Here is a 72,089-nt window from a genome sequence, read left to right on the forward strand (position 1 = left end):
GGTCATGCCCCCTTCAAAGGCTATAGGAGACAACCCTTTCTTGCCTATTTCAGCTTATGCTGGTTTCTGGTGCTCTTTGGCTTGTAACAGCAGAATTCTAATCTCTGCCTCTGTTTTTACATTGTCTTTTTCTCTGTGTATGTTTCTCTGTCCCTATAGGAACACTTATTTGATTTATAGCCCACCCTAATCCAGTAGGCTCTCATTTTGATCCTTACCTGAACTATATCAGTAAAGAACTGATTTCCAAATAAGATCACATTCTAAAATTATGGATGGACATACATTTTTGAGGGGCACTACTTAACCTATTACAGCAGGTTAGAAAAGAGTTTACTTACAGTCACACAGCTATATGGGATAAAAATCTAATTAACAAACTATATTTATTTGATACTACATCTTGTTTATAAGAACTTCAGAGACAATTCTTGGAGGTTTCAGAGTTAAGTGGTAGGCTTTGCATGGGGCCAAAGGGTTCATAATAGTAGGTAGAAAGTGAAGTTAGAGAATCAATTTATTACAATTAATGTGGCTTCTTTTGAGGTCCCCCACTTAATAGTTCTAGTAATATACAAATTATATATAAAAGCCACAGGGACATTTTTTCTGGAACAATTAGAGCAGAAGAACCTTGTCTTAAGAGGTTCTTTCAGGAAAGGGGTTAATGTATTGAGAGTATGTCATATGGGACAACATTAACGACCTGAACAATGAGAAGATGCAAGACAAAGATGACAGTGACAAGATACTGTGATGACAGAGAGCTTAAATGTTGAAACAATGGAGACAGAGGCTCCAGGAGTTTACATGTTCAGAACATAAATAAATATAAGAGCACGGTATTTTAAATGAATTAATAAAAACTACATTTTTGGGCCCTGGCCAATTTGCTTAGTGGTAGAGCATTGACCCAATGTGTGGAAGTCCTATAGATTCCCAGTCAGGGCACACAGGGAGGGAACCACTCCATTCTCTGCCCCTCCCCTCCTTCCTTCCTCTCCTGCAGCCATGGCTCAATTGGTTTGAGCAAGTTAGCTCCAGGTGCTGAGGATGGCTCCCTGGAGCCTCCACATCAGGTGCTAAAAATAGCCAGGTTGTGAGCATGACCCCAGATAGGCAGAGCATTGGCCCCAGATGGGGGTTGCTGGGTGGATCTCAGTCAGGGCGCATGTGGAAGTCTATCTGTGTATTTCCCCTACTTTCACTAATCCTCCCCAAACCCTAAAAACAAACAAAAAAACCTCACAAAAACAAAAAAAAACTTACATTTTTGAATATTCTTTTTCTTTTCTTTAGCAAGACAGAGAAAGGAATAGACAGGGACAGACAGACAGGAAGGGAGAGAGAAGCATCAATTCTTTGTTGTGGCTCCTTAGTTGTTCATTGATTGCTTTCTGATATATGCCTTGAACCAGGCCAGTGACCCTTTACTCAAGCCAGTGACCTTGGGCTCAAGCCAGTGACCATGGAGTTATGTCTATGATCCAATGCTCAAGCCAGCGACCTTGCATTCAAGCTGGAGAGTTCATGCTTAAACCAGCGACCACGGGGTTTTGAACCTGGGCCCTCTGCATCCGAGGTCGATGTTCTATCCACTGTGCCACCGCCTGGTCAGGCTTTGGATATTCTTAAGTATTTGAAAAGGATATCAATAAAGATAGGAATTAATATTTTGGCTGTACTTCTTTAGTTGAGATACACCTGCAAAAATGGTCTAAGAGTTGGTCAATGATTTATACATATTATCCACAGATTATATAGAAAATTTTGGCCATTATGCTGGAAGTTTTCTATCTTTTTTCTAAGTATTATGAAATCTTGAGAAGAAAAAGTGTGGTTCAAATTAGGTGGTGAGAGGATCAAGGAAATATCAGAAATAAAGGGGAGGGCACACAACCAATCTGATGAAAAACAAGGACAGGAAATCTGATAACATGAAAATTGGATTTACAATGCTGAATCAAGTCTCAAAGTCAAAAACAGTCTTTAGGCTTTTTTTGTGCAACGTTTCTTTGACTTCCATGTAAACTTCCTGCTATTGATGAACTGCAGTGTTTTCGCTACAGAATGGTGAAGTGCTCCATTTGGGCCATCTATCCCTGTGCAAGTCACAGAAATCTAACAAAATGAGCATGTAGAGAAGCAGCTGCAATTAGAAGGAAAGACTTCCTTGTCATGTGTTTGGAACCAATCAAATTAGATTAACTCATTTCCTTGGGTTAACTAAGGAAATCCCAGACTGTATGTATGAAGTCATAAAAGCACTTTCTCAAAAAAAAAAAACACCTCTATATACATCAAAATGGGTTGTCTTTCATTAATATGTTTACATATTTCTAAAGAGGAGCGTGAGGGCTTTCTTTCTGTGTTTACTTGTGAGGCTGAGGGAGTGATGTGTTTTCCTTAAGACTGTCATTTAAACAATGGAGAGAACAGAATAGCAATTAAAAGTCTGATTTCATCCAAGTTGCATCAGATAGGAGAACATATCTTATCCCTTCTACATTCATATTACAGCCCTGATTTTGCCCAAACAATTCGCTGGAGATTTTTGAGTGTCTTAAAAACGGTTTTGGTGTTTTGAGAATGGTGCTGAATTGTTTCTCTTGCAAGAGATTTAACAAGTGAAACGTGGAGGGTTTTTTCTCATTTTCAGACATAATCTTGGCAGAATGTTTAAAAGGAAGATAAACAAAATGTCAGGAACACTTATAAAAGAACACTGAAACAGAGGGGCAAGGGGCAGCTGGGAACAGAGTGAATGGATATTGTCATACAGATGGCGGCCACTGCTAGAGTGGCCAGTGCAGTAATACTCGGTTTTCTCTTGTGTGATAATTGACATTGAACTCATTTCCAATAGCCCTGACAAGGCAGAAGTGCAAAGGAAGCTCTGCTTCTTTTATTCTCTGCAACAAGGGGCAATTCGTAAAGTCCTTCTAGGGACCACAGAGTCATCTATTTGTAGAGGCTGAGAGTGTTAATGGGAGAATAAACACTTAGCTTCCCCAATTACCTTGGTCCCTGGAAGGCTTCATCAAAACCCAACAGAATCTATATGGATGCTCCAAATCTGCCTGTTCAAAGCACCCACAGATGTTTTCTCTTGGCACAGATAATAAGGATCTAGGATTAAATGTTACCATTTAATAATTAATACCATTCAAACTCCCTCCCTTCGGTTGAAAGTTGGCACTGTGGCATAACTGCTGATGTGCTGACACCCTGGAACACCCGACATGCTGATTTCCATGCTATTGTAACATCATATTTGGGATAAAAGTACTTGAATTTCCCAAGTTGTAATAATTGTAGTTATCATGAACTGGACCATGTGTTGGAAATCTTTCATGTACCTGCAGTTAGCTACATTTATATATAAAAATTGGCAAATGATTTCTTTCAAGAAAATTATGAATGTGGATTCTCTAATAGTCTCCTGAATATTTAAATTATGAAATCCCTATTCTTTTATCATGTGTATACTAGCACACTGTCACAGAATTATATAAGACGATGCCTGTTTCTGAAGCTGGAATTAATTTCCTCTTACTTTAAATCACACTACACATCTAGAAAATGGTAAATTTGGGGATCTGAGTCAGAGGTATCCAGAGTCTCTGTAACAGTCTCTCAATTTTTTGTAATTCTGAAATTATGTCAACATAAAACAGTTTTTGAAAATCTGAACGATATCAGAACTAGCTTGATACTTTTTTTAAATTGAATTTATTGGGGTGACATTGGTGAATAAAGGTTCATAGGTTTCAGGTGCAAAGTTCTATAATACATCATCTATATATTGTATTGTGTGTTCATCCCCACAAGTTAAGTCTCCTTCTATCACCATTTTCCCCCTTTACCTTCTTCTGTCTCTCCTTTCTTCCCTTCTGGTAATCACCATACTGTTTTCTGTGTCTCTTTTCTCTTCTTAATTCCTTGTCTTTTTCACCCAGCCAGCCAAACTCCTTCCCCTGAGACAGCTCTCAGCTGTGCTCTGTATCTATGAGTCTGTTTCTATTTTGTTGTTAGTTTATTTTGTTCATTAGATTACACATATGAGTGAAATTATATGGTACTTGTCTTTCTGTGACTGGCTTATTTCATTTAGCATAATATTCTACAGATCCACTCATGCTGTCACAAAAGTTAAGATTTCCTTTTTTTTTTTTTTAACAGTCGAGTAGTATTTCATTGTGTAAATGCAACACCACATTTTTTTTTTTTCTGTATTTTTCTGAAGCCGGAAACGGGGAGAGACAGTCAGACAGACTCCTGCATGCGCCCGACCAGGATCCACCTGGCACGCCCACCAGGGAGCGACGCTCTGCCCCTCTGGGGCGTCACTCTGTTGCAACCAGAGCCACTCTAGCACCTGGGGCAGTGGCCGAGGAGCCAACCCCAGCACCTGGGCCATCTTTGCTCCAATGGAGCCTCCGCTGCAGGAGGGGAAGAGAGAGACAGAGAGGAAGGAGAGGGGGAGGGGTGGAGAAGCAGATGGGCACTTCTCCTGTGTGCCCTGGCCGGGAATCGAACCCGGGACTTCTGCACGCCAGGCCGACGCTCTACCACTGAGCCAACCGGCCAGGGCAATGCAACACCACATTTTACGTTTTATCCACTCATCTAATGATGGACACTTGAGCTGCTTCCACATCTTGGCTGTGGTGAATAACACTGCAGTGAACATAGGGGTGCATAAATTCTTTCAAATTAGTGTTTCAGGTTTCTTTGGATAAATTCCCAGAAGTGGAATTACTGTGTCATAACGCAGTTCCAATTTTATATTTTTAAAAAACAAGATGTTTATTTAAACAACAAGATGTTTGATGTGAAGGGAAAACTATCTAGGATTCATTTCTTTTAGCATAATTTATCTCTATTTAAAGACAGATTGTCCTACATGTAACAGCGACATACAAAAAGGTTATAGAATTGTCCTTGATTTTACAATTATAAATGAAAAACATTAAACTGATCCAAAGAAGATATGCAAAGATTTTTATGTTGTTCTTTTTTTGTGAAACAGTGAGAGCAAAATAACTTGCTGAAATACAAAGATAAGAGCAGAATCAGCATGTCACCGACGGAGAAAGGGCATTTTCACAGAGCCAGTGTTTTCCTCCATTCCATCTCCATTGGATGTCCATCAAAACATACCAGTGGCCATTTAGTTTTTTAAAAATGCAAATGCTTGTGCACGTACATCAGTTGCTTTATGTACAATAAAGGAATGGAGAAGGAGAAAATGAAAGAACAGAGAAAAGTATACAGTAGTATCAGGATGTGGTAGAACCAAATCACAGTTATCTAATTGAAAGTGTCTTCATGGTCTGGAGGAACAGAGTTCTGGAGTAAAGTAGCAGGTTCCCTTGACAGTAGACACCTCCTGTCTGCTGCTAGAACACATCAATTGCATCTTCACCCTCCATTTCCAACTGTGAGGGTGTGTCTGTTTCATTGACTGGCTGCCCATCAAATCAGAAACTGATCTGCCTCATTGACAAACCCTGTCATTCACAACAGGTTTCATTAGTTTACTAAGTGGTGCATGCCTCTTCATCTTAAAGTGAACCACAGAACCATCCGGTCCTGTCACCTTCCAATTAATATGAGCATTGTTCTCAGCCTTGACTCCTTCCCAGTATCACACAGCTGGCAGGTAGCGCTGATTGAATTCCTACTGTATGCCAGGGAATGAACATGCTGGGTGCTGTGCCAGGTACCTCATTAATATCCCATTTTTAATTGTTTGAGGTAACTCCATACTGCTTTCCATAGTGGCCGCACCAATCTGCATTCCCACCAACAGTGCACAAGTGTTCCCTGGTCTCCACATCCTTGCTAACACTTGTTGTTTATAAAATTATTGATGATAGCCATTCTGACAACTGTGAGGTGATATCACATTGTGATTGTAATTTGCATTTTTCTGATGATTAGTGATCTTGAGCACCTTCTCACATGTCAATTGGCCATCTGTATGTCCTCCTTAAAGAAGTGTTTATCCAGATCATTTGCCCACTTTTTAATTGGATTTTCTTTTTTGGTATGGAGTTTTATAAATTCTTCATAACTTTTGGCTATTAACCTCTTATCAGATGTATCATTAGCAATGTAGTCTCATTTATTTTTTCTTTTGTTTCCCTTGCCCGAGGAGATATATCAGAAAATAATATTGCAATGAGAAATGTCTGAGATTTTACTGCCTATGTTTTCTTCTAGGATTTGTATAGTTTCAAGTCTAACATTTAAGACTTTAATTCATTTTGAGTTTATTCTTGTGTATGGTGTAAGAATGTGGTCTAGTTTCATTTTTTTTTTTACAAATATATGTTCAATTTTTCTAACACCATTTACTGAATAAACTATCTTTATGTTATTGTATGTTCTTGCATCCTTTGTCAAATATCAATTGATCATATAGGTGTGAGTTAAATTCTGGGGTCTCTGTTCTGTTCCGTTGACATAAATGTTTGTTTTTATGCCATTATGCTAGGATAATGCTGGCCTTATGAAAGGCACTTTCCGAAATAGTTTGAGAGGGATGTGCTAGTTCTTTGAACATTTGGTCAAATTCTTCTGTGAAGCCATCCAGTGTGGGACTTTTGTGAGATAATAAATATTGCTTCCTCAGCTTTCTTTAGTAATCTGTCTATTCAGATTATCTGATTCTTCCTTATTCAGTTTTGGAAGATTGTGTGTTTCTAGGAATTTATCCACTTTATCCAGATTGTCCAATTTGTTAGCATATAGTTGTTTGTGATATATATATATAATTGTATATATACAATTATACTTACAATCCATTGTATTACTTTGGTGTCAATTGTTATTTCTCCTGTTTCATTTTTGATTTATTTGGATACTCTCTTTTTTTCTTGATGAGCCTTGTAAAAGGTTTGTCAATCTTGTTTATCTTTTCAAAGAACCAGCTCTTGCTTTCACAGATCTTTCATATTGGTTTTTAGACTCTATTTCATTGATTCCTACACTAATCTTTATTATTTCCTTTCTTCTTCTTAATGTGGACTTATTTGTGCTCTTTTTCCAGTTCCTTTAAGTGTAAAGTTAGGTTATTTATTGAAGATTTTTTTTGTTCCTTGAGGTAGGCCTGTAATGCTATGAATCACCCTCTAAAGCTGTTTTCTGTTGTGTCCCATAGATTTTTGGGTTGTGGTGTTCTCACTTTCATTTTTTCAAGGTATATTTTGATTTCTTCATTGTTCTTATTGTTGATAACCCATTCACTGTTTAGTAACGTGTTATTTAGCCTCAATGTCTTTGTGTGTGTGTGTTTTCTTATGATTGATATCTAGTTTCATAATATTATGGTCAGAGATGATGTTTGATATGATTTTAATCTTAAATTTATTTATTTGTCTTGTGTCCTAACATGTGGTCAATCCTAGAAAATGTTCCAAGTGTACTTGAAAAGAATGTATATTCTGCTGCTTTGGGGTGAAAGGCTTTGAAAATATCAATGAAACCCATCTGACCTAGTGTGTCACTTAAGGTCACTGTTTCCTTGTTGATTTTCTGTCTGAAAGATCTATCCATTGATGTCAATGGGGTATTAACTTCCCCTAGTATGACTACTACTGTCAACCTTTCCCTTTTTGTCCATTAACCCTTTGAGTAGTGAGTTCTTTTCATGCTTGCTGACCCCCAGGAATATTTTATTTCAAAAAATGAAATTAGTTCCAGTTACTCTGGATGGTCAGGAGGCACGAGGACATACATGAATGTTCGTGCTACTCAAAGGGTTAAGATTTGCTTTACATATTTAAGTCCTCCTATGTTGAGTGCATAAATGCTAAAAAGGGTTATATCCTCTTGTTGGGATACTTTTATCACTATGTAGTGTCCTTTATCTCAAAGTCTATTTTGGGAGATAAGTATTGCTATCCTAGCTTTTTAAAATTTTCTATTTGCATGAGTATTTTTCCATCGCTTTATTTTTAGTCTGTATCATTTGTTCTGAGGTGGGTTCCTTCCTCCCTCCCCTCCTCCCTCCCTTCCTTCCTTCCTTCCTTCCTTCCTTCCTTCCTTCCTTCCTTCCTTCCTTCTTTCCTTCCCTCCCTCCTTTCTTCCTTTCTCCTTCCTTCCTTTTTTAGCAACAAAGCAAGAGAAGGAGAAACAGAGACAGGCAGGAAAGGAGAGAAATGAGAAACAGATATCAACTCATAGTTGTGGCACCTTAGTTGTTCACTGATTGTAATCTTCAGATGTTCCTTGAGTGGGGGGCTCAAGCTGAGCCAGTAACCCCTTGCTCAAGTCAGTGACCATGGGGTCATGTCTATGATCCCATACTCAAGCCAGTGATCCTACGCTCAAGTTGGCTGAGCCCACGCTCAAGCTGGTGACCTCCGGGTTTCAAATCTGGGATCTCAGCATCCCAGGCTGATGCTCTATCCACTGCACCACCACCTGGTCAGGCTGAGGTGGGTTTCTTGTAGAGGGAATAGATATGGGTCTTGTTTTATTATCCACTCAGCAACCTTAGAGCATTTAAGCCATTCACATTTAAAGTGATTATTGATAGGTATGTATTTATTGCTATTGTATTCTTTTAACTATTGTTTCTTATTCCTCCTCTTTCCTCTTTTTCCTCCTCCTCCTTTCTTTCTCTTTCTCTCCTCTGTCTCTCTCTCTCTGTGTTTCTCTCTTTCTTCTCCTCCTTGCCATTTAACACTTCCTGTAATGTTGGTTTGGTGGTAACAAGTCCTTTAGTTTTTCTTATCTGAGAAGCTCTTTATTTCTTCTTCAATTTTAAATAATATTCTTGCTGGATAAAGTTGTTATAGATCATTACTTTTAATCACTTTGACTATTTCACGCCAGACCCTTCTGCCCTGAAATGTTTCTGTTGAGAAATTTGCTGACAGTCTTTGGGAGCTCCCTTGCAGGTAACCGTATTTCTCTTTCTGCTTTTAAGATTACCTCTTTGTCTTTATCCTTTGCCGTTTTAATTATGATGTGTCTTGGTGTGGGCCTCTTTGGGTTCATCTTCTTGGAACTCTCTGCACTTCTTTGATTTCTGGATCTTTTTTTCTTTACCAGGTTAGGAAAGTTTTTGGTCATTATTTCTTTAAATAGGTTCTCTATTTTTTGCTCTCTCTCTTCTCTTTCTGTTACCCCTATAATGCAGATGTTTTTATGTTTCATGTTGTGCCAAAGGTCCCTTAAACCATCCCCAGTTTTTAAAATTCTTTTTTATTTTTGCGGTTCTGATTAGGTGTTTTTTTCTACCTTGCCTTCCAAATCACTGATTTGATCCTCTGCTTCATCCAATCCACTGTTAATTCCTTCTAGTGCATCCTTCATTTCAGATATTGTATTATTCATTTATAACTGGTCTTTTTTTTTATGGGTTCTTTGTCCTTTTTCATGCTTCTGAGCATCTGTATAACCATTACTTTGACTTCTATATCTGATAAATCACTTGCCTCCATTTTATTTAGCTCTTTTTCTGGAGATTTCTCCTGTTCTTTCATGTGGGTCCTATTTCTTTGTCTCCCCATTTTGGCTTCTTTGTGTTTGTTTCTATGTATTAGGTACATTTGCTATGACTCCCAGACTTGGTAAAGTGGCCTTATGTAGTAGGGGTCCAGTGAAACCCAGGGATGCAGTCTCCTTGCTCACCTGAGTTGGATGCTCCAGGAATGTCCTTTGTGTGGGTTGTGTGGGCCCTCTTCTTGCAATTGATTTTTGATCGCTTTTGGCCCGTTTGTACATGGGGTTGACACTTGGGATGGCTGACTATGAGGATCAACCCTAACCACAGTGTATAAGCTGCTGTGCTGTTGCTAACCACATGAATCCGAATTTGCTTCAGCACAGTCTGGTGCCGGCCTAAATCTCCCTTTGGATGTGCCACTTGTGAAGCTAATTGGATTCTGCTCTGATGTTATCTGAAGCTGGCAACTAGGTGTGTCGATACTTGAGCCTCTTGAAAGGGACTAGTGCAGGCCAATTTCAGACAGTGCCTGTGACTGGCTCTGGACAACCTGTTTGGACCTACAAAGTGATCCTTAGTTTTGGGCTGCCTCTGCTGGGCCTTTGTGTATGTGGGAAGGACCAAACTGCACACAAAGGCTGGCTCTTATCAGCACCAGACCTGGGAGCTGGTCAGCAAAAAGTCCCAAGGCAACCTGAGATCTGCTGCTGCCTGCCACTTGCCTGTTAGTCTTAGTCACTGAAGGAGCCTGTGGCTGTACTTGAGTTGCATGAGGTAGGTTCACAGTGAGTCACCAGGTACTAGGTGTGGGTGGTATTCACCAGACTGCTACAGGTTCAAACTTGAAACCAGTGCTGGGTCCGAGGCCACATAGCAAATGCCCCAGGGTATACCAGTTTAGCTGCCACCCATTAGGTGCCTACAGTCCTTTGTGATGGAAAAGGGTCTCAGAAAGTCATCAGAACAAGGTCAGCAGAGTTTATGAGGCCCAAACAGACCAAGATTTGGCTGTGTGAAGGGAAGGCTCTCCTGGTCAGGCATGTGAGGGAATGATGGCTTCTGTCCTAGAACCACACAACTCAGTCCATCTCAGATTCTGCTAGAACCCCAATCTCAGCAGTGTATGGCTGCCAGGAATCAGGTGGATGGGGCCAGTGGATCTCCCCTGAGGGGAAGGGGCTGGTCAGGCCTAAGAGGAAGTAGAGGAGTGGCCCCCATCCCAGAGGCATACAAGAGTCTGTCCCAGATTCTTCCCAGACCTTGGCAAGGTGGAGCCACCTGGAGTCAGGAAGGTGGGGCCACTGAGAATCCAAAGGGTATGTGTTGGGCAGATGAAATGTATTATGCTCACTTTGTTGAAGAGGCCGTTGCCCAGGTGATATTAATGTGTGTTGAGAATCATTGTAGCCTGGGGCTTGGTTTTGGGATTAAGCCTTTCCCACCCTTTTTGATGTGGGGTGGTACAATCCAATCATGCCTCAGAGAAGTGACTTTGTATTAGAGACTTCCCTATTTTGTATATTGGATTAGAGGTTGTGAAGGTACAATATAAAATGGGGGCAGAATGGGACTTGGCTCTTGGTTCCTGGGGTTAGCATGAGAGAGCAGAGAGAGTAGAGCCAGCAGCAGAAGGAGGCCACGTGGAGGAGGCCAGGGAAAGCAGCCAAGATGGCGGAGTGCTGAGTGAGATGCCAGTTTGTGTAGAGTTTGTATTTGGGATAAGGAAGGAGATGGGGAACAGAGGTGAATAAGTCTGGTGAGCTAGAAACCTTTGATTCTAGGAAACTCGGATAAGTCAGTGGCTTTGTGAGCACTGAATGTGACTGGGTTTTGGAGCCCAGTGTGTATTTTTACTTGCCCGCCGGATGCAAGCTAGAATTAAAGACTATGGCCCACCAGTTTTTGGCTCCGCTGTTTCTTTGCCGACTGTCCGAATCCAATGCGAACCTGCATGGGCCAGGCTGCTGTGATAGTGGCCCTGGCCGTGCCTACTGGCTTTACAGTATGGCTAGGGGATCTCCCGTGGGGGGCATGTACCAATCTGGTTCATGAGAAAGGTGGGGAATGGCCCCCTGATCCAATGCCACACACATCAGTCACTGATACCCTGAGTCTGCCCAGGCCACTATACCCCAACCTAGGCAGCCAACTCCTTAGCAGGGTACGGGCTCCACAGGGTGGGGTAAGAGGGAATCCAAAGGGTGGGGCTATTGTTTTCCCCAGGCTGATTCTGAAAGGGAGTGCTTCACCCAAGAAAGATGGTGCCTGCAGAAAGGGAGAATGACTCAGCCCTGGGGCCCTGACAGCTGTCCTTTCAGCTCACTTCCCACAGCCACAAACCCTAGTCTCTCTTCCCATGACTCCAGCCCTCTCTGCCCTCCCTCTGCCCAAGCCCTGGGTAAATTGACGCACTCTTTAAATAAGCTGAATCTTCTGTTTTACCTCTAAGAATATTAACTGAAGTAACCCCATTATTCTGTATACAGAAAACATTTAGATGAAATGTTCTACCCTGCTACCTACAGAAACATAAAGTAACAGATATGTTTGTTGTATAACTAACAAGGTCACAGGCTGTTCAGCTGCTGGAGCAAATTCGATTAAGACCATGATAATCTTTTGAAAGATTGTAATTTATCTCCATTTGAAGGGCATTATCTTAGTTCTTCAGCTATCACAGAGAGCAAGGTTAACAAATACTCAGTGATGAATTTTTGAAAGCTGTAGTCAGATCTTGTTCTCTTAAACCCTTCTAAAGGGATGTCAAAAGGCAGTGAAATAAAAATTGTCAAATTTGTACACAGACTTTCCTAATGGCTGTTATCTGAGAAAGTGGTTTATGATTCATACAGTCACTACCTTTACTTAAGCAATTTCTTGTTTGCTTTAGATTGAAGACAATCTGTTCCCATTGCTCACGTGGGAGAGATTACCACTAAAGGCTCTTGTTTACTTGAAGTGAGAAGCTATGAAACACAAAATCCACCCACAGGGAAGCTGTACTTTCAAAATACTTTTATACTTTTGCTAAGGGTCAGCATTATTGACTGTCTTCTTACTAAACATATTTAATTTAAATATATAGCCTTGAATATTTCAGGAGAGTTTTGATACTAATTTTGAAGGAGGAAGGGAAGACGGAACTAAAATGATAGGGCGTCTTCTGTGTGCTGGGGACTCTGCGTGGTAAATAGGTCATTCAGTTCTCACAACCACCCCTCAGGCTAGGTATTAGTTACATTTTACAGATGAGCACATCTGTTGGTCAAATGAGTTTGTAAATATGATATATGTGTTTGCTCGCTTGTGGTTTGTGTTGGGTATGGGGGACGGACTGTGGGCAGGCAGGGTCGTTGTAGCCTAGGGTTTAGTTTTAAGACTGGGCTTTTCCCCACACCCTTGACTGATTGTATGATCTGGGTGGTGCACTCTCATGAGGAATCCAATTATGCCTTGGATAAGTGGCTTTGTATCAGAGACTTCCTTGTTTGTATATTAGATTAGGGGTTTTGGGTTTTCTACACTATAAAGTGAGACAGACCAGGAGCTGGTGCACACAGTTCCTGCTATCACAATTGCAGGGGCTTCCCTGATCCCTTGCCCTTCATGGGAAAAGCTGGTTTTCTGCTTTTCCCTTGTCTTCTTTTGTGGTTTGCCTGTCTTGGTGAGACACCAATAAATAGGATGGCCCACCATCCTCCGACTCCGCCATTTCTTTATCGTCTGCCCGAATCCAATGGGAACCTGCATCTGAATGGCCACGATGGCGGTTCCTGGCCTTACAACATCTAAGCATGGAGAGACAAAGTATGCAGCACATAGGGAGTCACTGGAAAATGAATTAGGAAAAAATTGACCAAAAGGTTGCATCTTTCCACTACTATTCATGCCTGCAACTCTTTTTGCCTGGTCATTTGCTCAAATGATTGATTTTTTTCCCCCATGCTGGGACCAATTTTTTTTTTTTTTTTTTTGAGGTAGAGTATTGCTATCATGTAGACATGGAACATGGAACATGTCTGAAAAATAGTAATATGACCTCACTTATTTTTGAGGGAGAAGTGGGAATGGAACAGGCAGAGGTGAGGAGAAACTGATAGGCCATTTCCATTGATTCATATATCTAGAATTCACAGACCCACAAGCCTTCAAATATTACTTAATGAGATGCTATTGTTACAGCTGGGGGTGATGGTGAAAGAAGTGGGGTTCAATGAGGTAGTGCAAGAGAAATCCAATTCAACTTTCTGCAAAAAAATGTTGTATGCATGTATTTTATTTTTCACAGTTTTCTTAGCTATCACCTAATTAGGCCAACTTTTCTCAGCATAGGAGAGATACCAGAAGTACCTTAGTTTTTTGATTGCCCTAGCATAATTTTTAATATGACTAATGGCCAAAAGAAACTTAAAAACAAAGTATATATAGAGACTTACAATGAACAAATTTAATTCTGCCTGCAAAATATTAAATGCTTATCATGTTTATGCTAATCATTAGATAGTTCCAGGATTAAAAATATTTTTATTCACAGGTGGTGTGGCTCAGTAACAATGTAAGCTAGAAGTAGTGTGATCGGAGTAATCAGACAACTGTATGCATTTGTCAAAATTTATCAAATGTATACTTTAAAGAAGTAACTTTTTAAATATAAAACATTTACCTCAAATAACTTGATTTAAAAAAAAGTTGCCATCTTGTCAGTATTTTCTGGTGACTATATAACCTTATTTGAAGATATTGGTAAAAGTTTATGTTGAGTCCTTCAACAATGGTAAGTCCAGGCAGGATCTGATTGTCTTCCCAGCATGCCACGAGGGGGAACCCATCTGGCTTATTTAGGATGAAAACCAAGTGGCTAGTGGAATATCAGGCACATGGGGCTCATCTGTACTTGCTGATAGGATGCACAAGGATCCCCGCTTATCCACTAGGGCACAGCCCTAGGTGGCCCTGTTAGTGCTATGTCATTCTTGAGCCAAAGGAACCCTATAAGCCTAGGTGCTCTTTAGGGTCCTAAAGGTCTTTGTAGATATTGGTGGCACTAGTCGTGTATTGGTTAGTTCCAGGACATGATCTCCACGGAACCTTCGGACAAACATTTTATACCCTCTTTTATTCTGAGGGTAGTCAACAGAGATGCCTAGAGAAGCCCATCTTCTTGGTGGTAGAGAATTGACATAACCTACACCGAACGCAAGGACCCTTGTGCCTTGAGTCTATCCTGGTAAAAATGAGGAGAAAAGTTTTTCTATCTGGAAATGCATATTTGTTCAATCATGGCTCCTCTGCTTAGATATCATTAGATAATTGCTGTTGGGATTAATATTGCTTTGCTTGCACAGACATAATTTTAGAGTTAATTGTTCTTCAAAATAAAGCCCAGATCTCATCAACAATAATTAAAAAACAAAATAAAACATCTTATTATACCTGAAATCATTATTTGACAAAGTGGTATATATGTAAATCTCCTTTAGACTAGAGAAGTATTTATAATGTCTCTTTCCTAATTATTCCTAACTATGAATTTATTTTATTTTGTGAAATTCATTTGAGGAAATAGTGGTATAGAACAGAATATCACAAACATCAAGGATTTCTCCAGTCATTTATATTTCAGTATGTAAATGTAAGATATTATAACTAAATCCTTGCATTATATACATAACTGCATATGGGTTAAGCTGTATCCTTATATTTCACCAGTGAATTAGCTGAAGTCTGTCTTTATCCATTAAAATAAAGATATTGAATTATGTGGTAATACTGCTTTCTTCTGTGACATTTAGCCAACTTTAGATATACTTTCATAAATGTTAACTGCTCACCAAGTTTCTAAAATCCTCCAAAGTCTCACCTCAATACTATGGGTACTTTATCTCTGGAAAATATGCCTTGATCTTTTTATATATCGGGTAGATACCTGCTCTGAGTTTTCTGTCTTTTTAAAGCCAGGTGTGATGGTGGTGTTGACCTAACCCAGCTCATTCACTAGTAATCTCTCCGGTGGGAGAAATCTATGGGGCTGCTACACGAGCCAGGAGCGTTCCAACCAGTGGAACCGATTGTTTCTGAGAACCAATTGTTCAGTTTTTAGGATTTTGGTGAGCTGGTTGTTAAACGCAGTTATCCTGAAAAATCAAATTATGTAAATTTACAATTCAAACAAATGCAAGACATCAGAACTTACCACTTCCTAATTATTTCATATTGCCTCACCTACTTTATATTTATTGTCTTTCTATAACAATATTCTACTTCATTTCCTTCTAACTCCATGCTCAGTGACATTGCATGGGTCACTTGAAATTAGCCACTGTGGGAAATCAGCAAACACTACCACTCAGGGCTTCCCACCCACTCCTTCCCCCAAACCCTCCTCCTCTTCTGCCCCCAGGAGTTGTTAGGCATTTACCAGCACATTTAACTTGAAGTTAAATGCTTTCTACTTGATGTTAATTAAAAAAAAAAAAAAAAGATGAAAGCTCCATGACGTCAACCTTTCCTAACCATACCGCAAGCATTATCATTATATTTGTATAACCACACTTACCCATCCCTTCATTCATTCAATCAATATTTACTTAGTGCTGTAATACACAAAGCACTGAGCTAACTGTGGCTGTAATGGGTGTAAATAGGCAGTACACAATTCAACAAAGAAATGTTGAGTAATGGAAAGAACGCATGCTTTGGATTCGAAAGGATCTGGAGTCTGAACTGAACTATGTAGGATGACTAACTTCCTGGTCTTCCCAGGACTGGACTGGTTTTAGCATTGAAAATCCCCCATCCTGGGAAGCCCTTCTCATAGAAAGGAATTGAAACATTTGGTCACCTTACAACTATGGTACTTAATAGTTTTGAAACCTGAGGCTGGTTACTTTGTATCTCTGAACCTCAGTTTTCCCATATGTAAAATGATGAAAAGAAAGCCAAGTTTTCAGGGGTGGTGTGAAGATTAGTGTTAGACGGCCACCCTTATAGAGGCAAGTGCTCATATTATGTAGGCACTTAGAACAATGCCTCACATATGTAATATGCTCAATGAATGAGAGCTCTTATCACTGTTCATAATAAAATCCGTGATAAAATGCAGAATAAAATAGGTAGAGAACTCTTTCGCAGGGATTGAGATATAAATGTAAATTCAAATAAAAGGCTTTAGCAGGGTTTGATGGAAGAGGCAGTCTTTGCTTTTTAAGTCATTAAAATACAAGTTGCCGTTACCCCATTATCAAACTACTTCTTGCCTTTGGATGCTACCACATTGTTTTCCGGTACTCGACATGCTGATTTTCAGGTCCCTGCCAAGCTCACTGTGAACACCACCTTACCCTTTCGCCCTCTGCCCTGACCAGCTCAGGGCCTGCTCTCCTTTAATGCAAAATATTATGTTGCTTTCCTTTTCAAGATCTTTAAATCATTTTGAACCTTTAGTCTAATACTATCAGCACATTCTGCAATTAGGCAGAATGAAGCTGGTTTAAATCCTGGTCTCTGAAAACCTTCAGTAAAAGGATATGCTAGGCTTGTATATCAGTGGGATTAAATTCATGGGAAAAAGGAAGCCAAGATATAATACCTACATGGCAGATTCTCATGAGGTTTAAAGGTCTGGAGAGTCCCCAAATGCTAGTCCACATTTCCACTTTTGCTCAAGTGCTTTCCCAAGTCCAAATACCCGATAAGAGACTACACATTGAGTATGTTATCGATACTATGAAAACGTGAAAGCCTTTCTGTTGACAATATTATTAGACTAGAAATGAAAGGTTCATAATGATTTCAAGATCTTGAAAAGGAAAACAACACGATTTGCTTTAGTGGAATGAAAAAGGCCACATAGAGGGTGATTAAAATACTCACACTTGTCATTGAAAACCATAAATGGACTATAAGAAAAGCATTACTGTTGTTTGAAAGCCTTTTGCATATGTTGGTACAGATATAATTTTGAATAGATTGCACAAAGTCAGACACATATGCAAACATCCATCTCACTGTTGAGAAAGTGGCTTCAAAAGTAAGACTCACAGTGTTCATCCTCCTCTTCCTTCAGGGGAAATGACTCTCGTTAATCTTATTTTGTGCTTTGATAATATAAAATCGTGATAATAGATGCCAAAAGATCACACTTCCTTTTGGGAAAAATGTGAGAAGACTGCTGGGATCCTTGGAGAAAACCTTTGGAGCAGGCATCCCCAAACTACGGCCCGCGGGAGGCCCCCTGAGGCCATTTCTCTGCCCCCCCCCCCTGCACTTCCGGAAGGGGCACCTCTTTCATTGGTGGTCAGTGAGAGGAGCACTGTATGTGGCGGCCCTCCAACGGTCTGAGGGACAATGAACTGGCCCTCTGTGTAAAAAGTTTGGGGACCCCTGCTTTGGAGAAAGGTTGCAGACCTGGGGTCTTAGCCAGCCTCCACGATGCCCTTCACCTCCTGGTGCGCACATTCTTGTGCAGTGTCCTCTCTCACTGGATTGCAACCACTCTGCGTAGCCAACAAACATGGAACAAGGTGTGACTTCTGAACCCCGTTCATGAAAGCTGTGTTGCCAGGTAAAACACAGTATGCCCAGTTAACAGTGAATTTCAGGAAATCGACAAAACTTTTTTTTTAATTATTATAAGCATATCCCAAGTGTTGCATGTGCCATACCATCACTAAGGAATTATGTATTGCTTATCTGAAATTCAAATTTAACTGGGTTTTCTTAATTTTTATTTGCTAAATCTGGCAAGCCTTTGAAGGACATTTCATCTTCTGCCTTGGCTACGGACTATGCATCACGGTGTGAGGACACTCAGTAGCTAGCCCAGTGGATAGGCCCACACGAGGAGGACTGAAACCTTCAAGCATTAGCCAGGATGTGCATATGAGAGAGCCACCTAGGAACCATTGTGATGGTTCAAATTCTCCTTCTGTAACTTGCCTCGTACATCTCATTTTTCCTTAGTGGCTACTCTAGACTGCGATTCCATTAGAATAGAAGCATATTGAGGCAAGATAGTAAGAAGCGAGGGAAATTCCTTGACAAATGGAATAAGGAAAACAGAGACAAAATAATTAGACAAGGCCAAAGAATTTGAGCAATGTACAGCCAGCTAATGAATGAAGGCTTTATCCTCCCTAACCAAGGACGCTCAGGAGCAAATGGTTTACACATTACAGACCGTCCTGGAACAGACTGGCCTCAGTCCTGGTCCCTCTTCCATGACGTTCTTTAAAAATAAAACTAACCAGAAGATAACCCTTACACCAGGGGTCTCAAACTCAACTCAGCATGTGGGCCGCAGAGCAAGATCACAGCCGTTCGGCAAATACAAGTAGGCCCCTAGGCTTACTTAATTTTATCCAAAATATTTTGAACTTCGTGGATTAGTCTGCGGGCCACACAAAATTGTTCGGGCCGCGAGTTTGAGACCCCTGCCTTACACCTTTTTTATGAATCAACATATTGAATGACACACCTAGAAAACTAATGTATATTCTGTTAAGACCCTCACCTAAGACCTCCCCTAGGATTCTCGCTGGCTAAAGATAGATAAAAAGCCTCAAGACAGAGGACCCAGTGGCACGTGCCCTCCCAGAGCACGCCCACACCTTTTTCTCTTACTCTAAGGATTCCCAGGAGACTCGCAACTGGGGGAGCAGCGGGCAGTGATAGCTCATCCTGGGCTCACCCCTTGAACCTGTCTCCAAGGCCCCCTGTTCTCGAACTTTCCAGTGAGCCGAAGCTGCCCCGGCTAGGCTCTCTCCTGTTGCTTCTTCTATCCTAAGCCCTGCCTTCGTTTCCCTGTCCCCAGTTGTCATAAACGTATTCTCAAAATCACCTGGACTCATGCTGTGAAATCTTTCCTGCGTGAAGTCAAGACCGGGCGGCCAGAGGCAGACTGACTCCAGGTCCGTTCCACAGTATGTGTGTTTTTGATCCCTAGTGTGTCCAAGCACCCATTTAGTGCAGTGCCATACCCTTGACTGGTTCGGCTTTGTTAAATGATATAAAACGGTGCTCTGAGCCTCACTTCTGACATCTGTAAAATGGGATAAAATTGATATCCACTCCATAGGAATGAGGTAAAGATTAAAAGAGTCAACAGGCTTAGAAATGTGGCTGGTGCATAGATGTGCTCAGTAGTAGACCTGGGAAGAGTGCTTATTTGAATGATTAGCTTGCATTGGGACCACCTGCAGGGCTTGTGAAGATTCTAATTCCTAGGCTTTACCTCCCCACCCCGCCAAATTTCTGGTTCAGCGGATTTGAGTGTGGTCACATGATGCTAATAATGCTAATTTTGGGACCCAGCCACTGCTTTGGCCGAATGTTTTCAGTGACTGTGACCATGCTGGGGAGGTGCTTTCTCACTTCTGGTTATAAATTCATATTGGCTGGGCACATATCTCAGCCCAGGCAGAAGTGTAGGCTTTAATTTCTCGTAACACAAGCAAGATCCAGAAGTCTCTGATTTATTCCTGGCTATGATCGATACCTCTAGACAAAAGGACGCTCTTAGCCAGCAGGATGTCGAAAACAGTAGAAAGACAGCAGCTTCTGTTCTAAATTCAGAGGTGAGTTCCATTAAAACCACTATCCTTTTTGCTGGTTCCTCAGCCTAATTGAAAGTTAAGTTCAGACACAGCTGAGGTCCCTCCCCCATTTTCTCCAATGTGGGAGGAAATTTCCTAGTAAATAATAATGCTGCAGCGGCTCAGAAGCATTGTTTTTGGTTCTCCTAATTGGCCCAGGTTTAAAGAATTAAAACAAACAATCCCTGAAAGTGTTCCCCGGCATTTCCAAGACACAAGCTCATCTGGAGAGCAGTGTAGGGGAGAAAAACCTGCTTTTTAAACGCTTTTTGATTCTGGGGGACTGTAAATTTAACTGACAAAGATTAATAGAACAAAAGGCAAAAAAAAAAATTTTATTAACATTTTTAAGTGTATGGCGGCTTCACAAAAAAGAAGTACCCCCCCCCCAAAAAAAAGTGTTAGACCTGGTGACCTATATACCATTTTAACAAAAGATAATGGTGCAGAAATGGCTAGACAAAGAGAAGGGTGAGGAGGTATGCATTCTTAGGGTCAATTAAGTGAAATGTAAGCTAGGTAGGGTTGTTTAGTGAGTTTTGTTACACAGATTCAAAGAGTCTCCAGTGATAAGTTAGAAATTTTTCATTTAATTGTATTGTGAATGGCCATCTTCCAATTATTAACATCTTAGAGACTTTTCAGATGTATATGGCCAACACCTCAAAATTTTCTTAATTTACCTGATCAGTAGTGGTGCAGTGGATAGAGCATGGACCCTGGATGCTGAGGCCCTATGTTCAAAATCCCAAGTTGCTGGTTTGAGTGCAGGCTCATCTGGCTTGAGCACAGGCTTACCAGCTTGAGCGTGGGATCATAGACACGATCCTCTGGTCGCTGTCTTGAGCCCAAAGGTCACTGGCTTGGTTGGAGCCCCCTCCTCCCCTGGTCAAAGCACATGAGAAGCAATCAATGAACAAGTAAAGTGCTACAACTAGCAGTTGATGCTTCTTATCTCTCCCCCTTCCTCCCTCCCTCCTTTCCTCTTTCCCCTTCTTTCTCTCTCTCTCTCTCACACACACACAAAAAATTTCTTAATTTTATCCTTGGTAATTTACACATCCATTTGTCATTCAAGCATACAGCGTTTATGGGGCAATTCCTCTGTGCCACTGATGTGCACATAGTGATTATTTAGTAGTGTCCCTTTAATTTAAATTAAAATTAGGTTTACTGAACACTTTTTTTTTTATGACCCTAAGCTTTAATGTCTTGTGTTTCTTGGCTTTAAAAATGTAAGCCAGTTTTTAATATACCGCATAATGTAAATTTCACTTCATTTCCATCATTTCTTCAAGAAAGGAAGGTTAAAAATGAAAATCATTGTTCTTGGAAACTATTCACTCTTTGAAGAATAATAAGATCTTATACATGGAAAGCTAAAAATGTATCTGATGAAAGTGAAGAGAAATCTAAATTTACTGCTTATGAAAATGATTTTGTTTATAAAATGAAGTTTAGTAATCTCACTGAATACAGTAATTCAAGTAAATTTTGCATTAAGAGTGAATCATAGTAAAAATTTTCTTTTGTGACATTGTAAGATTTTAATGGCCATTTGTTTTAAAACACATCTTTGAAAAGAGTTGGTCAAGTGCCAGAAGCTGTTTGTGATGATAAATTGCTCAAAATGAATTGCTTTGAAAGAAAACAGTATTTTTAAAAACAAATTTGTATATTAGACGTATTCCAATATCTATAAATCATCTTCTCTGACTATAAAGTTAAAATGCCCAATTTTAGCTCTTTTAATTTGTGCCTTTCAGATCTTTCTAAATCTTCTACCTTTGTACTTTGTGGCAGTAGAGTTGAGTAATGTATTATCAAAGTAGTAAAACATGACTTCTTTACATATCCTTAATATGCAAACATGCAATGCTTTGTTGATTGTTTTAAGCTTTTTAGTTCTTCAAACTGGTCATAAAATATATGATTTTTACTTCCCTAGGATCCACATTGATTTGCAAAGATAACCACTGTTAAAATTGTAATTGCTAGTATTTTCAGTAATGTCATTTATAATATGATCACATAAAATCAATGAGAATACAAATTAAAATTGTTCATTCTCATGAATGAATAAGATGGCTGCCAATTTTCAAACAGCAAAACATGTATCTTCATTTGATTAAACAGTTCTAGAATTATATGTATGGATTTATAGCAAAGTAGAAAACTAGGGTAAGGAGTGTGCATTTATTTTTGAAGGCCTTAATTTTTGTTTCTGATTTGGTTGCCTTACTTATACATATTAGATCTATAATCATGAACTGTCTCCAGGGCCAGACTCACGTTATATAGGGTTTCATGCTTATACAATTTTGGAGGCCTCTTTAAGAAAATAATTTTTTTTTTTTTTTTTTTTTTTTAGTGAGAGGAGGGGAGGCAGAGACAGACTCCTACATGCACCCTGGCCAGGATCCACCTGGCAAGCCCACTAGGGGGTGATGCCCTGCCCATCTGGGGTCCTTGCTTTATTGCAACTGGAACCACTTTTTTAGCACCTGAGGCAGAAACCACGGAGCCATCCTCAGCGCCTGGGGCCAACTTGCTCCAATCGAGTCATGGCTGCAGGAGGAGATGAGAAGAGAGAGAGACAGAAGCGAGAGGGGGAGTGGTGGAGAAGCAGATGGACGCTTCTCCTGTGCCCTGACTAGAATTGAATCTGAGACATCCACATGCTGAGTTGAAGCTCTACCACTGAACCAACTGGCCAGGGCAGAAAAAAGTTTTAAAAATATTTTACCTTTGAAAAATTTACAGAAATAGATGACCACATGAACTTCATATTAGGGCTCCTCACCAAGACATGGTAGACATCCATCATTCAAGAGATGAACCTGATGACTAGGCTTCATTATCCTCAGAGCAAATCTATCTGTGAACTTAGAGACGTAGCAAAGCTGGGACAGGAAGCTGAATTGACCTACCCATCAAAAGCACAATGTGATACATTTGTAGGGCTAATAAGATCAGTTTTATTACTTAGTCGTGTTATGTAGAAAAAGCACTAGAGGCCCTGGCTGGATGGCTCAGTGGATACAGCATGGGCCAGGCATGTGCACATCCCAAAATCGATCCCTGGTCAGTGCACACATGAGACGAGACCACTGCTTCTCTTCCCCTCTTGCAGCCAGTGGCTTATATGGGTGCTGAGGATGACTAGGTTGATTTGAGCATTGACCCCTAGACAGGAGTTGCAGGGTAGATCCCAGTCAGGGTGCATGCAGGAGTCTCTCTATCTTCCCTTCCCTCACTTAAAAAAAAAGAAAAGAAGGAAAAAGCACTAGAAAATAATCATAGCTCTATATTGATGGGTCTGTAAGAAATCATTGGCACATGGCAGAGAGCTTTGTGGGATCACTATATGGCCCATTTGCTTCCATCAGGAGGACTGCTGATATAATCTGTAGACTGCTTGGAGATTGATCATTATTGTGGTTATTAAAAAAATTTAAAAATTAAAGAGCAGTTAATTTTGTGGGTTTTTAAAATTTTTTTTTATTTGTTCATTTCAGAGGAGAGAGAGAGAGAGAGAGAGAGAAGTGGGAGGAGCAGGAAGCATCAATTCCCATATGTGCCTTGACCAGACAAGCCAGGGTTTCAAACCTGTGACCTCAGCATTCCAGGTCAAGGCTTTATCCACTGCGCCACCACAGGTCAGGCTTTGTTATAGAAACCTGTTCTTAGGTCTATAAACTTCCTGGGTGTATCATACAGCAAACTAATTTATTTGATCACATTTATAGACAGCTAATTAATAATATAAGATAGTCTACACTATGGACAAATACAATGCTATTTAATTGAAGATGGAAGAAATCCTTAGATCCTACGGGACATGGAGATTTCATGGAAGTGAAGGGATTGTTTTGTAGCAAAGGTAGGCATGTGGTTTAAGCAGAACTCATTTTAGTACAGGCAGATTCTCAGTTTTGGGAATGATGACTAGAAGAGTTTACTAGAATAGCAGGTTCCTGTGAAGGGGACTGATAGATGTCCATTAGTAGAGGTAGCCCACATTATTATTAGGGTCTGGACAGTCATTCTAAAATTTGACTCTTAATGTCAGTGATTCTAAAAGCTTGGTCTCTGGTCCTGAAACTTCATCCTTACCCCAGAACTGGTTACATAAGTAAATTCTCAGGTACCCCTCCCCATCCTACCATATCTGAATCATTGGGGAAGGGCCCAGCAACTGCATTTTAACAATGTCTCCAGGTTTTTCTAATGCTCTTTTAGAACCAATGCCCTAAATTATGGAAAGCCACAGAAGATTTCCACAAGGTACGTAATGCTTATAAAGTGGTGTTTCTGGAAGATTAAGCTGGCAACTGTGGCTTAGATAGATTGGGTAGAGAAGGGATTGCAGTCAGGAAAGTCAATTTTTTAACATAATGTCTTAATCAGCATAATATATATAAATTATAATACCTGCTTCTGAATTCCAAAGCTGTTCTTTGTCAGGGTTTTAGCATTTTCATTTTATAGTTATGTATTTAAATTGTGGCAATATACCTTAGTGAGCCCGCTCTAAATTATTTAACAATCAATTAAATGCTTTCATTTTATTATAGTGAAAGCTAATTTAATGACTTGTAGCTGGTAACTAGAAGTAGCAACTTCCATCTTTTGCACAAAATAGAATAAAAATTCAGCAACCTTGTAAATACACATCAAACAGATAGAAGGACCATTTTTATGTGATGAATTTGGGTGTTTTAAGGGCGCTTTAAATGGACTCTTCTTCCCTAGACATAATAACTTCAAATAAACAAATGCAAACTTGGAGCATTATAGGTTATTTAAGCGAATGAAGGGAGGGAATGGAAAGGTGAGAGATGGTGGTTATTCTGAGGGATGAATGAGAGAGGGAACAGAAGAGTTACAAAAAGAGGAGGAGAGAAAGAAAGAAGAAAATGCAGCAAGGAAGTATGAAATAATGTGCCTAAAAAGTCAGGCAATCAATCTGTCAGCCCTTAGGTCTCAGTAAATCAGCGGAATAGGGAACCTAACTGGCTCTTAGTGCTTGGTAATGAGTACCACCTATGACAGCCCCGCTGCAAAGAACTTAGCGCTCCTGGGCCTCGGGGCAGAAAACGACTGTAATACTGCTGGACGGCTGTCCTTTACGTGTTTTCTTAAGTTTGAAATCTTGGCACTTTTTATACACCCATTTATAGAAAACCTGCTGTGTGAGAAACACGCAGAAAATGTACTTATGGAACCCCATGTGTGAAGTGATATTGTTTACATAAGGCTTACACAATTTGAGAATAACGCAATTTGACAGAAGAGACAGGTTGATGAAATGTCTGCGGTGTCTTTTTTTTTTTTTTGGCATTATAGTTGAGTGGGTAGAATATAAGCATGGGAAAGCCGAGAGCTGGCCTCAATTTCTGGCTGTTACTGAGATCCTCTATGATTCAGGACAAGAGAGATGGCTTCGACTCCATACGCATTACAGAGCAGGACCTGGGGGGAGAGAGGCGCAAGGGTTTGTAAAGTGCTTCGGCATTCTCATTTCTCATCAGATTAGAAGGTTGTCCAATGTCCAAAGCAAATGTGCTGCTGCCCGTCTCCCCTCAGGTCAAGCTGTAAAAAGAGCTTTTCATCAAGACTTAAACCTTGACTGTTGTTAAATGTTGGAACTTCATGGGGCAGCTGGTCATAGAAGCAGGGTGGAGGCCTGGGAGGGTGTGATAAGTAAGTTTTGGAAATGGGTCAGATTCTGGCATAAGTGGCCTAACGCATTTGGCAAGCTGCATGGGCCTGAAGCCACAGAAAATCTGAACACACCATGTGGGTTCTATGTAAAATCAAGGCAGTGGAAGAAACAGGATGGTGAGATAGCATTATGCAAGAAACTCAGAAATGAAGTATCCAGCATGCACATTAACATTCTGTTCCAATCAGACGCTCCCTACATGCCTCCTTAGTGAGGGCTCTAACCAATCACAGAATGGAAAGGCTTACAGCGGAGCAATTTGCCACATCCCAACGCTAAGAAAAGCAGCTGTGTGAATCTGCTTTACCACTGTCAACCCGTTCTGCTGTCCTGATCTCTGCAGACCTGGAGCCTGGGGACGGTGGCCTCTGTGCCAGGATGAGAGAGTGGGCTTGGCCGTACTATAAAACCACAGCCTTAACGGAAACTCCCGGTTGACTCAACAGAAGACGAAGTGGAAAGTTTGCAATTATGTAGCTTATTTGAAACAGGGAGTCATCCAAACTGGGTAATTTGATTCTCAGACATGAACCAAACTATGGGGAAGAGTTGAAGATGTTCACTGCACAGTTTACAGGAAAACATTCCTTCTCTCTTGCACGTGTGCACACACACACTCATATACACATACACACACATACAAATACTGAGTAAAAATGTAACTGGAAAAAACCTCACTTGGATCACGTACTTGTTCAGATTATTTTAGTTAAATTGTATTTTAGGCCTGACCTGTGGTGGCACAGTGGATAAAGCGTCGACCTGGAAATGTTGAGGTCGCCGGTTCGAAACCCTGGGCTTGCCTGGTCAAGGCACATACGGGAGTTGATGCTTCCAGCTCCTCCCCCCTTCTCTCTCTCTGTCTCTCCTCTCTCTGTCTCTCCCTCTCCTCTCTAAAATGAATAAATAAATTTAAAAAATCTTTAAAAAATAAATAAATAAATTGTATTTTAAGAAGGGCACATCATTGGACAATTTTGAAAAATAACACTGTAATATACTGCCAATTCTCATAACACAGTGATTCTGGTGAATACATTTCTCTTTTCAGAAAAATGCAACCTGCAAGGATTATCCTTGGTCCCCTCATTTTTCATTAACTATTGCTTTTGAAAAATACAAGTTGCTTTTCAAATGCATATCTTGTTAGTTTTCCTTTTGCTACAAGTGTGGGAGAAAATTTCAGAGCTTAAAAAGTAAATTCCAAATATAAATGTCTCAAACTGTGGATCAGGCCCTGGGGAATCATGAACTATCATATAAGCTTTGGTGAATAAAGTGCTGAGTTGATTAGGCCATTAAGCCAGGGAATTACAGAACTGGAATGGAAACTTAAAAATCACACAATTAGGGGTTTTTATTTTACAGATGAGGAAACTAGAGCACAAAACGGCTCTCATAAGGTTACAAAGCTGGGAATTCACTGAGATGACTATTTTTTTCTACTGTCTTCTGCTTTTCCTCTGAAGAAGATTGGAATTTTTTTCTGAATATTTCTGGAGTGTTTTCCTCCATATATTAAATAAATACCCATACTCAACTTTACTTTTTAAAAATACATGGGAAACAAAAAGAATTGAGAGCAAGGCTTCAAAGACATATTTGCTTATTCAAGTTCATAGCAGCATTATTTATAATAGCCAAAGTTGGAAGCAACCTAACTGTCCACCAATGGATAATGGATTAAAAAAAAAGTAATATATACCTTAATATAGACCTACAATGAAATAGCTAGGCACAAAAGGACAAATATTGTATGGGTCCACTTATATAAGGGTCTGAGAGTAGTCAAGTTCATAAAGTCAGAAAGTAGAATGAAAAGGCAGCATCAAAATGGAAGAGTAGGTAGATCCTGAACTCATCTCATCCCATGAAAACATAAAAATTGCAACTAAATAGAGAACAATCATTGCTGAGAACAACTTGAAGACTATCTGAATAGAATTCCTATAAGGATAAAAAGAAAAGGCCCCTTTGAGACAGGTACGTGGGGCAGTGTTGTGGTCTGATGAGGTCCCACTTCCATGATGTGGGATCTCAGCTGAGCTGGTGACCCTTGCAGTAGCTCAAGCGTACCTCCACCAAGTAGCTCCAAGACCAGCACAAGTGGTGTGGCCAGCCTTGGCTCATACCAGAGCTCCACCCCAACAGCTCCACAACTGACATACCCTATGGATACCCTTGGCTGACAGTGAAACTCCTCCAAATTGACTCCCACTCCATGGGATTAGCCTCTAAACACCAGTAGTAGTTACTACCTATAGCTGGTCCTCACAACCAGTCAGCCTGAATAACCCACCCACTGGAGTGCCTGTAGCAATTGTAGCCCAACTATAACAGGAGGGCACACACAGCATAAACAGAGAATACCCCTGGTACACCTGGCTCTCGTGACCAAAGGGGATTATGCCACTGAAGACATCTTCTACATAAGACTACTCTTTAAAGACCAGGAGACATACTATACAGTATGTTATGACAGTATTGACATATGATGTTTTGAGTTTATGACTCCCACAAAAACTTAAACAAATTTAGATGTGAGTGTTTTGGCTTACACCATTATCACCGTACGTACAGACTACGTGGGCGAACTAGTTTGGTTGCTCACTGTGGAAGAATACGCAGTAATGTGGCATATGAGTAAGGGAGTTGGTGTCCCCCAGTATGTTTACTTATGCCATTTTTGGCTTGGTTGTGTTTTTAAGTTCTAGATTATGATTTTACAACTGTGTTAAGATAGGTAAGTGACTTAGGCTAGGGTGTGTTTCAACTTACACCAAAATTCAGGTTATGTCACTGTTGTAGGAACAGAACTGTGTCATAACCTGAGGACTTCCTATATTTACCTAACGCAGCCAAACAAACACAGATAGATAGCCAAAATGAAAGAGATAGAAAAATACGTTTGAAATGAAAGAACAGGTCAAAATTCCAGAAAAAGAACTAAACAAGCCCTGGCAGGTTAGCTTAATTGATTAGAGCATTATCCCAATATGCCAAGATTGTGGGTTTGATCCCTGGTAAGAGCACATACAAGAATAAACCATAAATGCATTTAAAAACTGGAACAACAAATCAATTTCTCTCTCTCTCTCTCAAATTAATCAATAAAAAACTTTTTAAAAGAATTAAATAAAATCGAGACAGGCAATCTACCAGACAAAGAGTTTAAAACAATGATTATGAAGATGCTCAATGAAATGAGGAGAAGAATAAACTCAGTAAGAACTTCAACAAAAAGTTACAAAATATAAAAATAAATCAATCAGAACTGAAGAATATCATAACTGAAATAAGAAATATACTACAGGAAATCAACAGCAGGTTAGATAAGGCAGAAGAATAAGTCTAGAAGACAAGGTAGTGAAAATCACCCAATTAGGGCAGAAAAAAAATTCTTAAAAATGAGGACAGTTTAAGAGACCTCTGGGACAATATCAAGTATATCAGTACTCATATCACAGTGTTCCCAGAAGGAGAAGAAAGTGAGAAAGGGACAGAGAAAACTTCCCTAACCTGGTAAAGGAAATTGATATCCAAGTCCAGGAAGCACACCGAGTTCAAAACAAGATGAACCCCAAAAGGCCCATACCAAGACACATTGTAACGGAAATTCTGAATGTTAAAGATAAAAAGGAATCTTAAAAAAAGCAAAAAGAAAGCCACTAGTTATGTACAAGGGATCCACCCATAAGACTTTAAACGTATTTCTTAACAGAAACTTTGCAGGCCAGAAGGAAATGAAATGATATTTTTAAAGTGTTGAAATATAACAAACAAAAAACCCCCCTAAAACCATTATTACTTTACCCCGCAAGATTATTATTCAGAATTGAAGGAGATAGATTTTCCCAGACAAGCAAAAGCCAAAGGAGATCATTACTAATAAAATGGCAGTACAACTTCTTTAAGTGACTTTAAGCGAAAAAGAAAAGGCCAAATCTAAAAATAAGAAAACAGAGGAAAGAAAAAGAAGCTCTTTGGTAAAGCCACACATTTAGTAATGGTAAGAGATCAACTAATTATAAAGCGAGTATGAGAGCTAAAAGACAGCCTAGCCTGTGGTGGCGCAGTGGGTAAAGCGTCGCCTGTTTGAAATGCTGGGCTTGCCTGGTCAAGGCACATATGGGAGTTGATGCTTCCTGCTCCTCCCGCCTTGTGTCTCCTCTTTCCCTCTTCTCTCAAATGAATAAGTAAAATCTTTTAAAAAATGCATTTAAAAAAAAGAAAGCTAAAAGACAAAAGTATTAAGATCATGTATAACTACAATAATAAATTATGGGATTCAGGCCTGACCTTTGGTGGCGCAGTGGATAAAGTTGACCTGGAATGCTGAGGTTGCTGGTTTGAAACCCTGGGCTTGCCTGGTCAAGGCACATTATGGCATATGGGAGTTGATGCTTCTTGCTCCTCCCCCACTTCTCTCTCTCTCTCTCTCTCTCTCTCTCTCTCTCTCTCCTCTCTAAAATGAATTTAAAACATCTTAAAAGAATTACAGGATACACACACACACAAGATGTAAATAAAATACAATGTGAAAAACACAAATGCGGGGGGGATGAATAAAAAATTTAGTGCTTTCAGAATGAATTCAAACTTAAGTAACCATCAAATTAAAATAGACTACTATAAACATAGCTTGTTTCATAAAAATGTCAGTTACACTAATTGAAAGCTCATAACAGGTATACAAAAAATAAAGCAAAAGAAATCCAAATAAATTACTGAAGAAAGTTGTCAATGTTCAAGAGAGCAAGAGAAGAAAAAAAAGAAACAGAGAACTACAAAAACAATAAAAAAATGTCAATTAGCTACATACCTATCCATAATTACTTTAAATGTAAATAGAATAAATGCTCCAATTAAAAAAAACCCATAGTGTTGCAGAATGGATAAGAAAAACAAAAAACACCCAAGACTCATCTATATACTGCCTACAAGAGACTCACTTCAGACCAATAGATACACAGAGACAATATTTCTTTTACTAAAAGAAATACAATATTCCTCACATTGGTTACATTGCTAAATAAAGGCAGCTTGACTCTTCAGACATAAAAGACTTTAAAAAAAAGACAAAGACACAAAGAAGGGCATTATATAATGATAAAAGGATCAACCCAACAAGAGGATATAACATTTATAAACACCAACACACCCAATATAGGAGCATCTAAATACATAAAGCAAATATTAACAGACATAAATATTGATACTAATACAATACCAGTAGGGGACTTTAACACAACACTTCCGTTTGACTTGTTGGTGGCTCAGTGGTTAACCTGGAATGTTGAGGTTGCCGATTTGAAACCGCAGGCTTAGCCTGTCACGGCACATAGAAGAAGAAAAAGCAACTACTTTGAGTTGATGTTTCCTGTTCCCCCATACCCCCTTTCTCTCTCTCTTTTTTTCTATCTCTAAAATCAATAAATAAAATCCTAAAAATAAAAATAAAATCCACATTTACATCAATGACACAAAATCAGCCTAAGTGGTGTTTAGCAGGGGCTGGAGAGGATGAAAGAATGGGGAAGATGAAAAATGTCTGGAGATGATGGTAGGGATGGTTGTGAAACAACGCGAATGTACTTAATGCCACTTAGCTGTACACTGAGTAGTGGTTAAGGTGGTAAATTTTTATGTTATGTGTATTTCAAAACAATTAAAATGATTTAAAACATACATGGAAAGAAGTAGTGATTTTTGATCTGTATGAAAAGGTTGATAAGGCCCTTAGGGTTGTGCAATAGTTTTATTCTTTAAAAAACTGTATACCTCAAATACAAAATAATATTGACTATAAACTAATTGAAAAAAAATTTAAAAAGTAAATAAACATTAGAAAAAACAACTGTGCTTGATATGCCTTTTTAACTTGTTTTCACAAAAGTGATGCTTTTAGCATATCAAACAGTTCTATAAAGAAAATTTGAAAATGTTCTTAATTCACTTAGATAGTTTACATTGTGAGTTTATTATATCTATTTAATAGAAAGGAGAAAATAAGTAGTGCATTTATTTCAGTGGGCAGATAGCACAGAAATTTAAGAACATAAGGCACAGGTATGTTTCCCCAGAGTTGGATGCATGTGTCCAAATTGCATTTGTACATTTTGGACAAATATTTTCAGCATGCATTGAACAAAGATTCAAGGAGTAACATAATATATTTTGAGTTGCTCCACTGGCAAATCAGCAGTTAGAAATTCTAACAAGAAAGCTGGAGGATAAATTTTTTTATTATTATTAATTTTAATTTATTCTGTTTACATAGATTCTAGTGTTGCCCGAATGCATCCCCACTCCCCCGTATTCCCCTCAACATCTCCCTTGCCCCCTCCCCCCTTCCCTTCAGCTTTATCCCATTTTATCATCCCCTTTCCCTCTGTTCTCTCTTCTTCTGGTTCCTTTCATCTCTCCTCTGTCCCAATTCCATTCCTCAGTTCACATTGTTCATTGGATTCCTCAATTGAGTGAGGTCATATGATATTTTTCTCTTTCTGCCTGGCTTATTTCATTTAATATAATAGTTTCCATGTCCATCCATCTTGTTGCAAAAGGTAAGATTTCCTTCTTTTTCATGGTCCCATAGTATTCCATAGTATATATGTACCATTGCTTTTCAATCCACTCGTCCACTGATGGACACTTGGGCTGTTTCCAGATCTTCGCTATTGTGAACAATGCTGCCATAAACATGGGGGTGCATTTCTCCTTTTGAAACAGTGATATGGTGTTTTGGGGATATATTCCTAAGTGAGCGGCTGGGTCAAAAGGCAGTTTGATTTTTAATTTTTTTGAGGAATCTCCATACTGTTTTCCACAGTGGCTGCACCAGTCTGCATTCCCACCAGCAGTGCAGGAGGGTTCCCTTTTCTCCACATCCTCACCAGCACTTATTCTGTGTTGTTTTGTTGATGAGTGCCATTCTTACTGGTGTGAGGTGATATTTCATTGTGGTTTTAATTTGCATTTCTCTAATGATTAGTGATGTTGAGCATTTTTTCATATGCCTATTGGCCATCTGTATGTCCTCTTTGGAGAAGTGTCTATTCATTTCTTTTGCCCATTTTTTGATTGGATTGTTTATCTTCCTGGTGTTAAGTTTTATAAGTTCTTTATAAATTTTGGTTACTAACCCCTTATCAGACATATTTTCGAATATGTTCTCCCATTGTGTCGTTTGTCTTTTTTTATTCTCTTCATATTGTCTTTAGCTGTGCAAAAGCTTTATAGTTTGATACAGTCCCATTTGCTTATCCTGTCTTGTATTTACCTTGCCCATGGAGATAAATCAGCAAATATATTGCTGTGAGAGGTGTCGGAGAGCTTATTGCCTATGTTTTCTTCTAAGATGCTTATGGTTTCATGGCTTACATTTAAATTTTTTATCCATTTTGAGTTTATTTTTGTGAATGGTGTAGGTTGGTGGTCTAGTTTCATTTTTTTTGAAGGTAGCTGTCCAATTTTCCCAACACCATTTGTTAAAGAGGCTGTCTTTACTCCATTGTATGTTCTTACCTCCTTTGTCAAATATCAGTTGTCCATAGAGCTGTGGGTTTATTTCAGGGTTCTCTGTTCTGTTCCATTGATCTATGTGCCTGTTCTTATGCCAGTACCACGCTGTTTTGAGTACAATGGCCTTGTAATATAACTTGATATCAGGAAGTGTGATACCTCCCACTTTATTCTTCCTTTTCAAGATTGCTGAGGCTATTCGTGTTCTTTTTGAGTTCCATATACATTTTTGGAATATGTGTTCTATATCTTTGAAGTACGTCATTGGTATTTTAATTGGTATTGCATTGAATTTATAGATTGCTTTGGGTAATATAGACATTTTAATGATGTTTATTCTTCCTATCCATGAACATAGTATATGCTTCCACTTGTGTGCATCTTCCTTGATTTCTTTTATCAATGTTTTATAATTTTCTGAGTACAAGTCTTTAATCTCCTTGGTTAAATTTACTCCTAGGTACTTTATTATTTTTGTTGCAATAGTGAAGGGGATTGTTTCCTTAATTTCTCTTTCTGACAGTTCATTGTTGGTGTATAAAAATGCCTCTGATTTCTGAGTATTAATTTTATATCCTGCCACCTTGCTGAATTCATTTATCAGGTCCAGTAGTTTTTTGACTGAGACTTTAGGGTTTTTTATATACAATATCATATTATCTGCAAATAATGAGTTTTACTTCTTCTTTACCAATTTGAATGCCTTTTATTTCTTCTTCTTGTCTGATTGCTGTGGCTAGGACTTCCAGAACTGTGTTGAATAAGAGTGGTGAAAGGGGGCACCCCTGCCTTGTTCCTGATCTTAAGGGGATTGCTTTTAATTTTTGCCCATTGAGTATGATGTCGGCTGTGGGTTTGTCATAGATGGCTGTTATGTTGAGATATGTCCCCTGTATTCCCACTTTGCTGAGAGCTATTGAAATTATCATTTGTTTTTTCTCCTTCCTTTTGTTTATGTGATAAATCACACTGATTGATTTGCAAATATTGTACCAGCCTTGCCTCCCCAGAATAAATCCCACTTGATCATGGTGTATGATTTTTTTCATATATGGATCTGGTTGGCTTATATTTTGTTGAGGATTTTAGCATCTAAATTCATCAGGAATATTGGCCTATAATTTTCTTTCTTTGTGTTGTCTTTGCCTGGTTTTGGAATCAGAATTATGCTCGCCTCATAAAAGGAGCTTGGAAGTCTTCCTTCCTCTTGAATTTTTTGAAATAGCTTGAGAAGGATAGGAGTTAGTTCTTCTTTGAATATTTGGTAGAATTCGCCTGTGAAACCATCGGGCCCAGGGCTTTTGTTTGTTGGGAGTTTTTTGATAACTGTTTTGATCTCATTTGTTATAATTAGTCTGTTTAGGTTTTCTGATTCTTCCAGATTGATTTTTAAAATATTATATATTTCAAGGAATTTGTCCATTTCATCTAGGTTGTCTAATTTTTTGGCATAGATTCTTCATAGTATTTTCTTACAATCCTTTGTATTTCTGTTGTGACAGTTGTTATTTCTCCACTCTCATTTCTAATTTTATTTATTTGAGTCCTCTCTCTTTTTTTCTTGGTGAGTCTGGTTAAAGGTTCATTGATCTTGTTTACCTTTTCAAAGAACCAGCTCCTTGTTTCATTGATTCTCTGTATTGTTTTTTTAGACTCTATGGCATTTATTTCCACTCTGATCTTTATTATTTCCCTCCTTCTACTCCCTCTGGGATTTACTTGCTGTTTTTTTTCTTGTTCTTTTAGATGCAGGGTTAAGTTGTTTATTTGAGCTTTTTCTAGTTTCTTAAGATATGCCTGTAATGCTATGAACTTCCCTCTCAGGACTGCTTTTGCTGTGTCCCATAAATTTTGAGTTGTTGTATGCTCATTATCATTCATTCCTAGGAACTTTTTTATTTCTAGTTTGATCTCATTGTTAACCCATTTGTTATTTAATAACATGCTATTTAGTTTCCAAGTGTTTGAGTATTTTTCAGTTTTTCTGTTGTGGTTGATTTCTAGTTTCATGCCATTGTGATCATAGAAAATGCTTGATATGATTTTAGTCTTCTTAAATTTGTTGAGACCACTGTTGTGTCCTAACATGTGGTATATCCTAGAGAATGTACCATGAGCACTTGAAAAGAATGTATATTCTGCTGCTTTAGGGTGAAAGGTTCTGAAGATATCTATTAATGTGAGTTGATCTAGTGTGTCCTTTAAGCCTGCTTTTTCTTTGTTAATTTTATTTTTTGAGGATCTATCTAGTGATGTTAGTGGGGTATTGAAATTTCCTACTATTATGGTATTGCTCTTGATCTTGCCCTTTATATCCATCAAAGTCTGCTTTATATATTTAGGTGCTCCTATATTAGGTGCGTAGATATTTATAATGCTTATATCTTCCTGTTGGATTGCTTCCTTTATCATGTAGTGACCTTCTTTATCTCTTACTATAGCCTTTGTTTTAAAGTCCATTTTGTGTGATATAAATATTGCTACTCCAGTTTTTTTTCATTTCCATTTGTATAAAATATATTCTTCCATAATTTTACCTTTAGTTTATGTGTATCTTTTGTTTTGAGATGTGTCTCTTGTAGACAGGATATGAATAGGTCCTGTTTTCTTATCCATGCAGCTACCCTATGTCTTTTGATTGGATCATTTAATCCACTTACACTTAAGGTTATTATTGATATGTAGTTGTTTATTGCCATTTTATTCTTTAAAGCTATATTCCTCTTTTACTATATTCTCTTCCTCCTTTGATCTGTTTTTAAGAGGTCTTTTTAACATTTCTTGCAGCATTGGTTTGGTTGTGATAAATTCCTTGAGTTTTTTTTTTGTCTGGGAAGCTTTTATTTCTTCTTCAATTTTAAACGATAGCCTTACTGGATAAAATAGTTTTGGTGTAGACTCTTGTTCTGCATTACTTTGAATATTTTTTGCCATTTCCTTCTGGTCTCAAGTGTTTTTGTTGAGAAGTTGGATGTCACCCTTATGGGGGCTCCTTTGTAGGTGATTGCCTTTTTTTCTCTAGCAGCTTTTCATATTTTCTCTTTATCTCTTAGCTTGGTATTTTAATTATGATGTGTCTTGGTGTAATTTTGGGGGGGTTTCTCTTTAATGGATTCTCTGTGCTTTTTGAACTTGTGTGAATTTTTCCTGCATCAATTTAGGAAAGTTTTCAGCTATGATTTGATTGAACAAGGTCTCTATTCCTCGTTCTTTCTCTTCTTCTTCAGGAACCTCTATGATGTAGATGTTATTTCTCTTCATGTTGTAAGAGATCTCTTAGAGTTTCCTCAGACTTTTTGAGTCTCTTTTCTTTTTGCTGCTCTGCTTCCATTTCTTTGTTTATCTTGTCCTCTAATTCGCTGATTTGATCCTCAGCTTCATCCATCCTGCTTTTAATTCCTTCCATTGTGGTCTTTATTTATGATATTGTATTTGTCATTTCTGACTGATTCCTTTTTATTATTTCAATTTTTTTAATACTTGCTATCTCTTTATTTAGGTGTTCGTTGTGTTCATCTATTGTTGTTTAAATTTTTTTGAGCATCCTAACAATCCTTATTTCAAACTCTGCCTTTGGTAATTTGGTTATATCTGACTTATTCAAGTTCTTTTGTGGGGATTTCTTTTGATTCATTTGGGTGGCATTTCTTTGCCTTCCCATTTTGTCTGTGTATAAGAAGGGTATGGGCACAGAAGTCCAATGGGTGTGTCCTCTGTGTTCCCTAGGTGTGGTCTGTCTGCAGGCCCACCCCCCCTGCCACTGCCTTGGGCATTCAGGAATGGGCGTTGCCAGGGCCAGCCCACTGTGACAGTTGCTGTGGTTTCTGCCTCTCCTCCATGGGAGGGGCTGTGTTCACATGCATGGGTCTACAAGCCTCAGCCGGTCTCGTCCTGCACCCTGCCCCCATGGGTGGGGCTGCGCACCATGCTGGGGTCGCAAGCCTTGGCACCGTGGGCAGGGCTGCACACCTATGCTCAGCCGCGGGTCTCTGCCTGTTCCCACGTGGGGCTGCAAGCCCTGGCTCCACGGGCCTGGTGGGGCTTTGCGCCTGCGCTCAACTGCGGGTCTCTACAGTTTTCTGGCTTTCACCTTTCCCGTGGGTGGGATTGCAGTTGGGATGGCTCTTGCTCACCTGGCATGCAGCTGGGTCGGACCACTTTTGTGCACACCTTTCGCCTAGGTCAGGCAAGGCTGAGCTCACGCTGGGCCTCAGTCGTGCTGGCCTGGCTTCTGCCTCTGCCAATGGGACCACGCTTCCAGCGAGCCCTCAGCAGTGTGGGTGGGGGCGCTGCAGCTCAAACCTTAGCACTCAATACTGTATTCCTGAAGTCTCCCTCCTTCTAAGTGACTGCTCTGAGTGCTGCAGAATAGCTTGTTTGGCTGGTGTCCTGCTTCCCTTTGCTGGTATTGCTGGTTCCAGGGGAAATATTCACTTTAGATTTGGGGGGTGACTCAGTCTAGGGCAGTGGTTCTCAACCTGTGGGTCGCAACCCCGGCGGGGGTCGAATGACCAAAACACAGGGGTCGCCTAAAGCCATTGGAAATACATATTTTATTTAAAAATGTATTGTATAATAAATATGTATTTTCCAATGGCTTTAGGCGACCCCTGTGTTTTGGTCATTCGACCCCCACCGGGGTCGTGACCCACAGGTTGAGAACCGCTGGTCTAGGGATTAGGGTAGCTGTCCCTCAAAGTGTTTCTCCCTATGCCTTTTAGATTACACTCTGTTCCTGCTACTCCAGTCCTCTCTACTCTCCCAGTGTCCCAGAGTCCCAGGTTAGTGGTTGCAAAAGAGGTTTTCTCTGCAGTCCCTTAAGAAGAATCCTGGGTCTGAGAAATCTATCTCTTTCTCACAAACAGTATCCTGACTTGTTTTGCAGCTAAATACTGTCCATATGCTTCTTCTCGGCTCTGAGACTGCAGGCTGGGGCTTTGTTCCCGGGGCCCAGGACCCTCCCCTCTCTGATAAACTTGTTTTCTGCCACGCGAGTCCCTCCAGGCTGCTGTTCCCTGCAGGAGCTGGGCAGCCCTCTCCACGTTTCTGCTTTTCCTACCAGTCTCAGTGTGACTTCTTCAGTGTTCCTTGGTTAAAGAGTCCTCTCAGTTTAGTCCAACGTTGGTTTTTCCAGATGATGGTTCTTAAAATTAAGTTATAATCCACTTTGGTTCTGGGAGGTGGAAGTTGGTACGTCTGCCTACTCCATCACCATCTTAATGCCCCAGAGGATAAATTCTAATTCTTAGATTTATATTCTCAGGATAAAAAAACAATTCATTATGATAAATGCTTTAATCTGGCAAATGATAGCATGAGATCTTAAGACCATGAGGAGATAGCTCATTTTTTTTTTTTTTTACAAAAAATGACCAGTTATAACTTTCATTAAACATTTTCAACCATTGTGTCAACTTATTTAAAAAATTGTATAATCTTTATCTAGACTTATTCTAGGGATCATTATAAACATTAATGAGTTATCATTTTATTTTGGATGGGAAAATATTATGTGAGAACAAGTATTTTTGTTGTTTATTTCTGTATGTCACCTAGAATGGAGATTTCCTGATGATTAGTAGAAATTTTTAAGAAAATCACTCCTAAAGCCAACATTTATGTTTAGCTTTTCACAATTTGATAATATAGGGTTAAACTCTATTAATGCTTTCTTCTTAGATGTTCGAAACATGACGTATCTGAAAGGTGAATTTGGTATCACACCAACGTTTTACTATTGTCAGCTCTGCAGAGTCAATATATCATATTCCTAGAAGAGTAGATTGTGTTCCTTTTTGCCTCAAACATCATTAACAAAACTGACAGCAAGGTGCTAATTCCAGAACTATTCTAGTTGTTTTTGAAGTGGAAAGCAGAGAAGATTGAGCTTGATTGTCAGCTGTCAAACCAGGGTTCCACTACTGACCAAAAAAACCCCTACACATTGTGACTTGTAAAGAAGGACCCCAAGTAATCAGAACATTGTAGGGGAGGAAAATGTAGAAGGAAAACAGAATTAGGGTATCTTTTCAAAATCTTTTGTTTAATCAGAAAAAGAGGAAAATAGAAGTTTAAATAAAAACAAGGATGCTTTCAGGATAAACCGAAAATAAGAAAAGGTTTACTATAATAAGAATTACATTTCAGTCATCTTTAATCTTTTATTAAAAGAAATACAATATTCCTCACATTGGTTACATTGCTAAATAAAGGCAGTTTGACTCTTCAGTTTCATCTTCTGTGGGTCTGTGGGCACCTTTATACAGACATAGATTCCTATGTTATAGGCTGTCTTCCAAGTAGGTTAAAACATTTTTTTCCATTGATATGAAAGAGAGAGAGAGAGAAAGGAAGGGGGGAGGGAGAGAGGGAGAGGGAGGGAAAAGGAGAGAAAGAGGGGGAAGGAGAGAGCAAAGGGGAAGGAGAGAGCAGAGAGAAGGAGGGAGAGAGAGAGAGAGAGAAAGTATCAACTTGTTGTTCCACTCAGTTATTCCATTTAGTTGTGCACTCATTGGTTGCTTCTCATATGTGCCCTGATCAGGGATTGAATTTTTCACCTCCGAGCACTGGGATGATGCTCTGAACCACCTGGCCAAGGCCTCCAAGTTGGGTTTTGATTACTTCTATTGATAGACTCTCAGTTGTTTTTTTGTTTGTTTGTTTGTTTGTGTGGTTTTTATTGAGGATAATCTTCCTTTACCATGCTAGGGTATAATTGACAACACTTGTTGTCTATCCAATTTATTTAAATTTCCTCCACCTTTCTTCCAGGTAGAAACCTGACCTTGTTTCGGGATAAATTTTGTCCTGCTAAATAACTTTCTCATCATCTTTTCCCCCCACTCTGCCACCTCCTGGTCATCACTTTTTCCACTTCCCACCTCACCTCACCCCACTTTGTAGCTAAAGGTGACCATGTGTGGACACTGCTAGGTAAAACTACTTCTTTTTTTAAATTTATTGAGAGAGAGAGAGAGAGAGACAGGGACAGACAGGAAGGGAAAGAGATAAGAAGCATTAACTCATAGTAGTGGCACGTTAGCTGTTCATTGATTGCTTCTCATACAGTCCCCTTGACTGGGGACTCCAGCTGAACCAGTGACCCCTTGTTCAAGCCAGCAACCATGGACTCAAGTCAGCCATCTTAGGCTTCAAGCCGGCGACCCGGCACTCAAGCCGGATCAGACTGCACTCAAGCTGGCAACCTCAGAGTTTTGAACCTGGGTCCCAGGTTAATGCTCTATTCACAGCACTACCACCTGGTTAGGCTATGCAGAGCTTCTTGACAAGCTCTTTAGAAAGGATAATGAGTCAGCTGGTGGCTGCCTGTGTCTTCTTCTTCCTGCTAGAAATAGGGTATGAAGTTGGAGTGGGGTGGCCATTTTGGGACCCTAATGAGATGAACTCACCCTGCGGACATGCAGAGCAGAAATGTAAAGGAGCCTGGATTCCTGTTAGCTGCCTATAACTGCAGTATCTGCTCCGGACAGCTTACCTACTTCCAGACTTCTGGTTACATTAAAAAAGTAATAATGATAATCATACCCCAAATTTGCTTAAGCTCTCTCCTTTCAGCTGCCTGTTATTTATAGACAAGTTTGCTTTTATTCACAGGACTATTTTAGAGCAGAAAATTCAGAAGCAAAAAACACTAGAGCCTTTAATGAATGGTATTTCCCTAGGCTAACTTGCTTAATTATGAGGATGTTTAGTTAATATACAAATTATGAAGCTTGAAATAATTGGCTCTGATCAGCATCCTCATTATTATCATTAAAGAGATTTTTATTCAGAACTCATCTGCATGGGGAAGCTTGCTTGGTTATTTACCTGGTGAATGGTTTTCTATATTGGAAGCCTCATTTTTGCTTGAAAATCCTTCAGGGCAGTCTGAAGTCCCTAGCGCAGTAAGAACAAGGGTAGCGTCACCTAAATGAGTGAGTTTCTCAGAGGTGCTGCAGTATGTTGAGGTTGTTCTTCATGAGAGCTTCAAATAATCTTTAGCTAAGATAGTTATTTATGAAAATTTGACATGACTTATTATCTTTATATATTAAAGCAAACTTAAGCTTGTCACATCATTATGTGGTTTGCATTATTGTCATTTCTTGGGTGGGACTAAAAGTGAGGGAGTTACAGTTAGCAGGCTGGGAATTTCTTCTCACTCTGGCCATGCCCGTGGGTGTTCCACATTGCGAAGATCATCAGTTCTGGTTCTCGATGCAGAGAAAACAGTTGAGAACTGCTTTGTACACAAAGAGCAACCCCCTCCCCCCCAATGAGTACTTTTGGCAGCACCTGGACAGCTGATGGGAGCTCTGTTTGTTCCGGCTATTCTCGAAGGTCATGGGGGTAGCTGGCTACTAAATCTTCAGGGCTGTATCATTATCTTAAGGGTGAGGGTTTGGAGCTTTATGTTTTGTTTACCAGAGTGGTATGAAAGAAAAAGTTGAGATACAGCCCAAAGTCTTTGCATAATGTGTTTCAGTTTATATCCAGTCCAAAGAATTGGTGGAGGCGGCCTGAGTCTTCACTGAATTGAGAAGTTTTATGAGGCTGTGTTCAGGCCCAGTGGGGGCAAGTACAGCGATTGTCTTCCTGGCCTTTGGGCTTGGCACTCCTTGTCCCAGTGCCACCTCCTACCCTTCTGCTGACTGGGGCACTGATGTGGAAGTCATTTCCATTAGCCTGAATAACAACCTTGGCTGCTTCCTCTGCTCTGCCAGGACATCTTAGGCATTATCTAAGTTTGTATTTATTTTCACTCTTATTAGTCAGGATTAGCTGCAGCTGCAAGTACTGTAACAGTGAACCCTCATATAACAGTAGCTTAAACAATAGAAAAGTTTAATTCTCTTTTAAGTAATTCTGGAGGTAGGGAGTCAAGGACTGACATGGCTCTTTCTAGTTTTCTGCTCATTTTCCCTAGGAGAGGTTTGTATTTTTATATTTTGTGCAGCAGGGCTTTAGTAGAGACAGAAAAGAGGCTTACTCCTTGTCTCATAAGAAAAAAATGTCTATAAATACAATATAACATTTTGGCTCTATATCATTGGCCCAGACTTCCTCACATGGTCACATGTAACTGCAAGAGAGGCTGAAAAATAGGGTTCTATATTTGGGTTTGTGGTTGCAATCAAGGTCAGGATTCTGATATTAAATACTCTTATTTAATAGAATGACTATTGGGAAGCAATAGCTGTTGCTGCTGCCATTTGCAAATAACTGTAACTGAGGTGGTGGCTATTTGTAAATGCACTAATTTCAACACCTGGGTGGTAACCCTTGTCCCATTTAGCACCTGAAATGCTTTCTCCACTTCCAAAGGATTTATGGAAGCCAGATGGTGGCCAATTACCAGCCATAGGGCTTTAAGTTTTCTGAACTGCTTTTCTTCTTCTTTTCTAAAAATCTTGAGTCTATAGGATAAAGGGCTCTAATTTATCTTTTTTTATTTTCTCCTAGGTCCCATTCCATTTATTTATTTTTTATTTTTCTCCCATTCCATTTGGTGTAATTGCTTTTCAGACAGGACACACCCTTCCTTCCTCTGCCAGGATGGGTACTTGTTTATTTCTCATATGTGTCCTGACTGTGGATGGAACCTGCAACCTTGTTGTATCAGGGGGATGCTCTAACCAACTGAGCTACCCGGCCAGGGCTGGATACTTGCTTATTTCTGAAGATTATCAGAGTATTCTGCAAGGTAGATTTGTAGGACACATTTCAGTAGCTTGATCATGAAATGTATTAAAGAGCTCTGGTTTCTTTTTTTTTTTTTTTTTAAGATTTTTTATTTTATTTTATAGAGAGACGAAAGAGAGGGGAGCAAAAAGCATCAACTCATAATTGCTTCGCTTTAGTGGTTCATTGGTTGCTTGTCATCTGTGTCTTGACTGGGCAAGCCTGGGGTTTTGAACCAGGGACCTCAGCAGCGCAGGTTGACACTTTTCCCACTACATTACCATAGGCCAGGCCTTTGGTTTCTTTTTGGGAAGAAAAAAAAATGCCATACCAGTGAAAAGTAGTTTAAAAAAGTTCTAAAATTTCCTCGTTAGATAAAGAATGCTAAGTTAGGTATTATTAGTGGCAATTATCAGGCACAGGAAAACCTTTTCATTTCAAAGGAAGTGGTGACATTTTCCTTTCACTCCCCCAAAGAACCAGAATTTCAGAGTATCTTCCTATCCAGTGATCCCAAGTGGCCCATCAATGAGAAGTCAGAATAGGCTTACCAACTGGACTATTTAATTCCAGATTTCCTGACCCTTCTAAGAGTAGATTTTGGTATTGAACATAAGGGTGGGGCTTTGCTATATATACATACACAATAGAAAAATATAAGACAGGCTATGTCTCAGTGCCAACATGTTTGCAAGAGGACACCATTGTATCTGCATCATAGTACTTTACAATTAGATTTGTGGAAGGGAGTCCCAAAGGACCATCTGGAGAGCTGCCTAATGGCAAATCTGGATATTACTTACTCTTTTGCAAAGGTGAAAATTTGAATAGATAATTATTGACAGAGAAAGACGTCAGTATGGTATCATAACTATTTATACATGTGGAATAATATCTGTAATGTTAGTAATGATTGTCAGTGGGTTGGGGGATTTTAATGCTTCTATCTCTTACACTTTTCTGTATTGTTGGAAACACAATGAACATTACTTATCTATTATAAAACTGTAAATGAACCAGATGACATTAAGAAAGCTGGGTATTAAATTAATGAGATCTTAGGAGTAGGTCGCAATCACCACTTGATATTTTGCTTTGTCTATTCTTTTTTGTTGTTGTTATTCTACCCCGTTCTCTAAAATAATTGAGAAGTCCTATTAAGATAAGGATAATGCAAGTGATACAATTTGGGTTCCACTATTAGGTGGGAAAGAGGTGCATTCCCTGTGACTTCAGGCAGGATGTCCACTGGTCATACCATAGCCCCAGTTGGTTGGTCAAAACCTTGAAATTGTGGGGCCTGAGGCTGAGTCAATGTTTCAAGTTCTAGCACGATGCTGGACATTTTGCATTCTTGACAAACTTCAGAGTTTTTAGGTGTTAATCATTTTAATGGGAACTTCTGGTGGAGAGCAAAATTTAAGAAAAACTCTCCATGCTAACAGAAAAAAAAATAATAAGGAGAAAGGTTTATTGGAGTCCAACAGCCGAAGACTGATCTGAGACTCCTGACGGTTCTTAATAATGAAGGTCAATGAAGCAAAGTGGCAGGCACTTTCATTCAGACTCAAATGACGGCTTTGCCACTTGCAAAGTGACTCTCTGAACCTCGGTTAACTTATCAGTGAAACAGTGTTGATGATATTTGTGTCTAGATCTAAGAGGTGTTGTAGGGATTGAGATAATGTATGCAAAATATTTTGCATAATGCCTACCACAAAGTAGCTAGTCAATGAATGCCAACTAATAACTATAGTGGAATGATTTGTACAATAATATCGGAGGTTTTTGCCAGAGCAGGTGGCGGTGCAGTGGATAGAGTGTCAATCTGGGATGCTGAGGACCCAGGTTTGAAACCCCAAGGTTGCTGGCTTGAGCACAGACTCCTCTGGTTTAAGTGCAGGCTCACTACCTTGAGCGTGGGGTCCCTGGCTTGAGTGTGGGATCACAGACATGACCCCATGGTTGCTGGCTTGAGCCCAAAGGTCACTGGCTTGAAGTCCAAGGTGGCTGTCTTGAGCAAGGGGTCACTTGCTCAGCTGGAGCCTCCCAGCTGGAGCCCCCCAGTCAAGGCACATATGAGAAAGCAATCAATGAACCAACTAAGGTGCCGCAATGAAGAATTGATTCCTGTCTGTCTGTCCTTGTCTCTCTCTCTCTCTCTCTATTGCTTAAAAAAATACATTAGAGGCTTTTGTTTTTGTTTTTGTATTTTTCTGAAGCTGGAAACGGGGAGAGACAGTCAGACAGACTCCCGCATGCACCCGACCGGGATCCACCCGGCACGCCCACCAGGGGCGAAGCTCTGCCCACCAGGGGGCGATGCTCTGCCCCTCCGGGGCGTCGCTCTGCCGCGACCAGAGCCACTCTAGCACCTGGGGCAGAGGCCAAGGAGCCATCCCCAGCACCATCCCTAGCGCCCGGGCCATCTTTGCTCCAATGGAGCCTTGGCTGCGGGAGGGGACGAGAGAGACAGAGAGGAAGGAGGGGGGGTGGAGAAGCAAATGGGAGCTTCTCCTATGTGCCCTGGCCAGGAATCGAACCTGGGTCCCCCGCACGCCAGGCCGACGCTCTACCGCTGAGCCAACTGGCCAGGGCACATTAGAGGCTTTTTAAGGTCAAGTGTCTTTCCCCTCTCTCCTTTCATTTATTTTTAATTCCTCCTATGGAATCTACTGTAAACCTCTGCACAAGTGGATCTAGAACATAGGTGGCAAATTGACTGAAATGTAAGAGAGAATGTTAACTGGATGGGTGTCCTATTGATGAGAGTACAGCATATCCTTGGCACTTGGGTGCTAAATGTCAAGAGAGACATCCGCAAAGAACACGGTGAATTTAAGGCTGACTGCTAGTTACAATATGGCCTGCACCCTTCTTCTCTCACCAGCTGGTGACATTTGTTCCTGGGCCTGTTTGTGCAAGTGGTACTTGCTATTGTAATGATAAAATTTCATTACAATTTATGTGAACCAATAAAATGTGAGGTTGAAAAAGAAACTTGTTATTTCAATGAAAACTAAGTTGAAAGTTTTGGAAATACTTATTAAGGCAGAGTTGTTTTTTTTTTCTTTTTTTTAACGATTTTATTTATTCATTATAGAGAGGAGAGAGAGAGAGAGAGAGAGAGAGAGAAGGGGAGAGGAGCAGGAAGCATCAACTCCCATATGTGCCTTGACCAGGCAAGCCCAGGGTTTTGAACCGGCAACCTCAGCGTTTCCAGGTTGACGCTTTATCCATTGCACCACCACAGGTCAGGCAAGACAGAGTTGTTTTAAAGAAAATACAGATTATTAGGTGGGGTGAAGACAACTGTGAATATTGTGGGAAGGGGATTCTAGAAATTTAGAAGTAGTTTGCATTCAGATTGCTTCATAAATGTGTTTAAGTGTCTCCTATAGAGAAATCAGTGATGCACTTGGCTGTGATTTAAGTGAGGAAGCCAGTGTTGAGGTCCCTGACATCAGCTCTGTATTGGAAAAATGGCAAACGACTGTTAATGTTTGAGATAAGCATGTACCTTTTTAGGGGAGGGGAAGTGTTTTCCCATTTTAATTGATATATTCAATAATACTGGTCCAATGAGCAGGGCATCCAGAGAATAATGTGTTAAGTAAAAAGATTATAATTCACCCGGGACATGCTTTTGTTAGCATCTATTGTAAACAATGACATTTAAGCTTAACAAGTCCTGGGCAATAGCACATTGTGAAAGGTGTTAAATGGGTAGACTTTGATGACTCATGCTAAATCAACTTTACTTCTTTCCTGATGAACTTTCTCCAACTGAATTTTGTAAAGGCATATGTTTTTCATTTGATCTTATCAAGAAAATTCAGAACAAACAATCATCATGAAATTCAATTGGAATATATTTCATTTACAGCATGACTGTGAAGAGTAGTGAAGTAGACTAGGCCCTTCTTCCCAGCGCCTTCCCCTTCCTCTGTGTACCTGGGCTGTTTTGCACACTGGGACTTTTTCTCCTAATGGTGTTTTCATTCTATTGTCCAACCCCTTGCTTCAGTTTTCAGAGTTGGAGGCATCCGTGGTTCCAGATAAATTCTAAAGCCACACTGCTGTCAACTGCTCAGCACGCCAAAGCCTGCTGTCTCCGGCTTTCCCACATGCTGGCCCTCCACTCTGCTTTTCCTCCGAGTGTTCACCCTGTTAACTCCCTGTTGTCACGAGTTTGCACATCAGTGGGGAAAAACATAATAAGTCAATAAACCACAGACCTCCAGGGAGGGAAAGGGGCTGGAAACTGAGTTCAATCACCAATGGCCGGTGATTTGATCAACCACACCTGTGTAATGAAGCCTTCAGAAGAGACAGGGTTTGAAGAGCATCCAGGTTGGTGAGCACATGGACATCCAGGGAGAGCGGGGCACTCAGAGAGGGAATGGAAGCTCGTGCCCTTTCCCCAAACCCTGCCGTGGGCAACTTTCCCACCTGGCCATGGCTGCGTTGTATCCTTTTCTACTAAATTTGTAATCTAGTAAGTAAAATGGTTCTCTAATCTGCTGCAGCAATTAAATGAACATAAAGAGGGGTCACTGGAACCTCCCATCTATAGCCTATTGGTTAGAAGCACAAATGACAACCTGGATTTGTAACTGACACCTGAAATGATGTGTGTGTGTGTGGGGGGGGGTAGTCTTGGAGGACTGAGCCCTTAACCTCTGGGATCTGATGCTATCTCCAGGGAGATAGTGTTAGAATTGAGCTGAATTGTAGGCCACCCAGCTTGCGTACGAGAATTGCTTGGTGTGGGGAAACACCCACACAGCAGAACTGATGATGACCAAAATCATTAGCTATTAATGCAGATACTATAAAAGTTTTCATTTCTGGTGATTTCTTACCTGCTAAGAACAATGCCACTTCCCATGATTGCCTCAAAATGTCCCCAGTTTCTCTTATAATTTTTTTTTTATGTGGGCTAGCTATAAAATTTGAGAAATGTAATTGAGAACCCCTGCAACTGCTTATCGGTCTGTCTCACATGGTGTGTGTTGCTGGTTCTCTGTGTGTCACTAACCATCATCGTTGGTCCATCAGCCATGTTTTCCTGAGGGTGGTTCAAATCACAGTGTTGGTGATGTCACTCCTGCCACCTCTGCTGAGATCGGTGTGGTTTGGTAAGCGATACATATGGTAGTAATTTGCATCATGCTGTGCTGTCTGAAACTTCTCCAATGTGCCCTTTTTATAGTAACTCAGTTCTAAAGTCCAGTGGTCCCCACACTCATTTCAGACCTCTCTCCCTGAAGTCTGATCACAGAAAAAAGGAGGCTCTCATTGATCAAAATTCTGAGTGATGTAGCTTCAGCTCTTCATCTGGAAAAGGATTTGACATATTGGCTCATAAAGAGCACAAAAATGAAAATAAAAACCCTTACAGTTCGTATCCACTCTGTTCGCAAAGGGCCTATTGCCTGACACATGACTATGGACCAGAATTGTAAGCAAAGAATCAATTTTGGGCTCAAGCCCCTCTCTGTCATTCTTGGTCCTGAAAAATTGTCAATGGCTGTTACAAAATGGTAACATTAATGAATCTCAGGAATATGAATTCGTGTGGCTTTTTTTTTTGAAACCCATCCCAGCATCCATGTTCACAGACAGAAAGGCTTCACAAATGGCTTGTTAACAAACATCGCAGTAATGGTCTAAAGCAGTGGTAGTCAACCTGGTCCCTACCGCCCACTAGTGGGCGTTCCAGCTTTCATGGTGGGCGGTAGCAGAGCAACCAAAGTAGAAATAAAAGAATAGATTTAACTATAGTAAGTTGTTTTATAAAGATTTATTCTGCCAAACTTAGCGAAAATCTGACAGAAAGTACTTGATAAGTAATTATTATTATATGCTTTAACTTGCTGTAGCTCTGCTTTATAAATTTTATAAAATAAAGTTACTTCCCTACTTTATAAATCACCATTACTGTGGAACTGGTGGGCGGTTAGAAAATTTTACTACTAACAGAGATACAAAAGTGGGCAGTAGGTATAGAAAGGTTGACTACCCCTGGTTTAAATGATATGGGTTGACTAAAAATGGAGGAAACTATGTTTTTAAAGCTATGTGTGAAATCTGACCCATTATGTCATCTAACACAAAGCCACGCTCAGTACGAGTGTGAGAAACACTCAATGATCATGATGTTGGTGAAGATGCTGTGGTGGAATTTAGGGATGTTGGGTGGGATTCAAATCACTAATTGGAATTGAATGAAATTTCAGATTTTTGAAGACAAAAACTACTGAAACGGAGGAAATGGAAGGCACACTAGAAATATTTGTAAGAGATAGAATTTAATGCCTTCCAGTTAATGATCGGAATCCAGCCCAGCATCCCTGCAGTCATCTTCGTCATTGTAATTATCTTCGTCATTGTAATTATCAGATGCACATTGAGGATGGCGGTGTATAGTGCTAGTTGCTTTGGTGCCTTCTATTGCTCATATCCTGGCTTATTTAGAGCTTGTTAACGGTGTCATCTGGTTTTTAATTGGTCAGCTGTCAAAAACTTGGAAAATACTGAACCGTCTCCCTGAGCAAAATTGGTGCTTCTCAGCTTCAGCCTTGAGTTTACAATGAGAATGAGACAGAGGCATGTTCTACTGGGAAGTAGTGTGGCTGAGACAAGTCAAAGGCCTCCCTCAATCTCCTTACAGTTCTTCATCTCATCAGGGTGATTCGCCTGTCACTGTCCATATGGTGCCCGAGGCAAAGGGCTAGTGCTGCGGAAGGTGACATAGCCTACAGCAGTGCTGCAGCAATTATCTGGGAGTCACACTCCATTTGCAGTTTGGATGGACGGATGGAAGAAACAGCAGGTCAACATTAAGTTTTTTGGTTTGACTTGACAAATACAGGAATGAAACTATGACCCCAATGGTCATTTAAATATAAACCATTATAACCACATCTAGGCACCCTTGTTCCCCCTGTTTCTGTTTGAGAAGTTCTTACTCTGGAGAGCTACTTCCTGGACTTGTATTTCTCTTGAACCTGACTTTGTCCTAGTGAAGCAGGCTTTCCTCAAGCACCATCTGAGATTGGGAGAGAGAAGGAAGGAAGGATAAAGGGATTACAGGAAGGCAAGTTGAGGATAATTAAAAAATTAACTAAAGCCTGACCTGTGGTGGTGCAGTGAAGAAAGCGTCGACCTGGAACGCTGAGGTCGCCGGTTCAAAACCCCGCGCTTGCCTGGTCAAGGCACATATGGGAGTTGATGCTTCCTGCTCCTCCCCCCATTCTCTCTATCTCTCTCTCTCTCTCTCTCTCTCTCCCCAATAAAAAAGAATAAATAAAATCTAAGTAATAATAATAAACTAAAATAATTGGTAAAATAAAAGTGAGGACCAGAAGAAAACGGAAAGGCGTACTGGAAGCAGTAATCCACAAAGAAAATGAAAAGGAGAACTGAGAATGATAGCGGCAAAGCTTGAAGAAGGTCTTAAAATGTCATGGAGAGGAAAAGGGAACAAACTGACAACTAAATGAAATGCTTGACACCCTGTGACCCAGCTATTCCACTCCTAGGTAGATACTCAAGAGAACTGAAAACATGTTCACACAAATACCTGTACACGATGTTCATTGCAGCATTATTCATATAAGCCAAAACCCAGAAATAATCTAAATGTCCGTTAATTGATAAATGGATAAACAAAATAGGATCCATACAACAGACTATTACTTGACAATAAAATGAAACAAAATACTGATATATACAACAACATGGATTAAGCTTGAAAAAATTTGCTAAGTGAAAGAGTCCAGTTATATATTGTATTTTGTATATATTGTATTTATATGACATGTCCAGAGCAGGCAAATTTTGTATATATTTTATTTATATGACGTGTCCAGAGCAGGCAAATTTACAGAGACAGAACCTAGTATGGAGTGGAGAAAATGGAAGGGGGGGGGGAGACTAATGGGTATGGGATTTCTTTTGGGGGTGATAAAAATGTTCTAAAATTAGATAGTGGTGATTTTTTAAAGGGTTGGTCTGTAGTTTTGTTTTTAATGTATTTTCTGATTTTAGAGAGATAAGAAGAAAGAGAGAGATAGAAACATCAGTCTCTTTCTGTATGTGCTCTGACCAGGGATTGAACCTGAAACGTTTGCATATTGGGACAAGACTCTAACCAACCGAGCTATCTGGCCAGGGCATGGCGATGTATATACAACTCTATGAAAGTAATAAAACCCACTGAATTTCCACTTGAAAACATTAAACTTTATATAAATTATATCTCAATAAAGCTGCTATTACAAAACACACTATTTTATTTCTTTTCAGTTTTCTAGTATTTTATAGGGATGAGCCCTAACAGTATGCCTGAGACATAAATAAGGTGGTTGGTGGGGGGGGGAAGAAAGGGGTTTAGAAGACTATAAAAGAGACATTGGAAGGAGGTGAATATAGAAGAAAAGGTAACAGAAGAGAAAGTTTCTTCCGACTTGTTAAATTACAAGGAATAGAGACTCACTTCAGTTAAATCAACAAAAGGGGCCACTGGTAAAGAAACATCTGGAGAGTTCTTGAAATGGCAGGCCTTCGGCACAAAGGCAGATCTTGCAAACAACTCTGCTATCTCCCTCCTGGACTGTGTGCATCTTCTTTCTTACATGATGTCTCTACTTCTCTTCATGTTTCTGATTCATTTCCCCCCAATATCTGACTTTCTTTCTCAACTTCAGCCTACATGTGATTTTGACTAATAATGTTATCTCCAAACATGACTTTATCTTATAGCAGTCTTAGTCCAATCTTTGCTCATCTGCTTTAGTTGCTATATGACTCAGCCTCTGATTCCTGATTTTCATTTCCTAAGAGAAGAGCCCAACTAGTTTAGCTCGTGTCTGCAATTCAAAACCTATATCATAGGCAACTGGTAAATTAGCCAGTCTGGACTGGCCCTCCTTGGATCATGGGCCTAGAAAAATTAGTATTAATCAGGAACAGAACAGAAAGATTATCTGGTTCATGAAGGACACATTGGGTTGGAGGGAAGAGAGAAAGAGAGGAAAGTTTGCCAAAGGACACTATTGATGTGCAGTATAAAACATTCCCAGCGCTATAGGAAAGGAGGAAGTAATTGGGAAGCTGGAGATGGAACTCTTATCAACTGTCCCTCCCATATGATAACTATTCTTTTTTTTTTAATTGAGAGGTGGGGAGGCAGAGAGATAGACTCCTGTATGTGCCCCAACCAGGATCAACTGGGCAAGCCCCCTACCAGGCGATGCTTTGCTCATCTGGAGCCACTGCTCCATTGCTCAGTAACCAAGCTATTTTAATGTCTGAGGTGAGGCCACGGTGCCACTCTCAGTGCCTGAGGCCAACTTGCTCAAACCATTCAAGTCATGGCTGTGGAAGGGGAAGAGAGAAAAGGAGAGAGAGAGAAGGAGAAGGGGAAGGGGTGGAAAAGCAGATGGTCGCTTCTCCTGTGTGCTCTGATTGGTTCTGATTGGGAATCAAACCCAGGACTTCCACGCACCAGCCCGTCTCTCTACCACTGAGCCAATGGGCCAGGGCCTATAACTATTCTTAAGAGATGTGAAGTTCTTGCTCTACTACTCAGAGGAAGACAGTCATTATCCTGGTTAATGCTTTGGTTTGCACTTAAAGTCGTATTTTCGCTAGAAGAAATTTCTAATTTTTAACTTCATTTTCTGAAGGCTTTTCTAAAAATTAAAATATATTTCATTTTATTTTTAAGTGAATTTATTGGGATGACACTGCTTAACAAAATTATACAGGTTTCAGGTGCCAATTCTCTAACACATCTCTGTACACTGTATTGTGTGTTCACGCCTACAAGTCAGTTCTCCATCTCTCACCATTTATCCCCCCATATCCTACTCTGCCCCCCAAGGTAATACCACACTGTTTCCAAGTCTTCCTATAAATGTTCAAGTAATTGAAAGACCACTAAAAAGATTTAAAAATGGAACTTAAGCAACTAATCTCCAGAATTTGCTATGTAAAATTTCTATTCTATTTCTTATCACATACATAGTAGCCTGGATAACACAATTATCACATATAAAAACTATATATTTTACAACTTCACTTCTAGGTTTATATCCAAAAGAATTGAAAGTAGGGGCTCAGGCCAGTACTTTACAACAGTGGTCTCCAACCCCCGGGCCGCGGACTGGTACCGGTCCATGGGCCATTTGGTACCAGTCCACAGAGAAAGAATAAATAACTTGCATTATTTCTGTTTTATTTATATTTAAGTCTGAACGATGTTTTGTTTTTTGTTTTTAAAAAATGACCAGATTCCCTCTGTTACATCCATCTAAGACTCACTCTTGACGCTTGTCTCGTAAGTTCGACAATTATATTTAAAAATACCACAGTTTTTACGCCGGTCACATAATTTTATTTTGTGCATTTATCCGTCCCACCCTAAATGCCGGTCCATGAAAATATTTTCTGACATTAAACCTGTCCATGGCCCAAAAAAGGTTGGGGACCACTGCTTTACAACAATGTTCATATCAGCATTATCCATAAAATGTGGAAACAACCCAAATGTCCATTGACAGGTCAATGGATAAACAAAATGTAGTATATGCAGACAATAGAATATTATTCAGTCTTAAAAAAGGAATGAAATTCTGACGTGTACTATATAATGTGGATAAACCTTGAAAACATTATGCTAAGTGAAATAAGAATAGACACAAAGGAAAAATAATGTATGATTCTATTTATATTAGGTATATAGGAAGGCAAATAGACAGAAAGTAGGATAAAGCTAACCAGGGACTGGGGTACTTCAATCTGTTCAGGCTGTAATAATAATAATATACCACAGATGGGTAGCTTATAAAAAATGAAAATTTATTTCTCACTGTTTTGGAAGCTGGAAGTCCAAGATCAGGGTGTTAACATGGTAGAGTGAGGGCCCTCTTCTCTTCTGGATCACAGACTTCTCATTGTAACCACACATGGCAGAAGGGGACAGGGAGCTCTGTGAGGTCTTCTTATAAAGGCACTAATCCCATTTGCCAGGGCTCTACCCTCATCACCTAAGCAACTTCCAAAGGACCCACCTCTGAATACCATCACACTGGTCATTAGGATGTTAAGATGTTAACTTGAGGAGACACAAATATTCATACCACAGCACGGAGGAAAGAAGGAAATGGGGAGTTGTTTAATGGATACAGAATTTCTGTTTATGATGATGAAAATTTCTGGAGATGGGTAGTGGTGATGGTTGTATAACATTAGAAATGCACTTAATGCCATTGAATTGTATACCTGAAAATGGTCAAAATGGTAAATTGATGTCCTGTATATTTTATTACAAAAAAATCCAGGAAGAAGGGCAACAAAAACTATATACTTTGCTCGAGTGCTTCTTGCTTAAAATAATTTCTGTGTTTATAAAATCATCAGAAAGTTGTAATCTACACTAGATCTTTCTACAGAGGTGTTGCTGTAGAAATAAAAGACATGGTGTCCTGTCCCCACCAATATTTACTCTGCAGCACAGTGAACATGGGGTAAAGCTTCACAGAGGCCTTTTGTACACACATACAGTAACCCACTTCAGTCTGGTCAAAAGATCAGGCCCTGCATGGCATCTTGATAATTATATTACTGTTAAAACATCTGAACTGTTATATATAGTAACATGTTTCCTTTAGAAAAAAGTACAGTACTTGTTCATCTTCTGTTTTTGTTTTTACATATCATAATATTTGGTTGGGTTATGTAAAATTGTTCAGTTATAAATTTGAAGTTATTAAAACAAGGAGCCATGGGTATCAGGCAGAAGGCGGGGATTTCCTGCCCAACCTCCTCCGATTTTCCAGAATTCCTTTCCTTTCAAAGACAAAGTTTTCTTGTAATAAAAATAAAATGTAAATCTCTTAAGACTTTCTTTTTAAAATATGGTTTCTGGCAAGTAAGAGAAACTGGTTATGGCCAAGCAATAGTAGTAGCTTAAACATTTTAAAAGGGAGAATGGTAGATATTGAACCCTTTCTTGTGTCTTTTTTTTTTTTTTTTTTTTGTTCTTTTCTGAAGCTGGAAACGGGGAGAGACAGTCAGACAGACTCCCGCATGCGCCCGACCGGATCCACCCGGCACGCCCACCAGGGGGCGACGCTCTGCCCACCAGGGGGCGATGCTCTGCCCACCAGGGGGTGATGCTCTGCCCCTCCGGGGCATCGCTCTGCCGCAACCAGAGCCACTCTAGCGCCTGGGGCAGAGGCCAAGGAGCCATCCCCAGCGCCCGGGCCATCTTTGCTCCAATGGAGCCTCGCTGCGGGAGGGGAAGAGAGAGACAGAGAGGAAGGGGGGGGGGGTGGAGAAGCAAATGGGTGCCTCTCCTATGTGCCCTGGCCGGGAATCGAACCCGGGTCCCCCACACACCAGGCCGACGCTCTACCGCTGAGCCAACCGGCCAGGGCCTTGAACCCTTTCTGAACAAAGTTTGTCCACTACCCTGCTCATAAGTGTTGACCTGTAGGCAATTTAATAGTTAAGTTAGGGACATGTATCTTTTGGAGATCTAAAAAATCAGTAAGGATCGAATGCTTTTGGGAGCAGTAGAGCTTAAACATTTTACATTTGCTTTTAATTTTTGTGGCAGTTATTTTTATATTTGCCCATGCATTTCTGTTTTGTTGTTTCATTTTTGTGTGAATGTTTGAAGAGAAATGAAGTCTCAGTAGTCCACCACCTTTTTCTCTGTGTCTTTTTTCTCTTTAGCTTGCTCTTCTGGCTCCCCTCTCCTTTCCATCATGCCCACAGCCAGATAACACTTTCCTGCTGAGAAATTTTTAAAGTCACCATACAGCTCTAGCAAATGAGGGCTGTCATGGTTTTAGGATGAGAAAATCTACTGCAGCTCACACAGATCTAGGAGTTGATAGTGGTTAATTGACAGCCAGAAGGACTTGGTCTCCTGGCAGAGTTAGAGGGAGGGTGAGCCCTGTGGGTTTCATTCGGGCAGAGATAAAACAGGTTTTTATTCAGTACTCATGGAGAGAGCATAATTAACCTTTTAGAAGTTTAAGGATGATCAAATTGTTATTCATTCTGCAAATGAGAAGAGAGAGTTTCCCTTCCTGCCAGCATAATACCAGTGTGAATTTCAAGGTCACTGGATGATCTCTTTGAGGGAGAAGAAAGCAGTAAACACACACACACACACACACACACACACACACACACACACACACCCCTCCAAACTCAGACTGAGAAATGTCCCCATGAAAACATTCAGGAATGAAAAGGAATAAATGTTCTCTTCTATCAAGATCCACAATAAAAATCAGAGCTGATGTTTGCTGCGCATTCACATGGGCCTGTTGGATTATAATGGCACTACCCTTGTCAGAGAAAACAGATTGTTTGACTCCAGCTGGTAACTGCTATGCTCCGGGATGTTCTGATGTTTTTTAGCAGATGGGGGAGGGCCTTTTGAGGTCTAGGCATGTTTTAAAGATGGCATGCATAACATTGCTACCACATGAGAAGTCTGTGGTGTGAATAATAAACTCTAGTGCTTCAAAAAAAAATTTTTTTTTAAAGGGTTTAGCCAAGTCTGTGCATGAAAGGAAGTGGTTTTCACTAGGCATCATGCTTTCAAGATGACTATGCCTGTTATGTGAATGACCTTATTTTGCAGCTATGTGCTTTGCCACATCACAAACAAGACTTCATCAACTACTGCTTAGGAAAGGAACACTCTGTGGCTACTCTCTTTTTATATTAAAGAAACTTAAAATTGTGTAATAATTTCAAATAGAAAAATTGAAATAATAGTACAAAGAACAACTAATAGTACAAAGTATGCCCTTCATCTAAATTCATTAGTTTTTTTGTTTTGTTTTGTTATGTTTTAGCTAGAAAGAGAGAGAGAGAGGCATGGACAGACAGACAGGAAGGGAGAGAGATGAGATGCGTCAACTCGTTGCGGCACTTTAGTTGTTCATTGATTACTTTCTCATTATGTGTCTTGACCGGGCACTCCAGCTGAGCCAGTGAGCCCTTGTTCAAACCAGAGACCTTAGAACTCAAGCCAGCGACCATGGAATCATGTCTATAATTTTGCGCTCAAACTGGTGACCTCGGGGTTTTGAACCTGGGACCTCAGCATCCCAGGTGGCTCTATCCACTACACCACCTGGTCCAAATTCACTAGTTTTTAACCTGTTGTCTCATTTGCTTTACTATTCTCTCTCTCCCTCACTCTCTCTCTATATATACACACAAATATGTGCATATATGTCTATATATATATATATATATAATAGATAATTCTCTTTCTATACAAAAATGCAGTATTTACTGTGTGGCATAGTGACCATGGTTTAGAGGCACACGTGTATGTGTATATGTATATAATGATTGCATGATAGATTTTTCTGAATCATTTGACTCTTTACCCTGAAATAGTTCAGTGTATATTTCCTAAGAAGAGGGATAGTCACTAATTTAACAATGGTATAATTATCATAATGAGGAAGTTAAACATTGATCCAACACTATTCTCTAAGCTACAGATATTTATTCAAACTTTGCCAATGTCTCAATGATACCCTTCATAGTAATTTTTTTCCTGGTTCAGAATCTAACTCAAGATCTTGCTTGTCATTTCATTTTTATGACTTCTATTCAGCTTTAATCTGGAATGTGTCCTTAACCTTTGTCTTTCATGGTATTCTTTTGAAGAGTATAGGTCATTTATATTGTTGAATAGCCCTCAGTGTGGGTTTTTTTGATGTTTCCATGTAATTAGTTAGGTTCAAGATATATGTGTACGTAGCCCCATGTTCATTGCAGCACTGTTCACAGTGGCCAAGACATGGAAACAACCAAAAAGCCCTTCAATAGAAGACTGGATAAAGAAGATGTGGCACATATACACTATGGAATACTACTCAGCCATAAGAAATGATGACATCAGATCATTTACAGCAAAATGGTGGGATCTTGATAACATTATACGGAGTGAAATTAGTAAATCAGAAAAAAACAAGAACTACATGATTCCATACATCGGTGGAACATAAAAACGAGACTAAGAGACATGGACAAGAGAGTGGTGGTTACCAGGGGTGGGGGGAGGGAGGACGCAGGAGGGAGGGAGGGAGAGAGTTAGGGGGAGGGGGAGGGGCACAGAGATAACTAGACAGAGGATGACGGAGGACAATCTGACTCTGGGTGAGGGGTATGCAACATAATTTAATGACAAAATAACCTAGACATGTTTTCTTTGAATATATGTACCCTGAATTATTAATGTCATCCCATTAACATCAATAAAAATTTATTAAAAAAAAAAAAAAAGATATATGTGTATACACATATATTTGCCATTATTTGTAGGAATACAAGGTAAGTGGCATTGTGTCCTTTTCACATGATGCTGTATATCCCACCATTGATGACGCTAAGTTGGGTAAGGTGGCGCCTGCCAGAGTTCTCCACTGTTAAGCTATATATATTCCCCTTTATAGTTAATCAGTAAATTGTGGGGAGAGTCTTCTTTTCTTAGTTGCCTTTGCTCCAAGAACAACAAGCTTCTGTAAGCTGTTCTCACATATTCTAAAAAGAATCTAGATCAGATTTCTTAAGTAGTTCAGAAAACATGCTGACTACACATACCTGGGATTTTATTTTTCTCACTCTGTGGTGTGTGGCTCTGTGCAGAACCTATCAGTGCCCTTCCCCCCTACCACCTCATCCCAAACTTGAAGCTTATTATTCATTGACAAAATAATTAAGGAACTATCTTTCCACCTCCTCCCCCCACACACCATTTTGGTGAAGGAAGGTGACAGGCAGGCAAAGGAAATATCCGGAGGGGAACAGGAATGAGAGAAGAATGGTAAGAACACAAATGCGAAGAGCATGATAATGATAGTTTACAAAGTCTTTTCACATAAATTATATGTGTACGAATTCTTAGTCCTTTGAAGGTCTTAAATCCTTCATTTCTCCCCTCAGAGTTACTCCTGCTTCCTTCTATTGTTTCCCATTTCACCGGGAACAGGGGCATCTTCCTGTAAGAAACATGCTCAGCTAAGCTGACACAATGTTTAATACCGGTTTCCTGAAATTGTCTTAGTCATACTCATTGTTGAAAGCATTCAAAAAAGTAAACATTATTACGGAGATGGTGGAAGATGAAAAAATAAGTCAGTTTCTGCACATTTGCTAAAGGAGACCATGCCTGGGCACGTGATTTATGTTGTCCATAGACCGAATCCAGAGTTCAGGAAAAATACAACTCCTCCTGGCACTGAGACCGAAGAGAAATTTCTCCAGCAAGTCCTCACAAAGAAGACATCTGTAATGAAGTAAACAACGTCCTTGACAACATCCTCACAGGAAGGCAGCAAATGAGTTACAGGGTTGTTTCTTATGAGGTCTCTCAGTGTGGCTGATTTCCTAATGCCAAGCACAGTGGACAAAAAGAGATCAGTCAGCTAGTGACAGAGTTCTCCGTAGTCTGGTTTATTCCAAGGTTAACTTGTAGTGTATCTAAAGCAGCATTTCCAAATGTCTTTTTTTTATCTCCCTCAGCCACATCCTCAGATCTGTCAGATGGGAAAGATAAAGCCTCCTCATTGATTGCAGTGAGGGTTGAATGAAGTAAAGATGGGGACCATTTGATACAGAGCAGGTAATGTTGTAAGAAGAAATGAACAAATGGAAGTTAGAATTATTATTTTGTTTTTCAGAAAAAAAAAAAGGACTGAATGAATACTCGAGGCCCTAAATAATTTACTTGGAAACCTGTAAGTAGTTATACTACTCCATGACCCAACCCATTAGAAATTATCTTTGTAAATCATCTAGCATATACCTTGTTTTGTATCATTTATCTTTCTAGTAAACCAGGAAAAGAAGGATACGAAATATGCACCTATGAGACTTATATGTTTGCTATTTAGGGTTGTTAGTGACAACCCAATTACATTTCAGCTCTAACACAGTTACAGAAAGCACGCCATTTCCAAAGTGTGCAATTCGAACCAGCAGTGGCAGCAGCACCATCTGGGAATTTGTTAGAAATGTAAATTCTCAGCCCCATCCTAGATGTACTGAATCAGAAACCCAGCAAAATCTGTATTTTTTAAAAATTGATTTTTGAGAGAGAGAGAAGAAGGAGACAGAGGGAAGGAAAGGGAGGGGGAGGGGGAGGGGGGAAAGGAGGGAGAGGCAGAGGGGGGGGGGAGAGAGAGAGAGAGAGAGAGAGGAGAGAGAGAGGGAGAGAGAGAGAGCAACATCAATTTGTTGTTCCACCTCTTTATGCATTCATTGGTTGATATGTAAACATGCCCACATGCCCTGATCAGGGATCAAACCCACAAACTTAGCATATTGTGATGGTGCTCTAACCAACTGAGCTACACAGCAAGGGCCAAAATCTGTGTTGTAACAAACCCTGCCGGTGATTCTGACACTGGCTAAAGTTTGAGAATGACTATTCTTGTGTTATAATTAAATAACAGGGCTAATCATTTATTAAGGTCTCTCCTAGGATATAAACAACACACACACATACACACACCCATCTGCAAAGGGAAGGATGCTTATTTTTCCTCCTCCCTGGGGAAGGAGGAGACAGAGCACCCAGTCTACAAAGTGATATCAATTATTAAGGTCCATTATGAAGGTCAAAGTTAAGATGAAAGAGGATCAGATTGCATCTGTCTCTAATTTATCCCAATGAAAAATACTGAATTTGGCCCATGCTGTATGTACCTCCTGACTCTGCCTCTAATATACGCTGGGCATAAAACTGATTTCTATTCACAGAGTTAAAGGCTGAGGGACAATCAATAAAAGCTACAGATGATTCTATGAGAGCCTTGCTGTGTATTAAAGCAGCAGTACCCAAGCAGCTCGTCTCTGTTCGCTGCACAAGACAAAGGATGCTGAGATGTAGGCTGTGTGCTGACAGGAACAGAGCAAAATTAAGAGTATGAACTGGGGGCACTTTCTGACGTTTGAGCTGTAACTGGGCTCCTCTCACGCCCACTACCAAAGCACAAGTGAAACACGGTAATGAGTGTGATACATTGCAGGAGAATTCTTTTTTTTTTTTTTTTTTCATTTTTCTGAAGCTGGAAACAGGGAGAGACAGTCAGACAGACTCCCGCATGCGCCCGACCAGGATCCACCCGGCACGCCCACCATGGGGCGACGCTCTGCCCACCAGGGGGCGATGCTCTGCCCATCCTGGGCGTCGCCATATTGCGACCAGAGCCACTCTAGCGCCTGGGGCAGAGGCCAAGGAGCCATCCCCAGCGCCCGGGCCATCTTTGCTCCAATGGAGCCTTGGCTGCGGGAGGGGAAGAGAGAGACAGAGAGGAAAGCGCGGCGGAGGGGTGGAGAAGCAAATGGGCGCTTCTCCTGTGTGCCCTGGCCGGGAATCGAACCCGGGTCCTCCGCATGCTAGGCCGACGCCTTTTTTTTTTTTTTATAAATAAATTTTTATTTTAATGGGGTGACATCAATAAATCAGGGTACATATATTCAAAGAAAACATTTCCAGGTTATCTTGTCATTTAGTTCTGTTGCATACCCATCACCCAAAAAGAGATCGTCCTCCGTCACCCTCTATCCAGTTTTCTTTGTACCCCTCCCCCTCCCCCTCCCCCTCTCTCTCCTTCCCTCCCCCCAACCCCCTATAACCACCACACTCCTGTCCATGTCCCTTAGTCTCGTTTTTATGTCCCACCAATGTATGGAATCCTGCAGTTCTTGTTTTTTCTGATTCACTTATTTCACTCTGCATAATGTTATCAAGATTCCACCATTCTGCTGTAAGTGATTCGATGTCATCATTTCTTCTAGCTGAATAGTATACCATGGTGTATATGTGCCCCATCTTCTTTATCCAGTCTTCTATTTTTTTTTTACAGTGATTAAAAGCCTTTAAGCAAACTCTTGGCCAATACAGCAAGAATCCATAAAAGAGTAATGTCCTTAACATGTTCACCAAGTCCAAGTTGGCCCCATCACCATGCCAAATCCCTGAAAAATGCAACCCAACCACAGTTCAGTCTGTTAGGAGCTGTCACAGGGAACAGGAGTCCAGGAAAAGTCCACATCCAGGAAAAGTCCTCATGGCACTGGAATTGTTGTCACCATTCTATACTTTGCAGCTCATGTCCAAGTCCCAATGACCGCTGCTTCTAGCTGGTAATGATTCAGGTAGAATGGAAAAGCCATTTGCAGCATGCGTGGATATGGAGCTTCTGTTCTCCTCTGCCTGGAGAGATGAGACCAGGTTGCTTTTCCCTGGAGCTCTGCGACTGTGGCATGGTAAAGAGAACCTTGGGATACACTAAGCTGGGTGGCAAAGGTAGATTCATAATAGAAGTTGGCAAAAGGGGGAAAGAGAGCTCTAAATTAGGAGTAGGTCCCAGCCTGAAATATGAGTGGGGCATTGAGGTAGGAGGGATAAAGGAAACACTATATATTAAGCAAAGCAGCAGAAAATAGGACTATCAACACCCACAACAGAGATCTTTGAGGGAAGAATAAAAAACCTGATTATTCAGGCAAAACATAGTTAAGTGGCCCTTGTGCAAATGAGATCAGTTTACCTGCTTCTTGGAAGAATGGAGAATTCTTGAATGCCTTTTCATTCACATTTAAAAAAATTGATTTCTCTGCAACCTTTGGTACTTTATGAAGAGTAACAAATTCCTAGCGGCACCTGGAGAACCAGCACCACTTTTGAGAACTACACTAGTGCATTCAGCAGTATTTAGACAAAAATGGGTTCTGAGCAGTAAAGTTCACAGGCTACTCTGGGTGACTCAGGTTTCTTTATTTTTATTTCTTTATAAGATGCTCAGTCTTAACCTGCATACTCAGGCTGTCAGGTACTGGAGGTGATGCAGAACTCAGATTCCCAAGTAGAGTTAATGGAGGAAAATGAACACTTTTTCTCTTGTGCAGTAAATATTTAAAGGGACAAGAAAACTAACCAGAGAGTAAAAGAAAATAAAGAAAAGGGGAGGGGGGAGTAATTACGATTTTTCATAATGGCCAAATCATTCAGTCACCCTGGAGAGAGATGACCTGGCTTCACCACTGAGAGCCTGAGCACCGCCTCAGCCAGAGGCCAGCAGTCAAGAACAAATGGCAGACAGTAATGACTGTACCTGGGTGTCCATCAGGTGCTGGCTTGAGAGACAGATCTTTCATCATAATCTCGGGCAATACGGGAAAAGTGGGGAACTGTATAAATATAATTGCTTTTCAGTTCAGTAGTAAATTTTAGAAAAAACAGATTATCTTTTCTTCTAAATTTGGCTCATTTGGTTAAAAGTCATATCCATTTCAAAAAAGAAGAATGAATGACTTGATATCTTCAAACTTGTAGCCAGCTTTTAGGTTTTCCATTTTAAAAAACTTATTTAGTTTTTACAATATGAAAATTATAGACAGAGTGACATTTAAACCTTTGCTTTTCATAGCATTTCACACTTACACCATTTTAAAAGACAGCTATTAACATTTACAAAAATCTTTCAGAAACCAAATGTTCTAACATGCAGAATTCCAATTATACTGTGTAAGAGGGTTATCAACCATTCTTCTACAAGAACACTTTGAAGTGTCTGGTATTAAAACCAAGAGCTAAAATGCCAGTGGCACATAGACAATAAATTAGGGTTTATAAAATCTTGTAAGATTTATTTAATATTACAATTTTGACCTTTAGGCTGTCCTCACCATAGCTTACCTAAGTCTCAGTCTCTCTGTCTGTCTCTTTCTTTCTCTCGATGATCTGGCTTAAGTATTAAACAAGGGTTGTGTGGGAAGTTATACGAAGTGATGATTCATTCCTGCTCTGGGTGAGTGCTTCCCAAGGCTCCCCAGGCCCCCTTGTTTGGGGTAATGGAATCCTTTGAGGCATCCTAACTTTCCTCTAGCGTGCTAGTGGGACTATCAGTGGAACACTCATTGTTATGGAGCAGAAAGCTGGTCCTCCTCTTTCAGAACTGATTCTTGAAGACAAGTCTGAAGACTTAAGGACCTCTCTCAACCTCCTCAACTATTTTGCAAGAGAGTTAAAAGAAGAGGGTATCCACATTTACTGTGCTTACAATTTGGGATGAGAGTCACTGAAATTTGCAGAAAAATGTTCAAAAGAAAATTTGATCATTCCCATTGAGCTGAAGAAGAGACAGGGCATTTCCCTGGGAGAACGGGCTTCTGACCGGGTACCGTTTTGTTTCACGTCTCATGGGAGGATCCTGCAAACAGATTGTTCTTGTTATTGGGCATGTTTCCCAGAAATGTGGGCAATGTGGACAGGGAAGAGGAAATATTAGGACAAAGAATTGAGTAGTCAGTCATCTTGGTCTTCTCTAGCTGTCGGCAATACTGAGGAATGCTCCCTTTTTTCTCTCTATTGGAAACTAGTTAGAACCATTGTAGTTTTAGGAATGTTTCCCAACCACTAAATAGATCTTAATAATATCAGGAACAAAACATTTACATAGCATTTCTACAGACCAGACCTCATTCTAAGCACTTTACATATTCACTCCTTATAAGGACTCTAGGATTTACGGAGAGGTTGAAGTGATTTGCTCAGGGTCAAACAGCTAGGAGAGGGTGCAGCCATAATTTGCACCAAGGCAGTTTGGCTCCAGAGCCCTCGCTTTATGGATGGCAAAGGTCTTTCTGAGGCCCATCCTATTCAGGTGGGTTAAGAAAACTACACCAGTCTATTAATGCTCTTACATTTTTTTTTTTTTTACTAGCAATCTGTGAAGTTACAAATGACCTGAAATAAGGTCGTATACTTGAGCCTTTATAGAATTCATTTTGTCACCTGCTTTCAAAAGCAGCTTTGTGCTGCAGCCAAGAGCAACAAGCGAAATTTAATAGTGAAGGAATTGCCGAAGTGATTCTCTTCAGCCAACTGCCAAGTCAGAGGCAGCTGATGCATTAATGATACCCCTCGTTTGTGGCAGATAGGACTTTTTTCTATATTTTTGTTAAACAACATACTGTGACATATTGTACAAGCACATTTCCGAATGTTAGCTTCTGAGCTAACATTTATTTTTTAAAAAAGGATCAGTATTTATGAATCCGTGGAAGGGTATCTTTGTATTGCTAGACTACATTTACGATCATAGCATGATCAAATTCCATTTCAATGAAATAGGTTCTGAGATTTCTTACTTTCAGCTGATGCCCCACTTATTTGAAGTAAAATTTCATGTGACAAAATCCGAATATGACCATAGAATTGGGTCATTTTTTTTTGAAGGTGAAAGAAATTTGGCACGCAGCCATGAGATTGGCCTGTAAACATCCATCCATTCATGCTGATTGTGATCTACTTAGAACTCTATTAGATATGCAGTGTTTAACCCCTGATTTACTTCTATTAGATCTTCAATGCACTTAGGACACTGGGTGACAAATACTTTACACATGAATGACCATCTGGTGCCAAATAAATATTTGCTTATTTCCATTTTTTAAAAAGTAGGTCTCCTTTTCTTTTTGGTAAGTCCTGGTAAAATGGAAGCAATTGGGATTCATTTTCTGTTGCTTTTTCTGCAATAAGGAAAAGCACTATCTTCAAGAGTAGGCCAAAAAATAACCGGAAAAGAGACGTGTGCTCCAGGGGGAGCTGTTAGGGTCCTTCGGAAGGCAAAGGCTGCACCAGGCCTCTTCTACTTATTTGAACTTAACTTTCAAAAACATTAACCTTTGCACTTGGGGAATGGCCTCTTGAAGTCAAATTCTCTTTCTTACTAGAAATTTACCTCTACAGCTGAACACCGGCTTAGGAGAACAGAAGTTACAGCCAGTCACTTGCATCTGGAGCTTTGTTTCAAGAAGCCAATTACAAAGAAAGAAAGAAAGGCTGTTAAAAATTTTTTTATTAAAAGATTAAATCTGAGTCTCATACAGAGAGAAATATGAACACAAGTTAAATATTTTATTTACTTTATTAATGAGGAAACTAGTGAGCTGCTTCAATTACTTCAAGGAAGAATTTTATTTTAAGATTACATTGGTAGATTAGAAATATTAAAATAAATATGCAAATAGAGGCAAAACTGGCCGCTTCCCCAGTAGGGAAGAAAGTCCGTTGAACCTCCACTAGGCAGGTGAAGTCAGCAGACAGGAATTATTTTGCATTGCTACCAGTTGTCTACAAATTACAGAGCTGTAAAATAGCTTGAGGACGATGAAATACTAGAATCAGATAACCTGGAAAGCTATAATCTAAACAATGAATTTTCCAGCAAAGCACAATTTCCCCTGTGCGACACCAGAAAGAGAACCAGAAGCAGACCTATTTCTCCTTGCCCACTACCTGAGTGGTTCCAAATCTCCTAGTCCTGCTCCTCATTACCGCGTTTGTTCTCACCGGGATAGGTGCAAAAGCTGCCTGCCTGGTCTCTCTTCTTCCTCCAGTTCATGCTACATGCTGCTGACAGTTTGATCTTCTCAGAGCATGCCTGTCATTGTCACAGTCCCCTTCAAAATTGGAAATGGTTCCCTGATGCCTGCAGATAACATTGGAAAGTTCTAACCTGGTCCCCCAGGATTTTGCCCTATAACAGTCAGGGTTCCATGTTGTAAGTTATAGAAACTGACTGGCTGATTTAAGTAAAAGAGGAATTTCTAAAAACAGGATATTGGGGAGTCACACAATTGCTAGGAGTGCTGGTAACCCAGGCTTAGAAGCTTATGCTGCCAGGACTAATTCTCAAAATCATGCTCAGGAACTGGTTGGAAGAGGAGACCATTGCTGCTGCCATCAAATGCTAGAAGGGGCAGTTCCCACTGCTGACATTCTTGCCATGGGCACTGTCTTCTGTTGCAGCCTACTGCTGTCCCAAGTATGAAATTCTGCAACTGTCATCAAAGCCACTGTGAATTTCTTTTTCTGTCTCTGCTTCTTACATTATAAGCTCCCTATTCAAAAATCACAGAGGGGAAGTGGGTGCATCTGATTGGTGGAACTTAGTCACATGTCCATGCCTAGCTGCAAGGGAAGTAGGGAAAGAACAGTTGGCAGACTGGTTGTAGGTGGGATCTGCCAGCTTCCATTACTCAAAAGTGGCAAATTTCATCAAGGAAACGAGGAGTTCCTTAAAGGAAAAGAGGGTGGTGTAGACATGAAGTAAAATTTAAATATTCACTACAGCTTCATTTTGTCTTCTCAATGTAATCTCCTTCTACTCACACTCCTACATCCTACACTCCAACAAAACCCAACAACAAACCATCCAATCAATGTCTCATTTAGTAAACATTTAATGATACTAATAAGCTAAACACTGTGCTGGTTAATGAAAACAGAGATGTAATGGAACACTTCAAGGTGATTATAGTCTAAGTAGGGGCGCCTACAAGTAAGCAGCCAGTTACAATCCTGGGCTGTGAGACGGGTCAACCTGAGATGCTTTGGGAACATCCATAAGAGGTACTTATTCTGGATGAAAGAAATCATCACCTAGGTGTAGTGATGATTTCTTCCCCTAATCTAGACCAAGTGGGAACAGGTAGTAGTACTGTTGGTGCCTTTGCACCTCTTCTGGACATCCATGAAATCACGCTATAGACTTTTCTATACCCCATGGGACTATTTAGGTCCTGCTACCACTGGGGTCCTCAGCTTGCCCATTTTAGGTTAAGCCACATTCAAAATCAGCCAATTGAATGCTTCTGTAGGATGGAAGGGACTCAACCCTATCCCTTTCTCATGACTCTGTGGAGATGATCATTCTCCTCCTCATAATCCTCACCAGTACCTGTGCCTCTACTCTTCTACTGCTTGGCTGCAGCTCAGCCTGTTCACAGAAAAGCTGTGCATTCTCCAGCCAGATGGCCAAAGCTCTGCCCGGGCAGCATGCAGAGTAGCGCTGACCTGCCCTTGACCTCTAAAGCCCTTCCTTCCTCCTGCTTGTCTCTTGACACACTTGGGTATTTTTGCCTACCTCTGGATTAGTGGCTGACATTCACTGATCCCAGTTAAAATAGTCTTACTGCTCTTTTTATCGAGGAAGCTGCTGTGATTTCAACTACTTTTTAATATGATAAAGCAAAAAATAAATAAATAAATAACCCAAAAGGGTGTGTGTGTGTGATATTTCAAGTTCTTGGAGCATGCTTTCAGAACACCTAAATATATATATACTGTCATGGGCCAGCTTGGCAGTTGGATGCAAGCCCGGAAATACTGGTTCAGCTGACAGCAATGTCTTACTGCATTTTTTTTCACCACTCCTGAACTTCGCTGCCAGTGAGAGATCCAAAAAAAATGTCGATGGGCTGTTCAAACTGTGTTGTTATGAAATGTGTGTCATATGGCGTGTAACATTGCCGCCCCGTGTTAGCCTTTTGTCTCTCTTTCTCCCTCTCTCGTTTAGACCATGGGTCCCCAGAGGACAAAACCTCTGAGTCATTTTGGTAAGATTCAAACTTTCCACCAAACTGCCTTGAACTCCAGAACAGATGTCAAATACATGAATAATTGAATAAATGGTCTTCTTACTAATAAAGAAGTTGGCAGCCTACGTTTCACAGGATGACTTGACCTACTTAACATTTTCAAACAACCTGCAGTGTCTCCACAACCTGAAATGGGTCTGACTCACATCCAAGGGCTAGAGTGGATGCCAGTGCTGGCCCCAGCCCAGGGGTTTGCTGGCTTATTGACTTTCTGAGCAGGTTAGGAGAAATGTTCTAGTGATGAGCAAAGGGACTGAAAAGAGCACATTGTATTCTATTCTTTCCCTTCTTTTTCTATCATGAAACTAGATGATCTCCTAGGGAAAAAAAAAAGCACAAATGACTTCATAAATGCTAGTCCTTGAAATGACATTCTTTTTGTGTAAGTCTCAATAAAAATATCATTTCTCTATTTGCCAACCACCTAAATATTAAATATTGTGTCTTTCAGATATCCATATTTATAGAGCAAGCACATTACACACACATCATCTTGAACTATTTTGGAGATGGACACCAAGTTCTGTTGGTTCAGCCTTTGTGCTCTTGACTTGGCTCTTCCTTTCTAGCCCGCTGCCTCCATCCCAGCTGTACTTCATTAGATCTCATCTGGACCTGCAGTATCCTTCCAGCTGTTCAACCTGCCACTTATTCATGCTACCAATTATCTAATGCATGAGTTTAGATGTCACTAAGTGCATCTTGGGAGGCATAAAGTTCTGTTTGCCTATTCATACACTTTACTGCTCAAAAACTCTTCCATAGTGTTTACAATATGAATGAAGCTAGTTAGAGAGGTGCAGGGCCCCACCTGCACAACTGTAAGGGTAGTTGTGCTAGTAAGACTCTAAAATGGGCCCCAGTGATCCCACCTTCTGATGTGCACACCCCTGTGTACAGTGGTCTCTCATCTATCGTGGGGCTTAGGTTCCAGAACCCCCTGCAATAGGCAAAAATCTGCAAAGTAGTGACCTTATATTTATTTTATTATTTATATATACAGAACAATGTTCTGGTTGGTCGCTTCCCATCCATCAGCCAATAGTGTGCCATGTACAATCTCACGTGGGCAAACTAGCTCAAGTGGAAGTGGCTGTAGCTGCGTTTTCCATACATGTGAGTCTTTATCTACTCATCTGCTGTACACCACATATTTTATTTTGATTTAATATTCTTTTAATATGTTTTAATTAATATTTTTATATTGTTTTTAATTTTTTAGGCTAGAAAATGTTTATTTTACCGCAAAAATAATTAAAATAATAAATATATAAAATTACCTATATACCGCAAAATCCCACGATATAGCAGAAAACCCATGATATAAAATTAGATATATACAATTTAAAAATCTGCGATACAGTGAGACTGTGAAAAGTGAACTGTGATATGGTGAGGGATGACTGCAATGCCACTCACATGGTAGGAGGGTTGGTCTGTGACAAATATGGTAGAAGTGATGGTAGCCCTTTCCAAGATTAGGTTACAAAAGGCATAATAGCTTCTGTTATGGTCTCACTCTGTCTCTCTGTCATTACTTGCTCTTGGGGAAGCCAGTTTCCATGGAGAAGCCCACATGGAGGTGGACTGAGGCCTCTGGTTGAAATCCATTTGAGTTTAGAAATGGAAACTCCAGCCTCAGAAGAGCTTCAGGTGGCTGCGGCCAGACTCAGGTATCTTGAATGCAGCCTTATGAGAGACCCAGAGCCTGACTCACTCAACTAAGTTGCACAAGGATTCCTGACCCACAGAAATTGTGAAATAATAATTTTATGCCTGCAGCTTTTAAGTTTTAAATAATTAGTTATGCAACAAAAGATAATATAATAGTCCTGATGTTCTTTTCCATATTTTTTTTCTCATCTCTCTTAAATCCTTATACATATTTTAAGTTCTAGCCAAACTAAGAAGGTCTTCTTTCCCCAACCAGGACCACAGGACATAGACTTTTATGCCCACAGCTTTTTCTTAAGATGAGCTTTCATCCAAATTATCCTTTCCTACTCGACCCACGCGCCACAACCTCACCCTCATTAAACCCAGCTCATGTTGCATCTTCTCCTTAACACCTGTCTGGTCATGTTTACAGAAGAGAGGGTATGCTTTCCTTCGAAGAACTCATAAAATTACTTTTGTTTTTCTCATATGATTTAGCTCTTGGTGTCTCTATGTGTCTCTCCATCTGATTAGGCTTTTCTTGTTTTGTGACCTGATTTGCACAGAGTAGGGAATGTATAAGTATCTGTCAAATGAGGAAACAACTCTTAGAAATTTGAAAAACTAATTCATTTGGCAAGCCGACTTTAGTCATTTTTACTTAAGTGTCTGCTACCCTGTGCTGAGCATGCAACACAGCTGAGCTTCACCATGATGGCCAGGTTGCCTCTTTCATCTGTTTCAGAGACAGGTCTTCGGGAGATGAGGCTTTCAAGGGTGCACGGCTTCCTGGACAATAGTGGTTTCCACTGTTCTTTGATTTCCACGGACTTCTTAAATGAGCGGGAGTTCTCTAATTCCGTATGTCTGATCATTTTTGCAGACATGCTTGGAAAATGAAGAGCTTTTGATACTGAGCTTTAGATTTACCACGATTTTTTCAAACTATTTGAAAATCTAAATGAAACTCCTCACGCAGGCCCCTTTAACCAACATCCTTAAATCATTTGTTAATAAGTAAGGTTTTAATGCCTAAAAATTGTAATGCAAATTAGCAAATAACTTTTCTTTGCTGCCAGCTCTAGCACGGTATTCTTTGTGAAAACAATCACATCCAATTTTTTGTTCCCCTTGGTTGTAAAATTAAGGTACATTTTTATTTTATGGCTCTGTGGGGAATAGGAGAACTATTGAAACAAATGAGAAACTGGCTCAGGAAAAGGAAATTAAAAAAATAAAAGTGGAGACATGTGAAAAGATTTCCTCTGTGTGTTTACATCAAACACCAGAGGCTCAAATAGCACTTTATAACAGGCCTCTTCTCACATAGGAAACCCAGTTACCTGGATTTTTAAAGAAGTGAGTGTAAGATGACTGTAGGCAATTTAAAGAATTAAGTTTGGGAGACTGAATGGAGTATGGTGCTAACAAGACTTCAATTAATATGGAAGAGGGAAAATGGGATTTTATGGTAGAAATTTAAAAAAATTTCCAATTGGTCACTTCAATGAACCAAGTACCTTAAACTTAAAAAATATAAAAAGGCTTAAGAGAATAGGAAGATAAGCCAGAACCTCTGAGAACACATGTGTAGAAGACATAACTGCTAAAATGACTGTTATCCAAAAAATACAAGAACTTTTAAAACTCAAAAACAAGAAAATGAACAACCCAATTAAAGAAAATGGACAAAGAACTCAAAGGGCTACCTCACCAAAGAAGATATACAAATGGCAAATACACACATGAAAATATGCTCAATATAATATGTTGTCAGGAAAGTGCAAATTAAAACAACAATGGGATACCACTACACGCCTATTTGGACAAAATCCAGGACACTGACATCACCACATGCTGGTGAGGGTGTAGCAACAGGAACTCTCCTACGTTGCGAGTGAGAAACCAAAATGGCACAGCTACTTTGAAAGAGAAT

This window comes from Saccopteryx leptura, chromosome 4, assembly GCF_036850995.1.
Source record: "Saccopteryx leptura isolate mSacLep1 chromosome 4, mSacLep1_pri_phased_curated, whole genome shotgun sequence".
NCBI lineage: Eukaryota > Metazoa > Chordata > Mammalia > Chiroptera > Emballonuridae > Saccopteryx > Saccopteryx leptura.